The sequence below is a fragment of the Oreochromis aureus genome, linkage group 20 (assembly GCF_013358895.1).
Source record: "Oreochromis aureus strain Israel breed Guangdong linkage group 20, ZZ_aureus, whole genome shotgun sequence".
In the NCBI taxonomy this organism is placed as follows: Eukaryota; Metazoa; Chordata; class Actinopteri; order Cichliformes; family Cichlidae; genus Oreochromis; species Oreochromis aureus.
This window is the reverse complement of record NC_052961.1, coordinates 11,745,075-11,806,022: the sequence shown is the minus strand read 5'-3', so window position 1 is coordinate 11,806,022 and position 60,948 is coordinate 11,745,075. Positions and strand designations below refer to the sequence as shown.

The following is a 60,948-nucleotide window of genomic DNA, read 5'->3' as shown; positions in this document are numbered from 1 at the left end:
TGTTTATTTGTGATGCACATAACAGTACAGAAGTGATCATTTCCTCAGGAAGTGTGAGGTGCACTGGATCTAAAATATCATTTTTGGGGGGCTTTGTGTTCATGTTTTACTGAGTGGCAAAGATGCACTCGCATAAGTAACAGGAACACTGACTTTAATGAAACTTCAGCACATATCAATAGATGGCTTCATATGTACAGTATTACCATTTGAATGATCCAACACAAATAAGGCATTTCAAGTTTTGGAAATGGTTTAACTGGTTTCACATGTTTTGGTGAATCAACAGGTTTTAGGGTAGCTGACATGTCACCAAATTTAATTGGTAAAGCAATTTAAGAGGTTATCAAAGGCATACACGTACCACACAAACAAATGGCAAAATGTATCAAGACACACAAGCAGTATTTGTAAAACATCTTCTTCATAATGCATTTGTTTCATCCTAACATATTATACGTGAACTCATCAGACTTTGGCTCTTTTGTGGGTTAGAAGGGGGGAAAATTCACCACCACCATAAATAGTTCATGTACACAATGAAGGACAAACAAATTATGTACAATGTTTTTCCTCTAATATTAAAAGGAGTAAAGAAAATCCTGAGGGCTGTCAGCTTCTGCACTTGCTCATCCCATGTCCTTTGATATATTCCTCTCCTGTTTGGTGCTTCGTAGTACACATCTGTCTTACTGATGTCTACGGAGGGACGTCAGATTCTCTCCAGATATTAATCCAAATGCACAGACAGTCTCGTTCTGTCTCAGAGTTGGAAAAAAAATGGGGAAAATGTATTCATTACAAGGTTATGATGAAGTTTCCTGCAGGCAGCTTGGAGCATCGGTATTTTCAGGAGCCTTGAGCAGAATGTGCTTTATGTATTCTACATCTTTTTACACTTTAATTTGAGAAGTGTCTGCATTTCTTCAAGCAACAATAGGTTCATTGTCTCTTGCGTTAATTGGTCCTACGACAGCGCTGAAATGAGAAAGAAAGACACATTTAGAGGGCTATATGCTAAGAGTTAATAGCACAGAAGAGAGCGTAAATTCTGTGTTTTGCTCTTCGCTCAGTTCAGAAGTTGGAACAGTTGGGAGAAATTAATTAGTAATCCAGTTTCCCAGTAAGCTGACCTGCAAATTATCCTCTGCACCCGAGGTCTTTACTTGCATCCCTTCCGCAAAATGCTAATATGTTGATGTTGTGTATGGCTGAGTGTTCTGACAAGAAAAATAAGGAAGAAATTAAGAGGTTAGACTCAGTTGTTAACAAGTCAATTTGCACTGAAAAGGAATCCTGCAAAGTTCACCGTTTTGCTGATGCCACGGAGAGAGTCACTGAATGCTACACTTTTCTTCCACATTTCTGCTATAATATCACGAATCCTGCGGTCAAGAGAGGTTATCTTACCCTTGTGGTTTTGATCTTGTTCCCCGCATAACACATCCAGCCTGAGTTGTCAGGGAGCGTCTTACATTCCTCCCCCTCCAGGCAAGGCTCCATCTCACACCACCACTTCCCAATTACTATGGATGCTACAGGCAACAAAGACAAGAGAAATAACATAGTAGGCAAGTAAAAAGCCCCAAACTGAAAAAGCCTGAAAGCACAGCTTTGGTGGTTAGGAGATTTAAGGTGAAGTTGTCTAATTCTAATTATCTATATGTTACGTCAAAGGTATCGGTAAGTAATGTGGCTGTATTTGATAGATCTATATGCTTTGGACAACACGTTTTGGTGCAAAACTATTGCATTACATTGTATATCCTTTAAAATGTGGCCTCTTTATTAGATGCAGTTATACATTAATACAGAGGCTGGAACTCAGGCTTTTCATTGAGCGTAGGGATTGGTAGGTGTGACTGGGACTTGACTTTAATGCACACCATATCCCTGCCATCAGAAGAGAAAATTGCCTTAAATACAGGGTAAGTAGACAGTAAATGGTTTGCAATGTGTGACAGAGGAAAAGAATGTGTCAGAGCTGACATAGAGAGCGCTCAAATATCCCTCAGTCTGCTCAGATATTGCAGTAATATTTGCAAAAGGATTTAAGATAAAAGCTGCAGGTGAGAGGTTTCCTAAAGCCAATATGTGTTTTAGTTGTGTCAGACCCCGACACCAAATTCATTTCTTACGAAGCATTGAGCGTGTGTAGGAGACATTTGTCAAAGCATGTGTAAAACCTTCATGAAATATCCACAAGGTGCATATTTAATCAACACCTATTTTGTCTGTGTCTCTTTGCCTTATTCTATTTTTTATTTCTGCACTCTTCCCTGAGGTGCGCTACATTCGGCAGATGTATTTGACTGTCTTGTGTCGGAGTAAAGCTTACCCCTGCAGGAACCTTCTGCTGTCTGTCAGCAACACAATTTGTATGTGGCATTATCACAGGTAATGTTAATCTTATTTGGGACAAGGCATTGCACGGGTGACTTCAGCCTTTTGAGAGATTTGCACAAATCTCTGTATCTTTATAAAACATATTTTGTGTGTAAAACAGAACATGCTTGGTAGAATTCCATTTTTAAAAAGGGGGAAGCATCCTATTCTTGCAAAGCAGTCACACACAGAATAAATACCTTTCCCTCGTGCAAACATAGGACAGAATTAGTAAAGCTGATATTGTAGATTAACCTGATATTTTTTCTTCTTCTTTGGTTATAAAAATACTCACCATCAACACATGAAGGCCTGTTTCTAGTGGTTCCAGCTACCTTCCCCGGCAGACAGGAACACTTGACCGTCTGTGACCGCTCCTCAATACGATTCTTATTACAGCATCTGTGAGCAGCAATTACCTCACATGTGCCCCCTTCTGATAAGAAAGAAAGAAAAAAAAAGGGCTACATTTAGCCATTAAGTTGAGCTGCATTTGCTTTCTAAACGCTTAACTCATTAGTGGACATTTGTGGATTCACTGCTGGAAAGTTACTAATTTAGTTGAGCTCCGTGTTAACAATTATGAGGTTACGTGAGTAGTTTACACTAATCTTGCTGTTTGGAAGGAAATATTTCTGTTCACCTACATTTAACTGATGATTGTCGCTTGATTAATCAAAGAGACAATTATAAGGTTTTTAATCAACAGCTGTGTTTTCAAGCATGAAGTGTCTTGGGGAGCAGGTTCTCCTGTGAAAGCAGACCCATTTTAAACCTAATGAAGGTCATTTTAAACATAGTTATTGACAAAATAGGTTTTCTAAAGATGCTATTTAGCTTTCTGAATGGAATAGCTTTTTCCCCAAATATCATGATATTAATAATATCAGATTCACAGTGAATTTATTACATCTTTAGTTTTGCTTTAGATAGTACATATAACCACATATGATAAGCTTATAAAATGCTTTGGATTGTCCAAGCTTGCTTCCACGTGACTCTTTATTAAAAGAGCGGTGTCTGGGCTGGACCCCTTGTTATCTTTCAGATAACTATGATTTTAGCTTAGATATATAAAATACTCATATATATATATTTCTATATACATAAATATGGGTTTGCATGAGTCATTTGTACTGTGTCATAATTGAGCCCCCTTATTTTTTCCCTATAACTGTGGTAACATTGTAGTATTGGCACTTTTTGTGAGCAAAATATCTGAACAGGGCTTCCAACAACAACTGTCATATTTATGTTTCTGCTCATGATTTTGAATACTTTAAAAATGTCCCTTAAGGTACTTGAAAATGATGTATCTTGTGTTTAATCTACAATGTCCATATTCATGAATTGTTTGTTTTTATGCAGCAAGATAACAGTAAAACATCACAGAAGTTTGCCGTAAACCAGAATAATCATTCCTGTGCTTTACAGTCTTTGAACAAGCGAAGCCCCTGCAGCTTGGCGAATGTGAAATGACGATGAAGAGATGTGTGAGAGCGGGCAGAAAAAAGACATCTATTAGCAGGAGGAGAGGCCTGCTTCAGGGTTATCATGAATATGAACACTGCATCCACCATGCAATTATCGCCAAACTACTGGCTTTGCCCCGAGGGATGTTAGAACTGGACGAAACGGACATGACCCACCTCGGCCTCTGGCCTCTCCCACCCACTGCGCTCAGAATCTCCAACATATGAGAGCTGTGCAGCAAAGGACCATCTGACAATTACACCCATCAACATGACACAAGATCAAGGAGGTTGCAGAGAGAAAGAGCAGTGAGAGGGGGAAAGTATCTGGTATACTGCCAGCAAAGTGATTTGAAGTAATGTTTGACAATGAGCTGTGGGTTTGTGAAATGTGTCATGGCTAGATTTGCATATATTGCTTCACTGCATTTGAATATTTTGGTTAGTGAGGTCCTCTTGATTCCTAGCAGTTTCTTCGAAGCTTTGGACACCATCTTAGCAGAAAACCTGATGTTGTTAGGTCATTGGACAGCATCACATCACTGCAATGAAAGTAACCATAAAGTAATCAAAAAAAGCCATGGGGTCGTGATAGTTGTGAGATGATTCAAAGACCTTTCTTTCACCTTTCTTTGAAACTTTTGCTATTGCATATAATCAGTGATTGAATACTTACTAAGTTGTAGTTAAAAAACAGCATTAATTAAGTAATACTCAACCAACTGTTTCATTTGTTTATCAAGAGAAAATAACAAATATTTGCTTGTTCTAGGCTCAACGTGCAAGAAATGGTACACTGAACTGGTGAAGGGATATCTTTTCTCACTAATTAAAGCAAACAATGAGGAAATGGTTCATTTTACAGTTTGACTACCATCTGACTGTTGTTGCATGCCATAAACCCTTCTTTCAGGGTGACATGGTGCTCACACTGAGCTCTGAAACTGAAATATGAAGAGGTTGCGTGATAATTTTGGGTCACTTCTAAATAAAGGAAGAAAAAAATGTGATTGTAGGGATTCAGTTTTTAAATGGAAACCAAATTCATTGATAAGGCAGCTTAATTTTTTTAAAAAAGGAATAAGATAAATCTTGTGAGTCGTCATCTAAGTTCCGGTGGGGATTAACCAACACGGCTCCAGGTGACCTACTGGGTAAAAGTAGATCACTGAACTTCTCACTGTGATTCTCTCATTTTTACCTCATTGCATTAAGAGTCATCATTATCTTTTCTAAGTGTGTAAAGCTTCAAAAAGTCAGATTGGTATAAACTTAATTGAAATTGATTCAGGATTCAGTATTTCTCCTGGGTTGATATTCAGCATATTTGCAATCCCTGGTTGTGAATCTGCTCTTGCAGTAGCAGAAGCTAGTTCTGTTTATTAATAAACAGAACTAGCTTCCGATTAAGGGACAAAATGAATAGTAACATTTCAGACCATGGGAAGGATAGAATTAAAAAAGTTTGTCATTTTCTCGCTTCTTGCCAAGTCTGTTGAGCTTCTTTGGGTTATCATAACTCCAGGTTGTATCTTTCAGAAAACATAAACAGCCTTTGGTTTAACTGAAAAATATCCAAATTCTGTAGCCAGTCTGAGCGAATATTGCCTGCTGTCTGATGCACTCAACAAAAGGGCATGTCTGCACAACGTTAATCGTGATGTACCAGTGGAAGCAGTGGGGCATCATTTGAAAACAACAGCCCACAGGGGTTTGTTCTTCTTAATGCATCTCCTTAATTGCATAAGACAGCCCCAGATTTCTTCTTTGATCTATTAAAAACACTATTCAACAGAATTAACTTGCATTGCTTGTTGCTACCAAGCACAGCAAAGAATAAGGATACTCTATTTTTGGAAATCATCACCTCCGAAGAATACATTAAAATCGAATAAAAATGCAAATCAGCGTGGTATTTCCAGCTGGCAGGTGTACTGGGTACCTTTAAACAAAAGCTAAGCTTACACTGATGAACGCTCTTCAAGTTCACCCGTGGTTTCAGCCTGCAAGTACAACACGCTGCATGCTCCGAGACCCCATCATTGCATGATAAATATTGCAGAAGGAAACGAAGGATAACATGGCTGGATATGAATGCTCTCTTCAGGTAAGGGCTGGAGTCATGCAAGGGTATAATTGTTTTCTGTATTTCCATTTCTCCTATTATCAGTCTTCCAAATGACAAATGGCTTTTGGCAGTGTGTGTGTCTGTCAGTGTGTGTGCGTGCTCATGGTTGTATTGTCTCTACAAAAACATTTTGATTGACAGGGAACAAGGGTCACACAGAAATTGTCATTCATCAGGTCAGAGGTCACAAAGAAGAAGGGTCTCAACTGGAGCTGCCCTGATTTTGCTGCCATGCTCCCTGCTCCTGCCTCTTCATTACTATGGGCCAGGAAACCTGTATAACCTGCACTCAACAGGGCACAACTCATTTTCAGGCCTGGAAGAGCTGGGGGAAAAAAATCATTCTGCTATATTGTGGTAAGATTTACTGTTCCCGGTGTTGTTTGGTTTCTTATGGTGATTTATTGCATATGCTGACCTTTGTTGATCTGTTATGAGAAATAAATCCCAGAAACAATGAACATGCTTTTGATTGTCTTTGGCATTTACTAATTCTACAGTTACAGATACAATGTAAATGATTAACAATGAACAGGACATCAATGATACTGAAATATTTACCAAATTAAGCACAGAATCACACATCTATTTCACCAGTTTTCTTCGAGCATATGAGATAAATGTTTACATTAATACTGGACTGTATTTAAGAATAACTACATTTACTCAAGAGAGCAAAATCTATGCAGCATAAGCTAAGATTTTACTTTTTCATCCTTGTAAGAGTCTAATTTGATCCTATATTTGCCAGAAATCAATTTACATCTTTCATTAGCTGCTGTATGCCTAAAAAATGAGAGCGCTGCTAAGCTTTAGAGTACATTAGATCAGAGCTGTTTTATCAGCAGAAATAACTTTTAAATTCTTCTCAGCTGTTGTTTTTTTTATTTCATATTAAAAGTACTAGTCATACTGTACAACTTTGTGCCTTCAGTGCAGCTAAAGGACCTGTCTTCTGTTGTGTTACTGCTTTATTGCTTGTGTTTGTGTTACACTTTTATCAGTCTATTACTTGATATTCAAAGCACTTCTAGAGCTTCTTCCCTATGACTTTATACATTTTCACATTTAGTTTAACATCTACAAGCCATATAATATGATCAAAGGGTCCAGGAGAGCTACAAATGGATCTAATGGTGAGATCATTACCTTAAGTACTATACAGAAATGCGCTATTTTACTTGTAGAAAAATAACTGAATTGCAGATGCAGTTTTGGAAGAAATATTTATGTCTTTTTCGCCCAAAAGCAACATACTGGTTTCCAAGGTCAAGAATGAATTAAAATACCCTATAGCCAGCAGTAATATACAATAGATCTATCTGATGTGTTCTTATATTCTTCTCATACGCTGCAGAAGTAAAACATTATCAACACTTTCCTGTCTCACCCAACTTTAGAGCTTCTCAACGTCAGAAAAATGATACCAAAAACTCATAAAAGAGGGGAAAGCAGAAAGGTTGAGGACGATTCGTTCTGGACTCATCCGAACTCCATGATTTTTGAAGCACCTAAAGCTTGCTTTATGTCTGCAAATCAAGATGTAACAGCGTGTTGATAGCTAATGTAAAATCAATTTAATACTGATTTTGTGAAACGTAAAAAACAGAAAACAAAACATTTTTCTAGCACTCTAAACAACTCCTCACTGAGGGTTCTGTGTAGAACAAGTTTACCACATGGAAAATTGTCAAAACACTTAAATGTAATGCTATTATCTACACAAATGACAACACCTGGCATCAGCAGCGTCTCATCTGCTCAATGGACAGCAAGTGTCGTTCAGTCAATGCTCTCCGGCACAATGAGTCACGCTGGAAGCCAACAACACTGCATCGAAATTCGATGAGTTATGGACAGCGAGCCTGGTTGAAGGCAAATGCTGTCAAATCATGCGTGACATGAACGCGTAGCACCAATTCTGAATTTCTGTGGATCTGCGGTCCTGCCTGCCTAATGAATGTGAGCAGGGTTCATGTGGGACCAGTAAATGGTTCTTCAGACGTGATGAAACAGCTATTGCGCAGAGGAAAATGGTCAGTTTATCTCAATAGAAATGTCACTACGCAATAAGTATGCAATGGCTCGCTGTCTACTGTAATGAGCCCAGACTGTGGGGTTGTCTCTGGAGACACTGATAGCAAGTATACCCTCTGAATGACAACACTCCTCTGCCATCTGTTTCAGGCATTCAGAACTGTGTATACATGAAAAATGTTATATGTGTAATTCATATAGGGAGTCTGAACACCACGATTTAATGGACAGTGAATATAACCGAAAGGAAAGCACTGAAAGTAGTCACTGTTACACTCCATATACAAACCAAATGGAAAGCCTAAGGGACTCAATTTAGCAGATAACCAGTTTCTCTCCTGGGGCTTTGGATTCCATTGACTGGCAGCCGGTGGCACTCTGTGTACACCCTGTTCTGAATGTGTATGCTTGCACAGTGCACAAGTGCCATGTGACAATATATCTTGATAACTGTATGACATCTGAATAACTCCAAACAAGCTCAGAGCTGAGTCCATGTCACATAGAAGTCCCTGGAAAGTCCGTAGTTCCTGTGGTTAATTATTTTGTAGCTCAAAAGTCATTTATCAGAGACAGCGGGTCCTGATTTCCCAACCACAGAAGTCCACGTTTTAGAGCACCATGCCTGTCACCTATTAATGGGAAATGCATCCAAGGTGACCCTTAATAGGCTTCACTTTCTCTGTGCATGCTCTCTGTAGACATCCAAGCCAGCAGGGTACAGCAGTTCTGTTGCTGACAGGAAATGGGAGCGCCAGATTAGAGAATGTCAAATTAATGCAGATGGAAGACAGTGAGAGGCACAAAACATGTGACTGCATGGTGTCAAATTGAGTGTCTATTTTTTTCCCTGCCTTCTGCAAAAACATCTGAAATCCCTGCAGTACTGTTGTTATTCTAGACATAAATGCTGGGGTGAAAGTGAGTGACATATTGCTCGATACACTCCGAGACAAATTTGTTTTGAGTCTGGAGAAAATGCAGAGGAGTTGTTGCAGTGGTGTAAATGAGATTTCAAACAACGCTCGAGTAAATTTGAGAATTGGAAATGTTTTAAGAATTAACAGAATTTGTCAACAGCTTTAGGTATTAATTGCTATCAATGAATATTTAGGTTTATCTTCTTTTTCTTCTTTAAAACACTTGCATGTTGTAAGTTTACAAACGTGTGCGCATGTGCTTGATAGAAAGGGGGTATCAACACTACCATTTTCTACTCTGAAAAGGCAATGTCCATGACAAATAAAAGTACAGATATTCATGAAATATGCCCGGTGGTTTTGACAGCATGTCACGCAAGAAGGCCGTTAGATTGGTCTTGTGCAGTGGGCCAGACATGGGTGATACTTTATTGAAATGCCAAATGACTACTCACAGTGCAGAGTGTGGTTTTGTTTTAAGATGCATGAAAACTGCATGCAACAAAAGAAGCAGTGAGTAGTGGAGAATGGGTTTCTCATTTGCATCTGAGCCTCAAAGTCTGTCGTCTCATGTTGTCACATGCAAGACGGGACCGGGACACTGGCGACACCGTGGTCCTGATCAAGGATATTCTGTGCTATTTTGACTCTTCAGTGAGTTGGTCCCACACATGAAAAAGGCCAGTGGTTATGTGTTTTTTATGGTGTGGCATGTTGAGCATGACAGCAAAGTACAGCAAATCACACAGCAGCTTTCATGCCCATTAAACACACATAAAACAAGCTATGCTGTTGTTGCACACGATTACTGCAGAGTTCTCAGAAAAGGAGCGCATAGCAAAGAATGCATTGTAAAAATATGTCTTCTGTCAGTGTGATGTCATTCATTTTTAAATGTCAAGCTGTTCCTGTCCTTCTATCTAGCTTTTTTTCCCTCTAACTCGCAAATGTCCAGAACTGGTATTTCATATTTTTAGATCGCTTGCTCAGATGAAAGAGTTGCATTCAGCGAGAAGAAAAGGAAGGAGAGATAGAGCCAAAGCAGAGAGCCTTTAGAGAAAGGCTGTTCGCCTCTGATGTGACTGCTGGCCCTCTCACTGCCAACCAGACAATCCACCCTGGGTGCCGATGTGCTAGCAGCATGTAAACTGTGTAACATGCGTAATGCAAAGATTAAATGACCTTTCCTGACTGTTCTCTCAAGAGACAGTGGCGATTATTATGTAGGAGTGCCGATAAGGGGAGAAATATGGCAGATATTATCTTTGCTGGCAGCCCGTGCCAAAGGATCAACATTTCAAACACATCTTCCCGCCATTAAGGATGATATAGGACATTTGTTTTGTATATTGAAACATTTTAAATGCATGCATAACACGCTTTAAATTAGACATTGTAGACGTGTTCACTTCACTGACTGCCTCATAAAGTTCTTGTTAAATTCCTCGATACTGGACCAGATTTTAATGTAGACCCGTAAAAAGCACTGTCTTTTTTATTGTAATTTAATTTCTTCTAGTGATGCACGACTTGAAATGTCTCATTTAGTCTCTCCGTCATGTTCTTCATATTTGACAAAAACATAATATCCCCACTTTCGTCCCCCATTTTCACACGTGCATTATCCAGTCTCTGCAGGAAAGGTAATTGGATCTGTAGTGTAAATATGCCAGAAGACTTATGGCACACCAAGGAGATATTAGGAGCAGAAAAAAAAAAAAATAAAATCTGCATGAGAGCCTGATAAACTCAATATTAATTACTTTGCTTATTCCTAATACTACCCTCCCCCTTGGAACCAATTAGCAAGTTGAGATGCTTCTTTTCAGTTTAATGAGGTCTAAGTAATGATAATGAATTTCATATTCCTGCCAAGCATTTAAAATAGGCTACCACAAAGGCAATGCCATGTGAAATGATCTCTCAAGCATAATTCCCAGTCTGCAAGAAGTATTTCCTTCATTGAAAAAATCAAAAATGTGTAAATGAGGTCCCATTTTTAACACTACAAATACAGAGCATGAATTAATAGAAGTAATATTTCTTCACCACGATGCTGTTTGGGTACCACAGGGGTGTTAGTTAAAAGAGACTCTAAATCTGCAGTCCCAGTTTTAGCGAGATGATTTTTTTCAACTGGATCATAAAATCCCCAGCATCCAAAGTCCACAGCAGCTGGCCAACAGTGAAGTGACAAAATCATCTAAGGAGCAAGACGAGCCTGAGGTCTGCCACACCTCAAAATCCTTTCCAAAGAGAAAAAAAAGCCAGGCTTTGTGACAAGGTCTACATCTCTACACACCCACAATGTGGCTAAGCTGGAAAACTAGTCACCAGGGTAGAATTTTACATTGGCAGGGAGTGCATCCGCCGAAGCAATCCTCAGCACACAAGAGACAAGAAGGTCTGAACTTGCTGATATAATATTTACAAACTCTGGGGGCAGGAGCTATCACTAATTCACTGGTAGTTTTTGATTCCTGGGGAAAATGTTGAATTAAAGTGAACGAGTACTCACACATGAACACTTGTGCAACCACTGACATCAGCAATTACCGTGAAGTGCCGTGATGGTGGGATCCTTTCCAATGTGAAGGCTTGTTTTGATTCACTGACATAGGAACAAAGGATAAAAAGGCTGAATTGATTTTTTCATGTCATTAATAATGAGGAATTTGAAGTGCTGTCACGGTGCCTGGCAAAACATTTACTGTAGTCTATTATCCTGTAACTCAGTGGGCTTACGGGCCTCTAAAAGGGGGCGACATTTTTGGCTAAAAACAACACAGAGCCCATCTATGTGGCTGCAAAGTGGTACTCGCTTTCCTCTTATCATCTTATTAAAATAATGGTTCCAGAGAATACAGGTTCACAGCCGCAAATTCAAAACCAAGATATGAAAAAGAAAACAAAGAGAAGCCAAACAACTAGCAGAAGGCGCAAAAATGAGCAAAACAGCAACCAACATACACAAGAAGAGGCACAAAGTAAAAACCAAGATATAAATAGAATACAAAATGAAATGCAGTAATTTTTTTTTTTCAGTTTGGGCGTCTTGCCCTTGGGAGTTCTGGGGGCATGTTTGTGTCCAGGGTGCCACTAGCTCTTATCTATTGTGTGACTCTGGGGCATCCAGGGTTAGAGATAGCAGATAGTTATTCTTTTAGTTTCTTATTTAAATATCTAAAGCTGGAAAAAAGAGAAAAAATATCTAAAGCTAGTTGTTTTGGTTTCCAAGCAATTTAAATATTATTAATGTGAAGTTTATTATTTCCACTAATAAATGCATTTCTTTATCTTTATAAGTCACCCAGCACCACGAAACAACTCCATTCAAACATTTGTAAAATCATGCTGTTGTCTAAAGCAGATGTACAATTCAGTGTAATAAAACTTTGATACTAATTACACCCAACATCATCACCATGCATTAATTGATGTGAAACTTTAATTGTATGCATAAACTCATTTAAGAAGCAACTAATTTATTTTCAGACACAGATAAACTGGCTCCATAACTTTCCCGAACCGTGTTTATTATTAGCAAAAACACTCATTCGGTTTGCTGTTTTCACACAACACAAAGGACGATGTCTGTAAAAGCCGAGTTTTGTTTTGGACTATTTCTGGATTAAAGCAAACTGAGCACTTTTATCAGGATTCGGGGTTTCAGAGTCAACTATCCTTGAGCTATGTCAGCTGTCATAGCAACATATTTAGAAAACTGCTGCTAACTACAAACAAATCCAGGGTCTAACAATCTAGCTGATGACCCCAAGAGGATGCACTGCTTCTTGTACCCAGCAGAGACAAATTTGTTTGAAACAATCCAATAATAATGTCATTCGGAGGCAAAACGTGTTCCGCTATTCTAAGCAGTTATTAAACAGTAGGCCTTCTAAGCAGCGCTAATGTCTTAGAGAAGCGATTGGCCACGGGCCACAGTTCGTGTGCGCAAAGTTCTAACATAAATGTACAAATTTTAGGAGTAACAATGCATTCTGTTTGTTCCTCAGGAGCTTATTTGGCTCAGTGCAAAAACTATTTACATGCAAGCTTTCAAGTAGGAGTTTAAGCCATAAGCATTTGGCATTTTGTTTCTTAGTGATGGATTGAACTGAATTGTTAGGTGAACTCTGTTTTAAATCACTAAACACAGACTTTAGAGCAGTGGTTCCCAAAGTGGGGTGCACTCTGAAGGACAGAAGAATGCTGTAAGGTGTATGTACAGACAATACATTTATAATAGTTGTATTTTATGTTACTTTTTTAAACACATCAAAAAATCTCAGCTGCCTGCTGTCAGTTTGGAGGTGTGACCTCCTTGAGGAGACATGAGTGAGGGTACACACAGTCATCTTTAGTGACAGTCCAAATGAGACCATAGCACCTCTTTATTGAGAATCTGTTGATATGACTGGACGCTGCATTTCATCGGACTTCTCTGATTAACTGCATCATTGTAGGTAAACAGAGACAAACTACAGATGTATTTTGTATTCCAAGTCACAATTTACTTTGCATGGTCTACAGACATGCTTTTTTTAAGGAAAAAGAAAGCATAAACCACATTCATCATACATCTTTTCATTCTCAGCTGTTTTCCCATTTTAACCCGCCGTGATCAATCTTAGAATCAGGGAGTCTACAGCCTTCAAATGTTCAAATCAAATTTTAAAGGGTATACTTTGGCTTCAAGGATATTTACATAATTTCCACTTTGCTTAAAACATGCAGTATATGCTCCAATAGACTTTAGAGTGCCTTGAGGGTCTTGAGGTATGCAAGAGTGTGTTTTCTTGTTTTGGCTCGTTCTGGGTCACTGATATTATGAATTAAGGCAGACATAAGGATGAATAAGTTTGCTTAGGTCACTTTTCTGTCACATGTAGTAGGGGATGATGGGAATGAAAGACATTTATGTTGGGATGGAGGTTTTTAACGGCAGCAGATCTAAAAAAGAAGACATTGCGGTAGCCGCAGATGATGAGGATTATATTTATTCGTGTCTGATGATCAATGAGATATGACTTTGACAGTGCTACCTCTGAGATAATGAGGTTCACGGCAAAATAGCAGGCTGCTGCCAGCAATGTAATGACCTCAAGATGTGACAGATTTGCAATTACTGTTCTGACTCATGAATGAGTGCTATTAAGCTGTTACAGTAGCCTATTTGTAATAGGCTATGTACATAAACATGGCATATAATGCACAGTGTTAAAATACATCAGTAAGTTCTTAAAATGTAGATGGCATGTAGTATGTTTTTGTAAAGAAAATAAAAGGCGTTTTTAAAATAAGGTCATTATTCATTAGTATCATGTTCTGAGTTAGTTAGTTTAATTTCTACTTCAATTTGTTACAGTTCCCTAAAGGCCCGAAAGAGAAAATTTAGTTTTGTGACCTGCAACACTGCAGCCTTTATCAGGAGGATAAACTTTGTGTGCCATTAACACCTGTGTTATTAATACTTGGGAAAATTTGGCTTCGATAGGAAATAGCCAGTGAAGTCATGGGAGAGAAAGAGAGAGAGAGAGAAGCCTGGCAAATTAATTAAGCTGTGGGCCACAGAAATTCATTTTGCATATAAGCGTTGTGACCACAAACCATAGCCCGGCACAGAATTGGCAGAAAGACTTCAATTAAACATGCTGTTTAAACAAATATCCACAAGCTTAGAGGAGTACTCTCTTATGAATAATTCATAGGCTAAAAGAGGAAATAAATGGGAAATACTAGAATATGTAAAACCTATTTGTAGCTGTGAGCATACAGTAATAATTAGGCCACTGATTGTCCTCAGATTCATTTACTTAAGAATATATTTTTCTTTCAGGGCTAACCAAGGAAATTACATGAATACTTTCTAAAATATGATGGCTGAACAAGCTTTGCCTCAGCTTTCAGCAGAGCCATTAAAGCGGGAAATCTTTTTAGCAGACGGTAGAAGAAGTTTCTGGTGTTTCACAGAGTGGCCGATGGTCTTTCAGTGTAACAGTAACATGTGTAACAGCATCAGGACAAAGTGGGTTTGCTGAGCTCCAGATGTGGCGAAGCCTCGGGCTAAGGCTGCACGCCACTTCCCATTGGCACTGCAGCAGAGCAGCGATGACACTAGTGAGAGCGTGGTTGAGAGGAGGTCTAGGGGAGGGGAGGAGGAAGATGTATGTCAAAATAATGTGCCTCCAGGATGCCTTATATAAGGCTATTAAATTGTCAGTGTCTAAAACAGTGCATAGTGGATACAACCTTTGTTTGTGACAGCCGAAAATCCATTTTTCATGTTTGTTTCATTGTGAGCTTTGCCAGCGAGTGGTTTCTTTTGTTGAGGCACACAGAAAAAAGTCCTGATCCTCTAGTCCCCACTAAAGCTGCAGAATGGGAGACATGAGGGATTTATGTGGTATTTTCACTCTAGGAAAAAAAGAGAAACTATAGTTTCACTCCATATATTAGAAGAGAAGATGATGTTTAAGCTGCTTAACACTGAAATTTCATCGATGTTTGAAGGAGCCATCTTAAAGAGGAAGAAGGGTAACTTTGCAAGAGTGTAACATGTAGCATGCGTGACTTAAATATGAGTAGATTTTAACATGCAAGTGAGCTCCTTCTGCTTGTATCCCCAGTTCTGCTGCTTTGCATATCTTCTCTGTGTATGCATGTTCACTCACAGCCAAATGTTTTACAGTAACCACAAGATAAGAGATTATCTGCACGGCGTTGAGATTCAGTGACCTTTCAGTTATGAACAGTTTGACCCTGCCGAGCCAAATGTTGGTGGGAGTAAGTTCATGAGGGAGCAAGGCCACCTCAGGCAGCCACTATCTACTGTTTGTTGTAGTTTTTGCTAACACCTCCACATGATGCACTGCATCACCAATGGCACTATTTCTTCCCCTGAATGTAGACTGCTGCTCAAAAAATTCAACACACCTTTGTTCCCTCTGAACTGAAGCATGTATTTTGATCCTTAAAAAATATCACACAACATCTGAGGTGCAAAAGTGTAAATAGCCATACCTGCACAGGATTTTTTTTAAATGTATTTTTAGCATCTTAGCTTACATTTTAAAATCATTGCAAAGTTATGGGGGTTATTTTTTTGTTTGGTTGTTTGTTTATCAGGTCAGGGTTTTAGACAGAAAAAAAAATTGTCCATCTGCGATTCCTCTCGTTTCCTCTGGATATGTTCGGGGTCGAGAAATACACAACCCCAAATAAAAAGCAACATCTCTGACCGGCCCTTTACGGATGCAAGACAAACACAATCTGTTCTCTTTTGTGCACTGTTCACGCTCTTTGCACCAAATAAATACAGCACCTCATGAATCATACCGCAGAGAGCAACTCTGCCTGTACCAGGAAGGCGGAGAATAGCCCTAAGCATATCTGAGAGAGTGGCAGGCAGCAATCTGTAAGTAGAGCTGTAGGGTGGAAAGCAGGCCACCTTGTTCGATTCACTGAGCACACACAGGCACCTAGTCAAGGGTCATCTAGCTAATGGACTTCTGGACACACATTCTTTGCAATAAGGCTGCCAATATGTCAGTGGATGAACAGAACAGGTGCTTCCACAATGTCAAAAAGAAATTATTATTGAAAACACATCTGGAGTGTGAGACACAGTGCTGATAATAAATCTCTCAGATGCCTGATCACACAACAGCTTTTTATTGAAAGCTGATAATTCATCAACAGTTTCAATATGTTTAAGAGATATAAAGAGCAGGTCACAATTAGCTGATCCCAAAACAACTACACATGAATGATTTGATATACGTCCGGGTAGATCTAAATTCCTATTGGCAAGGACACAACTGATCTCTCACCCTCTGTAATCTTGATTTCCTCTGGTAATACCAGTCACCGTGAACTCGTGGCATTTTGCTGCCTTTAATGATTGGCCCAGTGGTCTGTAGCCAATGGCCTTCTTGCCACCAATTCATGACCCGTCAACCCCAATCCTCCCACCAATCCAACAGGCACACAACACAGCACAGAACAAATGTTCGAGTGTCAGAATCAATCCAGACAGGCATCCCATCCTCCTCTCATAAAACTGGCATCTCATTTGTGCGGAAGTGGGGTCTATGGAAAAATGGAATGACAGGACATTTACTCTGTTAGTAAGACGGGGACCTGAAGGATTCAAATTGTTTCTTTTCTCCAAAAAAGGACCCGAACGCACAGTTGAAATATTAATTCAATTTCCTTTTGTTGATATGAGACCACTTTTGAGAAGATGTCCCATTTGCCTGTGTTTTTTCCCTCTTCTTTTATATATTTTTCTTCTTCTCCAATTCACATGCACACACCTGAGTGATGAAATTGGAGGTGTTGGAACAGGAAGTCTTCTGACTCACAATATTGAGACTATTGAAAAGACTTCTTGCTGATATGCTTGAGGTGCACCAGCTCATAGAGGAAATAACAGACACTCAGGACCTGCACATTCATGCAGCTACTTCTCCCTTTGAAGTTCTGACAGCATTCAGCTTCCTCTTCTCTGTTGAATGCGGAGATCATAATTATTTACCATAACCAGGGCTCACGTCCGCCTGATGAAAACAAAAGTTCGACCGCAATGCTTCACTCATATTCCATTCAGTGCAATTTCACAGTCAACACAATCGCACAGATCAAATTGAGGGGGAGCAGTGTAGCATGAATATCAACTGTAATAGCTCAAGAAGGAAAGAGCAAAGGCATTCATTGTTTATCCGTGTGATCTTCAGTAGAAGTTCTCAAGCTATGTGGTGCAAATCTTAATGAAAGTCAGCCCCTGTGCAATCTGCATACTAAATAATTTGTTAATCACTAATATATTAATGAAATAAAGACTGAAATAAAGTGGGCTAATATTTTCTCTTAGGAATCTAATTAAGCACTTAAGCAACCAAACCCAGCATACAGTAGCAGTACATAAGAGGCAATGGAAATAAATGGAGATGATTCAGAATGTATTTTTTGTTGACATTTCTATGCTGTATGTGTCATGCCAAATAAGAAAGAAAGCACAAAAAGACTCACCAATCATATGAATTGTGGTCCGCCCAGGCCTTGTCCCAGGATGCTGTTGGATGGTGTCGTAGAAAGTGGCCTGACACAGCTGGATGGCAGTCACACTGACCCAGAGGCACAGGCAGAGCAGCCAGGACATGACAGGACACATCTGCTGAGGACCGGTAGAGCTGGAATCAACCCATAATGCATTATGTCTCAACCTCTGACCTCACTCTCCCTCACCACCACTTCTGCCCCATCCCCTCTGCATGCACACGTCTGGAGTCTTGAGCAAAAATGAATACATTTCAATTTTCTTTTAAGCACTTTTGTCGGTAATTTGACCTTAACGCCCCTCAGTGGAGATTTTTAGTCATCAGAATTTATCATTAGCATGATTATATAAGTATGAGTTCTTCACCATTTCATCTTCCTACTTTGCCCTGTCTTGTCCCTGAGCCACAACACTGCAAATGTGGAGTGATCCCTGGGGACTTTTTCCCATGCAGCAGAGATTTCCCCTGACAGGCTGACTCCCTTCAACTCCTGAGCTGTGCTCCTGCCTCAAAACCAAAATCAAACTTAAAGAAAGATAAGATTTTGCAAGCAGCTGGCTGCCGTGGCTTTTCTGTATCTGTCAGAATAATATGACAGTGACGTGGTGGTAATAGGAATCAAAAGGCTTGTAATGTCTCACCACGCTGTTTAGATAAGAAAAAAAGGAAAATATAGAACAACTGGGAAGAATGCATCTGGTCATATCAAAATGGAAAATGAAAAAATATTTTGGGAAAAACATTTCTTCCCTGAAATTCATTCATGTCAGGATTTATTTATTAGGTTTTACATTTTAATCTAATTTATATATTTCAATGACAAGCTCTCAAAAACTTTTATCAAATCATAAGTAAGAAAAAATCTCATTGGTAGTAGTGGGTTGTCTTTTCTGTCTTTTTATTTATTGATATTGGTTTTGTAAATGTTAAATGGGAATAAAATAGATAATTAGCTAAACAGCAATTTTAAGCAAAATCAGTATCATAAAATAAGGTAAAATGTATTTAGATTTTCTCAACACTGTGTCAAAGAGTCCAGTTATTCTTTATGAATGCATATTTCAGTTTCCATTCTTTTTTTTCAAAGACTGATACAAAACCTGAACATCTTAACAACGACAGAAATTAGGTTTCACTCAGAGAAGAAAAAAAGATTACCTTACCTGAGCAACCCAAAAAATGAGTGTATAAATATCTCAACAGAATGGCATAAATCCATCCATAATTCTGCTCATGCTGATCCCATCCAATAACTGTGGATTTGGCTCAAGCAGGGAACTCCGCTGACTCTGTCTCCCTGCTCCACACTTTGATAGCAACAGTCCGGTGTTTCACGAATGACCGTCAAGCCAGAGTCAGGAAATAGATTTACAGCTCTTTCAATTCCACCTTTGAATTATCACTGCTTCCCCTTAAAGAGCTGCTCCCAGTGACACTGAATTCATTTGCCCCTTCGCATTTATAGGCACGTGCAGAGTGCTCCTTAATTAACTGTAGTGGAATCTCTTCTTTCCCCGTCTGCATCCTTCCAGTGAGAGGCAGCCTCTGAACAGCAGCGCTCGCTGAGTCCCTCCTCAGCGAACACTAAGAGACAAATGTTCACGTACAGCTTGGCTGAGTGTAAAGAGTGTATCACATGTCTTAAAGCCAGACTGCCTCTGGATTAGATGGCATAGTGGGACTCCATCTAAACAGATGCTTCTAACAAATGCAAATAAGGGAAACTGGTATCACTCATATAGCTGTGACCACGGGATTAGCAATTATTTACATTTAGAATGCATTTATTTTTCCCCGGAGGCAACAGTTCATTTTATTCCTTTCATTTTTAATTGAGTGTCTCAAATCTGTCTACATTAGGGTTTTAAAGACATGCTCAGTGTTTCTAGGTGATTCAAAATTAATCTAAAAATCCTGACCGGAAAGTCAGGATGTTATGTTACCAAGTAACAAAAGATTCGGGAGAAAATAAAACCAGTCATCAGCATACCTTTATTTTGTTGTGGGGAGGTGTATAAAAGAAGATTAAGAACATGTTTCCACATGCTCAGAAGAAAAGAAAATTGAAATTGGGTTGTTTTGAGAAATAAAAATGTCCATTCATCTGAAGGCAATCTTCACCTACTGTTGGAGGGAGTTCTTCAGTACACCATTATGGAGACATAATGATGATCATAGGGGGGTGAGAGCTGTAATATGAAGTAAGTCAGTTCCCATCTGGATGAGTGGAAAACAGCTACATCCTCCCTGTTTTCCACCACCTTCATTATATGGTGATCTCTACTTTTGAATTGTGTCTAGATTTTTTTGTTTTTTATCACTGGCATGCAGAACATGCCCAAGGCCTGCAGCTAACACTGCCATCTCTACGGCATAGAGACATCACATTTTATTTTGATGCTTGCTCAGGAAGACAGGGTGCATTCCCAGTTCAGGAAGGAGCGAAGAATACCCAGAGTGAGAGAAACGGCAAGAAACTGCTGGAGATGTATGCACGTTACAACACAGCATTAATGTCTGTGGCTTTGGCAGAGTCAACTGTGTGGGGGTTTGGGACATATAGGAGAAAGCCAGGCAGCATAAATTGCTGAGTTGTTCAGAGCAGAACAATAGTTTCCAGAGATGAGGAAGTCATTAATAGTTTATAGAGGTTTTTGCATGATGACACTTTTTTTTAACAAAGGGCTGAGCTTCATTCAAGTCATCTGCTTCACAGGGAGATTGTTGAGAAATATGTGAAATTCATGGAGCACAGTGGAGACTGTGTATCTCAAACACAGAACCCTGAAATCAATACTGCCATTGATCTTTATTCCTGTGACTCACACAGACAATTACCCAGAACCCAAAGCAAGATGGGGGCATATGGTCAAAGTTAAATATTTGCAATTGGTGTGAGTGATACCGTCAGATTACTTTTTGATCTGTGACCAAGTAGCATGAATAACTTAAAATGGATTATTGAAAGCGACTTATTCAGTATAGTATCAAGAAAAGGTGAGAAGATGCACCATTACGTCTGAATACATCTGATTAATGTACCACTGAATCAGCTGTTAAACATTTACTTCTCTCTGTGTCTTTTATAAAATGCTATATTAATTCTCTGAACTGACAGGCAATCACTGCATTCAGGAACGACACAAAAGCAGTACATGTGCAAAGGACACTCAAGTATCAAAAGCGTATTGTAACGTGAGACTGAACAATTATTCTGGCATTGACCCGACTGAACCTGGTACCAATGCATCCCTGATGTCCAACTGCCAATTATGAATGGCTAATAATGAATCTCTAAACATGAAATAAATTTAGACACACATATACAAACATGGTCACGCACACACACAAACAACAAAGCCACACAAACTATGCTGTCAGCAGACTGAAAGAGGTTAGAGCCGAGTGATGTGCAGTGAAGAGCTTGTTTCAGCCCAGTCAGAAATAATAAACCTTAAACATGAGCTACATAAACAATTTTAGTATTTTGAATGTTGTGGTTTTGTTGTGCTTAAAGCCACCTACAGTATTATGGAAAAGTCTCAAACCGCTCCTTTAAATTTTGCTTTCAAGGAGCCAGACTTTTTTTTTTTATGCGATTTTAAGCGAGAGTTCGTTAGGCTCTCTAAAGGTCTTTCAAACTTTGGGTGCTTTTCACTCTTTTTCAGTCTAGTCCTTGTATCTGACCATTTTTTTGTTTGTTAAGCCACTTAATGCTGACCTAGTGTACGAATCATTCAAGTGAGGTGTCTACATATACAGTAGCAGACAAATCAAATCTTTAGACACTTTGTGACTAGCAGCCTGTTGCAAAAACACGTAATTTGCTCCCACTTCTTTAGCTGAAAAAATTCTAAAAAATAAATAAATCTAAAGATAACAAAGTTTGACAGGCAATAAATAATATTTCTTTTTTCTTTTTCTTTTCTTTTTTTTTTTTTTTTTTACCAATAAGGAGATTCCCAATGAGCTTTTAGATGAAAGCTTGACATTGGACAAACTGCTTGGTGTGCAGCAAAAACTCCAGGAAAGATCTGAGAGATGCATCTGGTCCTTCAGTTTGTCCTTCTACTGTTTACTGCAGCCTCGTCTAAAATGGTCTCACTAAAAGGGTGACTGTCAAGAAGTCATGCTTAAGGAATGGAAACAGGGTGAAAAGACTGAGGAATGCCAAATTACACAGGAAATGTGCTGGGAATAAGTAACAATAGGTCTTATAAAGGGATGAATGCAAATGTAAAATCGTCATTAATAAGTTCAGCGAGTATCAACAACCATTTTTAACCATGGTGTTTGAGGCTGCATTTCAGTCACTGGAGTTGGGGATGTTGTCAAAAACACAGAAAATTACCATCATTTTTGGTCCACCAAGCAATACCATCTAGAAAGTGTCTGATTGACATAGGCTTTATTATTCAGTAATGACAATGATAACAACACTGCTACAATGAAACCACAACTTGGTACTCCTAGAGCAGGGGTGGGCAACTCCAGGAATTGAGGGCCGGTGTCCTGGAGATATCACCCTGGGTCAACACACCTGAATCACATAATTAGGTCGTTACCAGGCCTCTGGAGAACTTCGGGGCATGTTGAGGAGGTCATTTAGCCATTTAAATCAGCTGTGTTGCTTCAAGGACACATCTACAATCTGCAGGACACCGGCCCTCGAGGCCTGGAGCTGCCCACCCCTGTCCTAGAGTACTTAAAAGTAGAATGGGAGGCAGAGCCTTCAGCTTCCAGCCCCGTCTTCTTTGGAACCAGCTTCCAGTTTAGATTCGGGAGACAGTCACCGTCTCTACTTTTAAGATTAGGTTTGAAGTTTCCTTTTTTATAAAGCATATAGTTAGAGTTGGATTAGATGACCCTGAATCCTCCCTTAGTTACGCTGCAACAGGTCTAGGCTGCTGGGGGATTCCCATGTTTCTTCTTCAGCCACCTTTTTCACTCACTATGTATTTATACACCTCTCTGCATTTAATTATTAGTTATTATTAATCTATGGCTCTCTTCCACAAAATGTCTTTGTTCTGTTGTGTCCTGGCAGATGGCTGCCCTTCCCTGAGCCTGGTTCTACTGGAGGTTTCTTCCTGTTAAAAGAGAGTTTTTCTTCCCACTGTCACAAAAGCGCTTGCTCATAGGGGTTCATATGATCATTGGGGTTTTCTCTGTTTTCTTTGTATTTTTGTCTATACCTTACAATAAAAAGCACCTTGAGGCAACAGTTGTTGTAATTTGATGCTATATAAATAAAATTGAATTGAATTGAATTGAATTGAATTGAAAAACACACAATAGAACACTATGAGTCATGGATTGGCCTCCCCAGGACCCCAGACTCACATTGGTGAAGGAAGGTGGGATTATATGGGACTACCTAAGAGAGTTCAGACTGTGTTGAAGAATAAAGGTGGTGATATCAAATGCTGACTTTCAAGCTTGTTAGAACTGGGCAGACTCTGTTTTTTGCCTTATACCCTCTTATATCTTTCTGTGTTTGCACATGTTTCAATAAATGGTTACACTTATTTCCTATTTTCCCAGCAAAATATGAAGAAATTAGGGGTGACTTGAGACTTTTGCATAGTGCTATAGGTGAACTCAAATATTGTACCAGGGAAAATAAGTTGGAGAATGTTAAGGAATGAATTTCCTTCCTCATGTTCTGTAATTTGTTATTGCAAATGTAGGCCATAAAAAAGGAAACAACATGTTGTCTCTCAAGAGTTTCTATACAGCCTGTGTCATCACTTTATCTTTCCTCAGCTGAAAGTTCACTAGCTCCCACTTTGAAACACTAAATCTTTCAAAACAAACAAGTATATACTTTCATTTTTCAATTTTTTTGGACACAGCTAGGCACTGTAGTTTTGACATTTTTGACACTCACACAAACAGTAGTAGCAAGTGTGTATGCCAGGGGATTAATTAATACTTGCACTACAGAGGCAGGCTGTTGTTTATATACAGTCACTTCAAAATAATTTACAGTTCTTTTCATGGATGCATTCAATTCAATTGTGTTGCTCACTGATATGTTTTTAAAAGGTTTTGAGCAGCAGTGAAACTCACATCAAATGAATGCACTCTGTCAGATATCAGATATTGTTTGCTTTGTTCTTTACCGGAGATTTGTTCACAATAAGTAATATATAGAGTATCAGGAGGAAAATGACTGTGTAGATAAATATAGTGCACATCAATCGCATGCTCATTTAGTTTGACATTTGCTGAGGCTAATATATTTATGCTCTGATAAATGAGAACAAACAGCACAAGAAAAATTTACAAAACTCTATAATTATTGTGCACATGTTGCGTTTTTTTCCCTCCTTTTTTAGTTTGCTCACAGCTGAACAACAAAAAACAAAAAAACAAAACAAACTTTGTTGTGAATTGAGAAAAAATATCCCCCGAATCTATATCTATCATTTTTGCAGTGCAACAAGCCAATCAAACATACTTTTTCCTGACCGGCAGACCACCAGTATCTGTCTGAAGAAGGTTCATGCACTGCTGATTCAATGGACTCTTTCCTGAATGGTTCTGACGGCTGCTCTCTGAAAAGCAAGGATGATTTTTGTGAGAATGGCCACAAGAGTTGTCTCCTAAATCTAAAATGGTGGGTACAGATACATACAGGAGGTACACAGCCCTGAGCTCCCAGGAGCTGTTGGCTCGAATGTTACGTAGCAGGTGACAAGGTTTTTAGGGGCACGTCGTGTTTGTTCTTATATTTGCCGAATGACATGCATAAAGTCAAATATTTTACAAATAATGGCAGCAATATAGATCTAGTAATGTCAGATTTCTCTTCCGAATAGCAAGCCTACAAGATAAGGTGTTGGCTGTTACTTTGTCCGGAGGGTGACTAGGCAGAGTAAAAATGTCAATAAATCATTGAGTTTTGCTCAGGGTGGGAACGCTGGAGATGGCTCAGGAAAAAAAAAACACAGAGCAGTTTTGTACTCAGCTTCCCCCTCAGCTGTGTCTACTCTTTCAATGTTTCCTATTATGTCACCTTTAAAAAAATGACATTTTAAGATGATATTACTGCTGATTACAATGACACCATTCCCCCGAGGCTGATTTCTATCAGACATAGAGAACATGTCATACTGTAGATCATGTTATGCATCACCACACAATGCCTTTTAAACAGTAGTGTGTGTGTGGGTGTGTTTTGGGGGGGGAGTTTGGTAGATAAAAGTCATATACTTCTATGGGCATTCCTGCTTTAATATCACACACGCAAAAAATAAATAAATAAATCACGCGCACCTTTCATACACAGTGTGTTTAGTCCCATGGCTCTGACAAAAGAAAGACAAGTGGTGTGCAAACAGTTTCAAAGATTCAATAATAGAAGAAGATAATATCTTGCTGTTGGTTTAACAACTCAAATTTCTTTTCCCTGAGATCAATAAATCACTGCCAGCAAACAACTTACATTTAAATAGTGGGGAATGCTTTTCAAGTGATTCATTTGCATTTTCATTGAATGTTTTTGTTTTCTCAAGCATTCTCCTGCTCCTTTCTGGAAAGGTCAATGGGAAACAGTTGGTGTCTATTTTATCTGCCTGAGCCAACTCTCAAGTTCAGCCAAGTAAGAAATAAGATTATCTTTATAGAAGGCAGTGTGAGAATCTGGCCTTTGAATCTTATTCAGTAGAGTATTAATGTCTTAGTGGGTAGAATCAGCCAAAACTGCTATTAAAATAACTGAAGTCTTGAGCCGGATGTTTTTCAATTTGCCGAGCTCCTCATGTTTAATGGAAATTGAGTGTCTCACCTTTTTCATCAGTTGATCTTAACATTTAATAGATTCTTTTAAGGATATTAATCTTTTCCATTATATCTTCGTCGTGGATAAGACTGAGGCACATTTCTCTCAGGCGAAACAACTCATTAACTTCCCAGACACAAACCTTTCTACACCTGAAGTGTGCGATATGAAAAAATGAAGGTGAAAAGCAGAATAAAAAGCTAACAGTTTGCTGGCGCAGTGCACACCTTGCTCTGTTATTTTTTTTTTTAAGCTTTCATGCAAATGCCTTTTTCCTCCATTATTTCCCAAGTCCGACTGACATTTACTGAGTGCTACTTGCTCTGTTATTTGATCCCACCATTGAGTCAAATGTCACTGCATGCACATTATGAAATTTTAAAATTAACAAAGAAAACTACAGTATTGCAATGTCAGGGGAAAAAAATAGACCCGGCGCATAGATATTTCAACATAAGTATCCATTCTTTTAGGCCAAACTGCTGATGACAGTCTCCAGAGAGAGCAGATGCTGTTGCCTTCTGGCTCTTCGCTTCACCACTCCATTCCAGCAACTATCTCTGCGCCTCCTGAGATTTGCTACAGTAAAAACGGATCTCTCTCGTGGCATCCAGGTGAAGAAAAATATCAATAGGTGCCTTTTTTCTTCCCATCTTTATAAATGTCATCAGCAGTCAGTTTTTATCTGGGTTAAGTGCACAGGGCTGTGTTAATAATTGACATTAAATGTATACTGTATGCCAACTGTCATGCGCTTTTTTTTCATTTGCTGTCTTAAAGATTATAGACTCAGATATGACAATGTTAAACATGGAGATTACATTTTCTTTGAGGCGTTTTGAAAGGGAAAGAAATCTTGTGGGAAGACATTTTTCTCCCCAAAGTCACATTCAATCAATTTCATTGCCTTTATTGTGCCTGCCCCAGTTCATATGGTTGACATGGCACAATGTATTTGTGCTGGCTCCATCATATCACATGACGACCCCAAAATTGCTGTTGCTCGCGTAATTGAACTCGCCAGTCCTCTTCTGATGCCTGTATTCATCTCGTGAGACGAAGCCACGTTTGCCCTTCAAATGTTTACATTAACACCTGAATGGCATGAACATAATCATTCAGTCATGTTTCCCCCATTGGTTATTTGTTACACACCAGAGATGCCCAAACTAGATAATATCTCTGAACAAGCTGATGCTGGAAGATGCTGAAAAGCATTTTTTTTTTTGCAAGCTATCTACTGGTAGTCACAAAGCTTGTATAATCCAGTCAAATTCCATCCTTTCAAAACTGTTGTGCATACAAGGACAGAAAATTCATGCGTTATTTCTTGTGGTATCAGGTGGCTGTTAAAACAAGTTAAAGATACATAATTCAAGAAGAAATCAGTGAGAGCTTTGTCACATCGCTGCTGGTCTCTTCTGCAGTCAGAAAGGGATTCCGTGAAATCTCCTTCTAACCCCCTTGACAAGGTCAGAGAGTCTCATGCAAGCTTTTGTGGAAAGCACTCAGCACAACAAATAGACCCTAAACTGTTTGATACCTGCTGTTTGCACTCTAAAGGCAGCCCACTAGAGTTGATTATGGATACCCACCCCGGCACTCTCCATCCCAGACTATTTTGTTCTGGGCCAATGCTTACTGAATATGACTTGAACAGCTGGAAGAACCTTACCAGCAGCAGTCAGAAAAATAACAACCTTTTTTTTTGTAAAGATAATATGATGCTACCTTGCCCAAGCAAGGTAAATCTATATATTTATCACGAGTTCTTGTTTTGACAAGACTTATTTCGTACTTGTTTTGCTCAAGTTATCATTTACAAGAAAAAAAATCAAATACATTTTTCTCGTAAAATATCCTGGAGCAAAAATCTTATTTCTCACCAAACGTTCTTTGAATGATGAACTCATGGTAGGTTTAGGATTTATACAATAACATTTTGTCTGCTATTTGACTTAATTTCCACAATACCCTTCACTCTCAGCTGTTACCACAAAGACAAAGCAGAGGGGAAGACAAAGATGCTCCACTGACTTTATATTGCCTGTCACTTGTGTTTGCTATAAATATGTGTTTGTGGTTCTAGTCCTGCCAAAAGTCACAAGCACAATAACAAAAGCTGACAAGAAAATCATTTTAATTTTGTCTGCTCAGTTATTTACCGCTACTCACACTATATAAGTTGTTGCAGAAACAGAATACAGCTTTGAGGTACCTGCTACAGGATGCATGCCCTCCAATCTGAGAACCCAACCACCTGTGTAGCAAGCAGATATCTGGGTCAAGACTCCCATTTATAACTCCTGGACATTGTTTACAGAATAATCCAGAATAATTAACAAGAAGACAAACTAATATACTGCCAAACTGTCAGATGATAGTCCATATCATCATAACAGTTTTTGGTCCTTGCGCCTTTTAGTTAATTGCTGTCACATAGGCTATTTACAAGCGTGCATTTATAACCTGAAGAACTGAACAGAGAACTGAAATTTTATATGAGGCAGTGAACACTTGTAAAGGTGAAACTGTAATATTACTTTGCATCTTTTATCAAAAGGTAAAGTCATATTTGTGTAATTTAATCTACAGTTATAACTTGGATAACAATGGAATATTTACAAATCAGAGAACTACACAGAATGTTATATTGTAACACATAGCAAGTGTTTTTCAGCCATCTTGCTCCATTATTCTTGTTCATATCTGTATCCTGCTACCCTCTGTATCTGGCTCTACAGGCATTTTGGTAGGGTTTCATATGCTATAGATAAAAGATAGATGAAGACACATTAACGTCCCCCATTCCCACTGGTTTGCTGACTGCCATTATTAAATCCTCAAGTTCAACATTTTGATCATTGCTCTCTTAGTAAAATCAAATGTGACAACCATGGAGTGGATCTGACTGACACCCAAGGGCAAAATCCATGTCCTCTAGCATACTCTCCTTTATTATCAGGGCTCCAAATGTTGAATACTATGTCTCTCGTATTTGAATGGTAAATGTAAACCAACAGCCCACAGCTGGTTAGGTTACTAGAATACTGGAAACCTTGGGAAACAGTTGGGCTCCATATGACATATATGATGCATTCATATGAAAGTTTCATTTCTATATATTTTGCTAAGAAATGGGAAATAACCTGCTGTTTTCTGGGGGTGCTCCGCTGTGTGTGACTCGGGTAGCTTACCTCAGTGTTTGTTGATCTGTGCCTTGACACACAACCGTGTGATAAACTTTTTTAGACTGGAGGTTGTGTGAGTTTGATTGTGTGAGAAGGTTGTGTGGGTAAGTTGCAGATGAACTGCCTTTTCTTAGGATTAATAAAATTATTTGAATCTCCGTCTGAAATAGGTGCATTGCTTGAAAGATGCAAACACACATTTAAATAATGTATATAATAAAGTATAGAAGGCAAAAACAGTGTTTGCTTGGCTTGACTTTATTTTCTATGCAGGTATGCTTTTAGTTATTTGGCAGTGTGTCATACTGTAAAATGAAGCTGTTGCCAACCAGTATTTCATGATGGATCAAATTATGATGTTATTTTTTTGCATTTATAATTCAATCACTTTTGCGATGAACCCTTACACCACTGGCTGAAATGCAGTCCAAAACCATGACAGAGCCTCCACCGTGTTTTACAGATGGATGTAGACACTCTGTTGTACCTCTCTCCTGACCTCCTCTCTATATACACTGACATATTTGAACCAAAAATGTAAAATTTGGATTCATCACTCCATAAGACCAGTTATGATTGATTTTAAGCTTGTTTCCTATGTAATATGACAGCGGTCCCCAACCCCCAGGCCCGCGAGATGAGGCTTGGGTGTGGAGTTTATGGTTTTCAGAGTTTTTATCGTTAACTCAGTTTCCCTGGGTCTTTTCCCATGTTGTAGTTGTGTGTCTTATTTTGAAAGAAATATTTACGCATTACCATAGCGATGAGAGAGCATTAAGGGGCAGAGAGGAGGATGTTACTCTCAACGTTGTTGGCACATACAGGAGGACGCTGCTAATAAACAGCAATTACACAGTGAATTCACATTTATTATTATATTTACAAAATACCACAGTTTTTGTCTTGGTCGTAGCATTTTATTTTGTTGTATTTATCCGTGACACCTAAAGGCCGGTCTGTGTCTGACATTAAACCGGTTCATGGCACAAAAAAGGTTGGGGCCCGCTGTAATATGGCATACTTCAGCATTCTCTCCCTGCTTCTCTTCCTTAACAATGGCTTCTTGACTGATTCTGATGAGGTGTCAGCAAACAGATAGATCAACTGAACAGTCTGATGCATCTCAGGTCTCGTGTGAGGTCGTTGCTGGATATTTTTTAATTTCTTAAGGACTTTTAGATACTGTTAATCTGCTGTAGAGAGTTTTTATTTATTTATTTATTTTTTAGGTCTGGCACTTTTCTTGTCCACTTATATAGTTTCCTTAGTTGTTTTTTTTTTAAGGATAATGCTGAGATGCCAAGCTCTTTGGTAATCCTCTTGCTGATACAAAAATATTATTTTATGCCTGCCAAACTGTGCAATTGTTTTTTAACAGGTAACAAACAGTTTTTGTGTCAGGCTGCTAGCAACAATTTAAAATTGTTTTTCTGCTAAGAACCAGTGTTGTGGTGACACATAATGTTTTTTTGGTTTTTTGGTTGTTGTTGTTGTTTTTTTTTTTTTTTTTACATTTTTTATGCTATGATTCATACATCAGTGGCTTACCAAAGTACGACAACAAAAAACAATAAACAAAAGAAGATTCTTCTGAAACTGGTCAGGTACAAGGACTGGACTGAAAGTGAGTGAAAAACGTCCAACATCTAAATAAAAACTTTCAGAAAGCACCGCAGTGATTTCTTTATTGTCCTTTTTGAGTCTCTCTGAGTCTCACTGGGATCATAGCTATGCTATTAAATAAGAAGTGGAACCAGCAATTGAAAGCAAAAACTCATAAGGAAATGTTTACTGAGGGCACAGATTAAGTGAGCAGCACAATCATCTCCCCACTCTTTACGATCAAACTCCTTTTTGCAGACAAAGGAGTGACCCTGTGCTGGACATTAGAAAGAATTAAAGCTGAAGGCACTTCCTCATTGTCTTCACCACATCCATTTTTTTAAACTTACAGTGTTTGTTCTAAAACCACAAACATTCATTTTTTTTTTACCGATTTTACTTGTTTTTGAAACTAATATTGTATATTGTAAATTTGTTAGTTGACCCTAAGAACTTCTACATTATTTTCCAAAAATTTGAAGCTCACCTGGCAAAAGATGATATGGACATCCTAATTTGATTTCCAATATTTTGATTCCCAAGGAAAAAAAGTAAGATTTTAAATTATAATGAAAGAAACATAATAAAATAATTTTTTTTTACTACACAGCAGGCTGCATAACAGGATTCAAAGACGACTGAAGTAAAAGAATTACCAGAAATCATTTCTGAATACCTTTCCAAGCTGTTCAGCTGAACTTCATTTCACCATTGCTCACCATTTCTCCCCACCTCCACAGGCATAATAGGAAAATAGCTCATATAAAAACTGAAATTGTATTCTTTCCTCTGTAAAGAGAGATGATTGCATATCAAGTTGGCTGGTTGAAGTACCTCCTGTGTATGACTCCTGTGTGGTGGGAGAGGAAGCATTTTTCTTCCAACCAATGGAAGAGTGAGTCAGGTTTATGACTATGGGGAGCAGAGGGTGGCCTTTATTTCCCTGAGAAGAGTCATTATTATTGCCCTGCAAATTTATGGCTTGCTTCTGGAGAGAACCTACCAGCAGAGTGCCTGTCATTTCTCTCACTATCTTATGCATTATTGATAAGTCTATGGTCCTATCATCCATTGTGTGCTATTGCCATAACTCAACAGCAAAAAACAACATATACAGTATATTGTAGATGTGTAGTGCAAGTCTTTCTTTTGTTCTCTCCACTATATTTTACACCACTACTTTATGAGGAATTTCATCTGTTAACCAGAAGTTATGAGAATACCTATAATGTCAACTTAACAACATAATAACACTGACCACTCTTAAAGAAAATAAATATTACCACTTCTGTCTTAATAAAAATGTTGTCCAAAATTCATGACTGGAGGGAGGATGTATTACACAACCACTTTTGCCTGCATAATTCTCATTTGAAAGAACAGACGAGTCAAATCAAACAGTGTGTCGTTCACATGGGTTTGTGCATGGAGACAGAGAGAGTGGCTTCAGAGAGAACAGATATACAGTTTAATGATTGTGCTAATACACTGAAGAAACTGGCTCAGGCACAAGGAACAAGAGTCGTTGCTTGTTTTCTAAAAAAGAAGGTGAACCTCCATTACATATAATCTGCTCAAAAATAGTTTAAAGGGGTACTAATGTTACATATTTAAGTGTAATAAATGCTGACAATTATGTGGTTACGCTACTTTGGAAGAAAACAGCTGTTTTATTAGGCTATGCAAGAGTAATTTGTCACATGACAACTGATTAATTGTGGTAGTCGGCTTTTGTTAATAAGTCGTGATAGATCCTTGCTATTAGCTATACACTTGGCAGTAACAAGAAGAGGTAATTAGATCATCATGTTGTTAAAGGCTAATAAGGTTCGGCCATAACAATAGATACTCTCCCTTGACCCAGTCCTTCACCTGGCTGTGATGCGGCTGCTGCTCAGAGAAAAGGTGAGAACAAAGAGCGTCTGTGCCCAGACATCTTTCATTAGCTTTTGTTAGAAGTCCAAGTAAATGTGCCAATTTTAGATGTGGGAATTCACACAAACTGCAGTTTGTATACTGCAAGCATACATACACCACAATCACTGCGCAGCACTGAACAAGTTAATCAGTGATGTTTTATTTGGCACCTCCCACATATGCTACCTCTTTCTCTATCTCTTTTCTCCAAAGCTCCTCTCACTGAAGGACCCTTCAGACCAGCAGCAATCATCCTATTTAGACAGCTAAGAGGGCTGCTTTTTGAAACATGCTATTGTATAATGCTGCCAGTGCTTGCAATCATGCTCTTCACTCTGTGATGATGAGGTTAATTTGGGGTCTTTTGTGTATATTTTGCTGATTTTGTTGTTTATATAAGCTGTTTAATTTAGCTGCAAAACAAGCACATGTTCTTAATGTCCTTAATTATGAACTATCAGCTTCCAACATGTTATATTTTTGAAAATTATGAATGAATTGGACTGGTCTTAGTTTCTAATTCAGATTTCAGTTCCTTTTGTTGCTTATGTGTGTTGTAAGAATTGACCTTTAAAGTATTTTTGCACGCCATACATCCACTGTTAAGATTTTTTTTTAATTCTTCTTTATAAAATTGTAAAAAAAAATATGTCCGAGTGACAGAGTTTAAACTGTACATATGGTGAGGCATCCAGAACTACAATGGTGGAAGATTAATACTTAACAAGTTTGTTTATTAGCGAACCACTTTAAGCTCAGCAAATCCATCACCACTGAACGACCTTATGAATACATTACAATACATTAAAGCCGACTGTCAGCACAGGGCTCACTTTGTGAGTTATGTTGTTTCTAATTCTGTTGCATTTGCACCCTCGGGTGACAGTACATACTCATCTTCATTATAAAGAAAAGGATGTCTAGTTTCTATTGATATTTTTCTAGATAGAATTAATAAACTAAATACTAATACAATTAGCATTTTAAAATTGAGCATTCGTTTTCTTGCCAATAGGGCTAAAGGGTTTTATCCACCTGTATCATTAAATGGTAAATGATAAGCTTGTTATTGCTGCAGATTCTTTGCATCATTTTGTGACATGTAGTCTTTAAAATGCTTAAACATACCCAAACTTTTCATGTGTCATTTAACTTTGAAAAATGACACACAAAAAGCATAAAGTGTGTCAACATGACTGGCAATTGGTGCTTCTGCTTGCTTATACATAATTCCATTATGCCACATTCGATGTGTACATATCTTATTTGACGACAGCAGCAGAGTAATATAGTTTCACACATTGTGTGGTCATAGATTACTATCACATATAATATAGATCTTTAGAAATCCAGTGTGTCACTGAATACAGACATTGAAAGTGCTACATTCTCCTAAAATGTGATATTTTGACACCAGTTGCACAGTAAAAGGGGAATAACATGTCAACCAAACTGTAATTATGAGGACTGATTTTAGGTAAGTGTTATTAGAAATAGCAAATAAAGCAGTGACATGTTTGAAAAGAATACATTAATATGCATTAGTTTGTATTAGCAAGCTGAGTTTTCACTGCTAATATGTCATGTCTGACACATTGTGAAAAGTGCATTTGGGAAATGCTTTAATGACAACCTGCAGTGAGAACCTTTCATTTTCTGTTTTCAGTTCTGATATTAAAAAAAAAATAGCTGATATTGTTTTCATTTTGGGGTTGTTGTTTTTTTTTTTAACATTTCTGAGTCATTAATTGGCAGCTACATTATAGTAAGTCTTCGTCTGTAAGGGCCTCTCAGATCTGCTGAACCCCAGGTTGTGTGTAAGTTGTTGAATGGGGTTTTTTTGCACCTCTTTAGAAACAAACCATCATTTCAGTATTTTTTTTTTTAGTTCAAAAACAACGGACTGAAGAGTACAACAAAAGGGGAAGGTTTGACATCATTAACACATAATGTGCACACAACGTAGTTCAACAATGTAAAAAGAAATCAGCAAGGTTCCCATAAAGATTATGATGGTACTTCACACGTCAGCTCCACCACTTTAAGCTTACCACCAACCTTACCTAGTAAATAGTTTCCACTTTGCTTTTTATAACTGTATACAGTTGATACCCTATCATCACATTTCCTTATACTGCTAGTTTGCTCCTTTAGTTGTAAATCATCATTGTCTTCTGAAGCTTTCTGATTTGGTTTAATAGACATAACTTGGTAAATAAATCTGCTGTTTTCTTGTTGTTAGCAAATTAGCCTGCCCTACAAATCAAACTGTAATTTGATTTTATAAAATGTACTAGTAGATGAACAGATCACATTTGCAAATGCCCAATGACAACATATTTCCCAGGGACCCCTGTGGGCAATTTAAAATCACCAATTAACCTAACCCCATGCATGTCTGTGGACTGTGGGAGGACGTCAGGGAGAACATGAACTCCACACAGAAAGGCCCCAGGCTTGATTCAAACCCAGAGTCTTCTTGCTGTGCGACAATAGTGCCTGCCACCACACCACAGCAGTATCTAACATTCACACACACTCAGTATCTTGCCCAAGGACACCTCTACACATGGACAGGAGGAGCCAGGGACTGAGCCACCAACCTTCTCATTGGGACGTGACCCATGCCACCACCTGTAGCATTTGTTTAACAGATTTATTACAACACAGCTGCTCTAAATAAATACCAAAATATTTTTTCTCTAATAGCTAATCCACAACAGTAGATTGTAGATTGCAGATTACTCTGTAATCTAAATTATACTTTTAATGTTAAAAGTATACGTATATTACTTGCATTCCTCAACAGAAAAAATTGGTGTATTAAAACTTAAATTCAGTTTGTTATTTCATGATAATATAATATAATTTTTAGTTTTGAACAAGTATTTTTTGTTGTATATATCATCATCTATTAATAATTAATTTATTTATAATTTATATCTTTTATTTACATGTTCTGTGAGGTCTTAAATAATTAGTGAATCACTACTCATTTATTACTGGCAGGGAAGAGATTAAAGAAAATCTGAGCACTTTAGCACTTGGAAAACATGATGCAATGGGGTATTTTGGTGCGCTACTAGATATTTGCAATACTAGATTAGTTGAGAGTGACTCAACATAAACTACCACTACATTTTACTTTATGTTTTGTCCTGCCTGCCTGTGCTCTCTTTTTCTTTTCTCTCCACTTTCTTCTTTTCTCTTTGCCCTCAGCCTCAAACTGGTCACAGCAGATGGCTGCCCCTCCCTGACCCTGGTTTTTGCTGGAGGTTTCTTCCTGTTAAAAGGGAGTTTTATCTTCCCACTATTGCAAAGTGCTTAGCCCTGGGGGGTTGCTTGACTGTTGGTTTTTTCCGCAGAATACTGCGGGGTCTTTGCGTAATAGTATAAAGCTACTTTAACCAACTGTTGCTGTGACATGGTGCCATGTAAAAAAAAAAAAAAAAAAAAAAAACAATTGAGATGATTGAATTTTAATTTTACCAACAAAATGCAGAGCTGTGCTAAAATGAAAAAAAAAAAAAGCAAAATCACATTTACGAGCACAGACAAATTAGTGAAATCAATTAACTGCTTGTTTCAGTAACTTATTGGAATAAAATTCAAACAATAATAAACTACTAATTATACTGAACAGATTAAGATGAATATTTTAAAAGGGGTGTGATATCAAAGGACCAATGTGTCGCCCAGTGTTTCCTATTGCAGCCAACCTCAGACTCTCGCTCTCTGTAGTAGCAGCCTAAAAAAGTCCATATTATTTTTAATTTCTTCCAGCAAAACCGTATACATTGGTTGTTTAATGGTTTCAGCTGGTTCTTCAAAATAACATAAAAAGAAAAAGAATGGATTCTTCAACCTGCAAAGCAGAAAATTAGGTTGACTTTCCACCTGTGCAGCTATTGACAGCTCCTTTAAAACTGTTGCTCAACTACATGAAAGGGAAAAAAATCCCTGTGTTCATACATACTGTGTGCTGCACACAAAGGCATCCTTTTTCTATTGTAATTTCCTTCTGAGAGAACCTATAAGGTCTGCTTTAAAGACATTTTATTGACTTGTCCATGTGGTTTATAGGTTTCTAAATGGCTCCACTTCTCTTTAGAAAAAGAATGGGAATTTAATCACACACCTTTGGCGGGCTTAGTGAGGCAGCTGTGACAGTCAACAACCTCATCATGTCAGGCAGAGACTCAGGAGAGACTGTCCTTGAAACACAAAGAACCTCGGAGGACATTGATTCACTTCAGCCACTGTAGCGCTCATTCACAGTTACAAAGGCCAGTGTTCACTAAACCTTTCAGCACCAACAAGAGACAATAAAACAACATAAATCAATGTGGGTATCAAAATAAGTTAGTCATTAATGCCTCCCACATTTCCAGAGAAAGCTGCCGTCACTACAGCTCCCTGCTCGTGGACAATTTCAGTTCAGGGTAATGATACACTTAATTATTCTGGGTCCTGGCCAGAAATGTTCAAATGGCACAATTTGGTAACAGAATTCCAGTAATATGAGGTTCTTGGTGTGTAATTACACAGATGTTATGAGTGAATCAGGTACTGTATATGGGCTTGCAGTTGATTTGTGCCATCATGTTTCATCCTGCTTTTCATTTTGAGGCAAGGACAAGCCGATACGCCTCAGTTGCTCTTATAATTATTTCTGCTCCTCTCCCTTTTTCCATGCCTAGTGTTTCTGTCATGCTCTCAGTCTTGGCCCAGGCCTGGGTGTCGATCCCTGAGGACATGATGCTGGAATGCCTATCACAGGCGTCTGCAGATGGGTATTGGGAACTGTCTTAGATTCAATAAAATTTTACAAATCAAGGCTGAGGAATTAAATGAAATCTTACAATGTTATCTCTCGGGTCGAATTGGTCACTGAAGTGTGCTGCCCTGATAGACCGATAATGCAAGCCACTTGCTTTTTATCATCCACATGTCATAGATTGCATCTGAGTGCTTATGTGCAGAATGTGTGAATGTTAAAGTGCTTGCAGGCAGTTTATGTCATCCTTCCATTCTTCAGTTCTTCAATCAAATTTGTTTATATAGCAGTGTGGTATTCAGCAGATAGATTATAATCCGCAGGACAATCCTTGTATTCTCCCTGTAATATGCATAAAACAGCAGCACCGTCCCCAGACGCACAAGCTTTAGTCGTTGGCTGCATTCAACAGATAAAGAGGAACAATGGTTCTAATAGGCTGCACAGAGTCTCCACAACCAGTGTTTCGGCAATGCACATTTGTTCTCACAAAGGCTAAATGTATTTTGAGTGGCAGATTAAGAATATTGGTCAGAAGCTCTGCATTGTCAACTCTGAAAAGTGGGGTAAATGTGTGCTTGGATGATAATTCACACATTCTTAAGCTTGACGGCGAACAAAAAAGCAGCTCTGTTCTTGGTTTTGGGAAATGTGTTTCACAGATTGTTAATTATGGGTAGCATAATCTCATTAAGTCCTTTTGCTTTGCGACTCAATTTCTTTTACAAGCATTAGTCATGATTGAGTAGTTTAGAGGTTTAAGTTCCTCTTTTGTCTGAGTTCAAAAAATGTCCGTCTTCATAAGAGCTGTTTTTTGGCCCATTTGTATTCCACAAGGAAACCTGATGTCCACAGCACCAGTAGCACAGTTCGCCTGCTTGAGTGTCTGTAATATTAAACTGTCTTGGCTTATAAAAAACATAAACATTCAATGTTGCGATTCTACCAAAAAAAAAGGGAATGTAAGATTTACTGCTACCATCTGACTGTAGAATACAATATACCAGCAACCTCTTATACAACCTCTTTTCACCAGTGATGTTTACTTCGTCACGTAACAAATGACACTGTGAAAACAATGTGACAATGTGAGAGGGTCACTCGTAGTGACAAACCTATAGAGAATTGTCCTCTGAATCTGCAGCTTCCCTCTGCTTTACAGAATTTTAGAGTGAGTTTTAACTTTTGCTTTGCTGCCTGGCCTGTAACTTTGTTTTGTTCAACTTTTTTTTTTTTGTTCATCCTTTCTGTGAAGTTTTAGAAAACCTCAGTTAGTGTTTAGCTGATAAAAACAAAAAAAAAAGTGCTTCAAAAGAAACATGGCCAGATGCTTCCCTTAAGACATGGTATAGATCAAAAACAACTAAAAGGAGAGTGAATGTTGGACTTATTGTCTTGTGGCGTCCCCCAAGGCTCTGCATTAGGACCACTGTCATATAAAATTTATGAACTGAACAGTTAAGCACCGAGCTAAAACTGGCTTTATGCTCCATAAAGCTAAAGAGCTGCAGATAATGATTTGCTATGGATTTAGAGTAGCAATCGCTTTTGAATTCTTACACTGTATACATATTCTCATTTGATACAGTGGTACTAATCAGGGTAGAGAGACAGCGTAATGAATGACAAAGAAAATACAAGAAATTGCTCTGCTTTAGTATTGTTGGGTCACAGTAAAGCCTTTGATGCTCCAGACGCAGGCAATGTGTCAGTATTTCTGGGTCAACTGCTGGGGTTTTTTCTACTTCTTAATACAGGTATTTTTCAGATGCTGTTCTTAATTCTACCACCTCATCTATCTATCTATCTATCTATCTATCTATCTGTCTGTCTGTCTGTCTGTCTGTCTAGTAAATGGTTGGCAGCATCCTCTTACAGTAGATCTCTTTGCACGTGTTGCTATATTATTTTAATTTCAAAAGCAGTTTTGAAATTATGTTAATTAGACATAACGGGACATATCTGAGTTTTGCAGCTTGGGAGACTGGGACTGACATTTTTGCTATTTTTGTAATTGAATCAATTTAAGTCATCCGCATTTTGATCTATGTTCTTTAGCCTTTTAACTGGAAGATAACTATTGTAGCTAGATACATGTAACAGTATTAGATTTATTCAAGGAAAGTACAGATACCTCAAATTTTTACCAGTGTAATGTACTTGAGCAAATTCACTCTGTTATATTCCATCACTGCTAACAGCTTACTGCTCATATGTCTGTGAACAGTACTTTAAAGATGAACCAGTATAATCAGCCATGAGTGTTTTGTAGAACAGACAAACTTTCATCTGATTCAGGTTGCTAAATTCCCACCATGTTACCCTCTTTATATTCAGATGTTTACTGCTTGTGCAGGAGAAAATCTGTTTTTCTAAACATTTGTGAAGTGCGTATGATTTTGATCTACATATATGTAAATCATGGTGATTATGGCCTAGAATAAGGCAGTATTCTTTCAAAGCATCTGATTTTGAGAGTAGGGTACTGCCTTATCTTTGATGATCTGGTATATCTAGTCTCGGTTGGATATAATCCTTGGGGACTCCTTGGACAGGCTGATGTAGCAAGTGGTCCTCTCTCTGCAAGAACATCTCAACGCATCTAATATATCTATGCATAGCCAGATCTGGCTATCGATGTTTATTTTAGACCAGTGATGTCTTGTTAGCAGCTTCATCCACAGGGCTGATGAATAAACTCTTAAGTCTCTGGTATGTGCACGACGTTACCCTCCCTCAGAGTGTAAACAATGTGAAGACAGATTAGTTCTGCTGCTGTGGGTAAAGCAGATTAGCAGAGATTATTAACAAACATGTTGAATTAAACAGACAGTATCACTTATTTCTTTGCAAACATCCCAGCTGTGTGGTTAAGGGTGCAAGTGCTTAAACCGGCATGGTAAAAACACCATGTCTCCCCACGGGAGCAGTCATCACCTTGATTGGACACAGAGCTGCCTGGATTCAATCTTCTTGGTCCCAATTACGGTCAGATTTACTGACATCAGTCACAGTTCATCACAGTGATTATGCTCAAGCTGTTCAGTGAGGAGATGATACAGAGCTTATGGGAACCACCACTAATTGGTGGTCTTCACTCTCTCACTTTCTGTCTACTCATATCTATTCCACTGGGATACATACAGATTTGTCACATCTACACCACATAATCATTTTGGGGTACAACAATTTTATAATAATGTATTCGAGCTTTCCAGTACGCACTGAATGCCTCCACTATCATTCTCATCCCCAAAAAGACTAGTATAGACAGCCTCAGTGACTACAGACCTATAGCACTCACAGCATATAATGTTTAAGTACAACAGAGATCTCCCTCCCTTAACCCCCACCAGTTTGCTTGCAGAGCTAATCAGTCCACAGAGGATGCCATCACCATCATCCTTCACAGAGCGCTGAGCCATCTGGAGAACAGGGAGAGCTACGTGAGGATGCTCTTCGGGGACTACCGCTCAGTGTTTAACACCATAATCCCAGACATCCTCACCACCAAACTGGACCACAGTCAGATCCCCCCTGCCACCTGCTACTGGATCAAAACCTTCCTCACCAACCAGCCTCAATCAGTCCAACTCAGCCCCCCATCACTCAGCACCAGATCTTGCAGGGCTGCATTCTCCACCCTTCCACTGCATGCCAATGCATCCAACCAACGTCATCATCAAGTATGCCGGTGACACCACGGTGGTTGGGTTTATCTCTAATGGAGATAATACAGTGTAGAGGGCAGCGGTAGAGAACTTGTCCTGCTGCTGCTCCTTAAAACAAAACAACTCCAAACGGACTTCAGGAGGCACAGACAGGTGGACAGAGGACGGTTAGAATCTGTCTCTACATTCAGGTTTCTGGGCACCCACATCTCAGCTCATCTCTGTTGTGTTGGGCTCTTGAATAAACTCTCGCTCAAGCGTTAACGTGGAGCAACAACCATCTTTTATTTTAGCGTCTCTCGTGCTGCTTACATACCACACATTTCCTGTTTAGTGGGTAAGTACTGCCGCCTAGTGGCGCATGCATGTATATCAATATAGATTACACCACATCCCCCTTACTGAAGTTAGGCTGGTACATTCTTTCGCTCTTCAAACAAACCATAACTGCATAATATTTCTTCTCAATACAGACATACCCCAGCATTTCAGGAAACATAAACTCGGTATTTTCATAAACACTTACTTTTCTCTTGTAACATATGTCAAACCGTTTTCCCTTTCGAACATGCTATTCTCAAAAACAAAACTTAGCATTTCAAAATACAACTTTTTCCTTTCCAAACAATTAGCTTCACAGATCAAGTCTTTTTGGTTTAATCACTTCCCTACCAGACCGGGTTCTAACCACACCTGGTGTATGGGGTGCGCTTGGCTCAGAAACAGTCTCTATAGGGGTGGACTGGATCTGTTTTGCCTCGGTTTGAGTCTCTGTTTGTGGGATCGGCACAAGATGACTGCGGTTTCTTCTGATCGTCCCTTGGGGTCCACTGATGATGTACGATCGTGGAGTCGGGTGGACTGATGTCACTGTGCCTTGTGCTTTTGCATCCGTGATCCAGACTGGTTGCCCTGGCAACAATTTATCCAGTTCTCTTGTTCTATGTCTTTTGTTAAAACATTCGGTTTGTCTCAGCCTTTTCTCTCTCTCAGAACGACAAATCTGCTGAAAATCAGGCAGACATGGCTCTAAGGTTTCAGGAAGCATTGGTAAAGTAGTACGAAGCCTGCGCCCCATGAGAAGTTGAGCCGGGCTGTAGCCATTCGCCAGTGCTGTTGTTCTGTATGCCAGCAATGCCTTGTATGGATCGCTGGCTTTTTTGAGGAGATTTTTGATGGTCTGGACACCTCTCTCCGCCTCGCCGTTGCTCTGCGGGTACCTGGGACTACTGGTGACATGCTCAAAACAGTAGTCCTTTGCAAAGTCTTTCATCTCTTGACATGCAAATTGTGGGCCATTATCAGTAATCAATGTTTCAGGTATTCCATGGCGTGCAAATATTGACTTTAAATGCACAATCACATTGGCTGAACGAGTCGGGCTGAGTTGAGCAATCTCGACATATCTCGAGAAATAATCTACTACCAACAGATAGTTTTTGTCTTTTAGTGTGAACAAATCAGCTCCTAAATTCTGCCATGGCCTTTCAGGTAAACGTGTGGGCATAAGAGGTTCCCTCACATTAACCCTCTCCTGTATGCAAAGCCTGCACTCAAGGACAAGTTCACTGATCTGGTTACTTAAGCCTGGCCACCACACTGCTTGTCGGGCGCGTTCTCGACACTTAACTACCCCTTGGTGACCCTCGTGTATTTTGTCCAAAACTGCATTTCGCATGTTTGCAGGTATGACCAACCTTGTGCCTCGCAGTAGTAGTCCATTGTGAACGCTCAAAACTGCTCTTTCCGACCAGTAGTGTTTTACTACACCCTGCAGCTGGTTCCTGTCAGGCCAGCCCTCTGCACAGAACTTCATGACTTGGGAACAGACGCTGTCAGACTGTAGCTGCTCACGGAGATCTGCAAGGTATTTGCTGCTAGTAGGAAGGCCCTCCAGCACTGTGTCAACGTAAATATCAGTGTCCTCCATAAGATCATTGTCTCTGGAAATCACACTGTGTGTCAGCGGTAACCGTGACAGCGTGTCGGCTGTGGTGAGGCTTTTGCCTGGAATGTGCCTTATAGTGTAAGAATACCTCATTAGGCGCATGCGGAATCTCTGTATCCGCGGTGGAAGCAAATCCAAGGCCTGCCCTCCAAGTAGGCTCACGAGTGGCTTATGGTCGGTCTCAAGCTCAAAGTGCAGCCCCAGAATAAAGTCACTGAATCTTTCACAGGCCCAGGTGAGCGCCAGCGCTTCTTTTTCCAGCTGAGCATAGCGCTGCTCTGTGGGTGTCAATGATCGTGAGGCATACGCGACTGGTGACCACACGTCACTGTCTTTCTGTAGCAAAACTGCCCCCAACCCGTATGAAGAGGCATCTGCTGAGATCTTTTGGGGTTTGTTTGGGTCGTAAAGTTGCAGTACTGGAGCGGATGACAGTTCTTCTTTTAAACTGCTAAATGCATTTTGTTGCTCATGCCCCCAGTACCACATGTTTTTAGTTGAAAGCAAGTCTCTCAGTGGTTTGTCTTTTTCAGAGAGGTTTGGGATGAATTTCCCCAACTGATTCACCATTCCTAAGAAGCTTTCTCAGTACGGTGCCTGGCTCTTTCATATTCTGCACCGCACTAGTTTTGTCAGGGTCAGGACTCATGCCTTCGGATGACACAATGAATCCTAAGAATTTCACTCTCTTTTGCCAAACTCACATTTTGACATGTTCAGGGTGTTCTCTGCAGAGGACAGCGTGGAGTCTCATGTCGTGCTCCTCTTTCGTGGATCCCCAGACCAGGATGTCGTCCATGTGGCACTCCCGTGAGGCCGGCTGTCACTTCCGCACCATCATGTTTTGGAAATGCTCTGGTGCACTGGAAATACCAAATGGCAAACGATTGAAATGGTATCTACCAAATGGCGTAATAAATGTGGTGAGAGAGCAGATTCTTTGGACAGCGGTATTTGCCAAAAGCCCATGTTAGCATCAAGCTTGGAGAAATACTGCTGTGAGCATGCCTAGTGTTTGGTCTACAGAGGGAGGATATATCTTTCACGACACACAGACTCATTCAATGGTGTCATGTCCACACAGATGGACATTCTCTCTGTCCTTTTTAGGGGCTCACCATCAACACCAGTCTGTGGGCTCTTCCACACGACTGATTACTCCCAACTGTTCCATCCTCTCAGCTCTGTTTTGATTTGCCCAGTGTGGCAGTGGAACACGCCTAGGCACTTTCAGTGAATAAGGTTTAGCGTCGGGCTTCAGCTTAATCGTGTATGGTTTTGAACAAGCCCGAGCCCATTACATAGTTTCTACACTTTCTTCACTGTCTCAAGGTCAACATTGTCCATTCGGGCAATTAGTTTCAGTCTCACAGAAGCTGTCCTGAAGAGAGCTACACGCAGATTTCTGACTACATAGATTGTCTCTGTAGTGCTCCTGTCACTGTAGGAAATGTCCTCCTTTGTAGACCCAAGTGCTCAGTGCTGCCACAGCTTTTGCAAATGTTCATTTGGCTGCTTAATGTCTTTGAATGTCTCCTGAGATAGCTGTGACATCTGCCCCGAGTCTAATTTAAATGTCATGCTTTTGCCTCTCACGCACCAAGCCACGGGTCTTCTCCTGAATCTAGTTCACCTAGGAAAGTCCATCTGCACTGTCTGCCACCTCATGCACAGTTGTAGACCTACAAACTCTCCCGTAGTGTCCACGTTTCCCACAGTTGTGGCATTCTGCATTTTTGGCTGGGCACTGTGCTGCTGGGTGCATCGGTGCTTTCCCACATTTAGAACAGGTTTTATTCTCTTGTCTTGTTATTTGTGGTTTTTGTGGCTTGAACTGCTTTTGGTCTCTGCTTCTGAATTTATTTGGCTGTGATTTTCTGACATGCACGGCATCCACTGCTGTCTTGCCAGTGCTGCTTTCACCTCTTAGGTCAGTTTGCTGTCTTTTTATTTCCTCAGATTGTCTCGCCATTGTGATAGCTTTAGCTAGGGTCAAATCTTTGTTGAGCTGCATTCTCTCCGACAGCGATGAATCTTTAAGACCCACAACGAGCCTATCCCTCAAAAGTTCATCGTGAAGTTCACCATATTCACAGTTTTCAGCGAGAGCATATAGAGCTGTTATGAAGGAGTCAACTGTTTCTGCTGGCTGTTGTACTCGCTTTTAAACTTTGCTCTTTCATAGATCACATTCTTTCTGGGGACAAAATGTCTATCAAATGCGTTTCTGACTGCATCGTACTGCTGGAGGCACTGTTAGGTCAAGTCCCCTTAGCACGTCGTCAGCCTCGTCCCCCATGCAGTAAACTAATGTGTTCACTTGGTTAGCATCTGTTGAGCTGTTCAGATTACTTGCCATTCTAAAACGCTCGAAACGTCTGATCCACTTCTCCCATTCCTGGGGCTTTGCGAAGTCGAACGGTTCCGGTGGCTTGATGGTGAAAGTAGCACTGGTGGAGCTGCCATAACCGGGCCAGGTGTCGCCGCTGCCGCCGGTAGAGCCGCTGCTTGCTCCGTCATGTTTGTCGCTAGCCGATCGCCAAGCTGACTTTCTTTTCAGTTTTTCTCAGTTCACCGCTTAGAGCGAGTGCACTTCTGACACCATGTTGTGTTGGGCTCTTGAATAAACTCTCGCTCAAGCGTTAACGTGGAGCAACAACCATCTTTTATTTTAGCGTCTCTCGTGCTGCTTACATACCACACATTTCCTGTTTAGTGGGTAAGTACTGCCGCCTAGTGGCGCATGCATGTATATCAATATAGATTACACCACAATCTCTGGACCCACAACAACAACACCCTGGTGAAATCCTCCTGTCTCAGAAAAACGCCTTGCACCCCACCCACCACCTGTTTGATCAGCTGTCCTCTGGTCAGCACCTCAGGTCAATCAGGTCCCACACCTCTAAACTCACAAACAGCTTCTTCCCCTGCGCCATTTGGACTGTCAATAAACACTATCCCCCCACACCACATCCCTGTCCACCCACCGCACTAATCTGAGCCATGGTCTGAGTAACCCCCATCATTCAGGCCACTCACACGCAGACTCTATTCAGATCATGTCTTTTCTTTGCACTACTTCCAAGCACTTTTCAACTTGTTCTCTAATGTGTGCCTTTCTCTTATTTTTGTATATAACTCTCTTGTTTTGTATATACCCGCAATTCTGATGTACATGTACAATGACAATAGAGGACTATTCTGTTCTATGCTATTCTACTGATACTGCACTGGTACCATCATTTTCTCCATGGTTTGGCTTCAAATTGTATTTACTCCAGTTTTTGTAGATGTACATGACTGTTAATAATATGCTCTTTCCCCCTTTTAATGTCATGTTCACATTAGTGGAAATTATTCATGTTCAGTATCAAGAAGAAATGTGTCGCTTTGTGAAATATTGTCTTCTTTACTTAGCAGCAAGATAGAGTCATTCTTAACTTTTTAAACTTATGAACAAAAACATGACTTAAAATGACAAAAAACTGGACTAAAGTTACAGAAATAATTTTGGATTTGGAGTATTAGTCAGGTAAACCAGGACAACTGAAAATGTCTCTTTGAGGTCTGGGTAATTGTGATGAAAATTTATTCCTGGTTATCTTCCATTTTACAAACCACAAAATGAATGTGCTGGTGAGAAAATAACAGACAGCGATAGAATGAAAATGATCATGTTACTGATAAAAATATAAATTCATTTAAAAAAAACAGAAAATAAATAATAACCCTTAAAAACAAACTCCTCAACAAAGATCAAATTTGTAATTAATTCACGAGAAATCAAAACATATGTAAACCAGAGTATAATATATTTTTAGACGTATGGAAATTAAAGCAATTTTGTGGTCGTATTCGAGTGATCTTATTCAGCTGTCTAATGAGTGAGTCATCGCTTGCTATGGTATAATCAGCATAAGGCAGCAACTGAAGAGGAGCAAATGGAAGCAAATCGAAACAAGCCTTTGTTACATGATCATGACCACTTACTCTTGTCAAACAGAAGGACTTAGAAAGAAAAGCCTGTCTCTGATGCAAGCCTGGCTCAGATATAGTGCTGTTGCTTTCTGCAGTTGAGATAAATAGATGCCCTGCCACTGAGAAAATGCAGTATATACAGTCCAAGCGGTGAGCACTCTGCAATGGATACATGCTTTTGATACTTTTCGTTTTTAATACTTCTCTACAATTAATAATCTTACCAGTTTGGCTCATTTGTAATTCTACTGTAGAAAAAAAATCTTTAGGTGAGTTTAGGTTCTCATCATGCATATTGCAAAGACCAGTAAAACAAATACATACCATTAAAACTGGATCAAAGCAAACCAAAGTCAATCGCACTTTCATTGTTGCTACATTTGCCCAAACTGGGTCTGATCAAATGATGCCTAGTTGACTGAAATGATACCAAAATCCAAAAAGAAGGCAAGGCAAGTTTATTTATATAGCACAATTCAACAACAAGGTGATTCAAAGTGCTTTACTGAGACATTAAAAAACAAAAACAAATAAAAAGCATGATTTAAAATTGAAAAAGTAAAAAAACGAAAAAAAAATGGAAGGAACAGTAAATAAAATCAGTAGTTGAAATTTACATTTTGAAATTTAAGCTTAAAAGTAAAACAGTGTGGATTTGGTGTTTTATTCAAATGCAGCTGAGAATAGGTGAGTCTTCAACCTGGATTTAAATAAACTGAGTGTTTCAGCTGATCTGAGGCTTTCTGGGAGTTTGTTCCAGATATATGGAGCACAAAAGCTGAATGCAGCTTCTCCGTGTCTGGTTCTGACTCTGGGAACTGATAAAAAACCGGATCCAGATGACCTGAGGGATCTGGAAGGTTCATTCGGCCATAACAAAGGGATTTACTCTGTTTATCAGATTTTTAAGTAACATTACTTTACGCTATAAATTAAAGTATTGATTCACTCACATGAGCAATTTTTGTCCATCCAGAAAGGGAGTCAATATGCACCTTACAGGGACATGATGAGGATGGATCATTTAAGCATACATCTGTAATAATAGCAGTGTTCATTTTTAATGGCTTGCACATGAATCTTGTATTGCATTAGTGCTTGAGGATGAATTCTAAGGGCATAAAATCATGATGTGTGTGTGCAGAGAAAGGTTGACCTATGGAGCGATGGGCTGACCTGTCTTGATTGTCCATATGACAGAAATCTATATGTTCATTGCTGATTCACATTCACACATCTAAAGGTCTGACCTACAGCTTAAATGTGTTATATGCACAATACATTTTTTTATGTCTGTAAGGATAAGTAAAGCGTTTCATTTCCTCAGCCACACCTGCAAATCCAATCTTATTAAATGCACATTGGGTTCACCACACTTATTTAAAAGTTAATTCTCAAATATTTCCATAACTTCATGCTGAATTTTTATGACTTCACTGAAGCTGTGCTGCAGTGAAACAACTTTTACAGATCCCCATGACACTCAAAATGTGTTTTACTGTAGACTAGAACATAAAGAATGAATTTTCCTTTCTCCTTTTTAGAGTGAGAAGGATTTCAGGGAAGCTATTTAAGTCAGAAAGTGCAGTCTTCACAACAGACACCTAACTTTTGTTTTTACTGTTGCAAATGTTGTAAACTATTCAAAATAGCTATCTTCCCATTGGGCCGGGGGTCATGACCCAGATTATGGAAAGCGATGCTGTAGAGAACTGAGCCTGAGGCATGAGGATGCCTGATGTTTAATTGAAGTTTAATGGAAAAGATGTGTGTGGCCTCAGGTTTCATGTGATAGGGTTCAGTGCCATCTAGTGGTAATAAGTAACACAGTTTAGTAACACTGAAATGTGGGTGCATGTGGGTTTGGACTTCTTTTCTTACATTATTCAGATATAAGAGTCAGAAGATTTATTATTATTTAACTGATGAAGAAACCAAATGAACTGCTTAAGTTTATAAAGCCATATGGATTGCACTAGAACAGAGGTAGTTCCTTGTAATTTATTAACAAATCCTCAGAGTTACATATGTCACACACTGTAATAATAATAATATACATAATATGAGAATTTACAAAATAACAAATGTGAATCTGCAAGTATTTAAAAGTCTAACTACTCTAAGTCATTTAAGGTACAAAATACATTAACATACTGCATAAAAAACCTTTGCAATGTCATTTTGTATGCATCCACTGAAATAAAGTCATAGTCAGCAAGTTCATTCATCTGTTTCATTCATCGTTCTATCATCCTGGTTCATTTTTAGTTCTACTGCCTCGTCAGAATTTCTTGTCTCCATTGCTTTGCTCTTCCTGCGCTCCTCATCCAGTTTTTTATAGTTGTAGTAATGCATAATGAAGAAAAATATGCCAGAAACCAGCATGAATACACCGCATGCATAATACATATATTTGTAATCACCAAAATAATCAACCAAAGCTCCTGAAAGAGAACACACATAATCTGTTAGTAACTCCATCTTGGAAATTTCTATACTTTGCTTATGTGTATAATCAAAATCACAATTCAATGAAAAAAAGAAAGAAAAAAAAACACCACAAACCTGCCATTGGAGGTCCCAGAAGCACTGGCCCACACTCAATAATGGTGACAAGTCCAACAGCAGTGGAGAAACGAGGAGCTCCAACAAGGTCCATTAGAACTTCAAAAAGGAGTGCAGAAAGCATCCCAAATGCCAAACCAAAGAAGACAGCATATACAACTAGGCCTGTATAGCCAGATGCCAGTGGGCACATTAGGTGACATATGCCATTGTATGAAACAGCAAAACTGAAAAAATACTGTATTCTTGGCCTAATCCACTTGGTGTTGCCCACGAAGCCAGTTGTCGGTCTAACGAACATGTCCGCCAGAGCAAAAATGGAGAGCAAGAAAGCTGCTGAATATTCATCAATCCCTTGATGTTTGGCATATGGAGCCATGAAAACCACAGGTGCAAAAAAGCCAAAAAACATGACCACATTACCAATTAGATAAATGAGGAAGCCCCTGTGTCTGAAAAGTGAGACATCTATGAATTTCTGCACAAAGCTGTGACCCTTGCTCTCACTTTGATCTTCAGTCTGAAGGTTATCAGAGTGGGTACTGGTGTCTTCAGCAGCAGCGTGTTCCTCAGCTTCATTTTCACACTTTGATGACTCATCTATTGTTTTGCGTTGTATGCTTTTGTTGACTGGTCTCATCAAAGCACCAGCTACACAGCAGTTCAAAACAATGGATCCCAGGATGAGGAAGCTCCCCCTCCAACCAAAAGAATCAAACAGAAACTGATTGAGAGGAGCCAGAGTGGAGAGAATAACTGGACTTCCAGTCATAGCGAGTCCATTGGCAAGAGGCCTTTTGACCTGGAAGTAAGTGCCTATGATCGTCAGGGAGGGCTGCAAGTTGAACGCGAGACCAAAACCTGTTAGAAATTAGGATAAAATTACACACAGTAGTTTATGAATTTATTCCCTTTAGAATATTTTAAATAAAGTGCCTAAAGTATCAGTTAAAAAGTACTTTTAGTCAGTTGAATGCACCTCTTATTATTATCTGTGACATTAGTTTTATATCGGTGATGATTTGTTTACAGAAAAATATATATATATAACTAGTCCCATGATATAGACATTTCTTTTCTGTACTTCTCTGGCTGGTGCAGCGCTACTAGATTAAAGATTAGGTTTAAAGTCTGAGAGGTTTGTTTGCTCTCAGTTAGTAAAATGATCATGTGGTCTTGCCTGCACATGTGTATGTGTGGATGTTCTAAATGCACCTGGGTTAACAGAACATTAAGAAAAGAAAAAAGGTTTCACCCAAATCTAAACATTGCATTGATGTTGCCGCTTTAAGAGGGGATTATAACTTATATTATATTATATCATAAGGGTCATTGTACTCGTTGCACTGAACGACCAACCCTTGCTTTACACAGGGACATAAACAATCCCTGTGGGTTGATCCTGATAGTAAAAAACTGAATGAGAGTTACAACACAACCACTCCTTCCTTCAGTGTAGTCAAGTTACAACCAGGTGTCATAAAGCAAACATTATAAAGGACAGCAACAGCCATACCAGAAAAATAACACAAAATTGAATTGAACATGTGCACTTTAAGAAAGTGAATTATTTTAAAGGGTAGTTCATTTAATTGTTGGACTAGCCTATCTGACTGTTAACAAAAAAAAGGAAACATAATTTACCTCCAATTACTCCAACACAGAGATACAGATGTATTATATTAGTGCCAAGAGAAGCGAGAGCCATGCCAGTGCAAACCATGACCCCGCCAACTATAACCACACGTCTGCTGCCATAGCGATTGACCAGTACACTGCTGACAGGGCCTGCACACAGGAGAGAAATATCTTACATTTTTGGTAACGTTCTGAGGGACAAAATTTGCTTGACAAATCCGGTCATGGGATACGCTGCTTGGGAATGTGCCAATTTTTTTTAATACATTTGTCAATAGTTGAAGTATGACGGCCACTAACCTCCTGCATACATAGAAGCAAGCATGACTGAGGACACCCAGGCAATCTCACTGTAGGAAACTGAAAAATATTCCTGAATCTCCTTGAAATAGATGGTGAGGGACTTGGGAAAGGCATACGAGAATCCTATGGAGATGAAAGCGCCGAAGACGACAGCCCAGCCCCAGCCTCCGTCTGGTGGGGTGTAGCCTAGATTGGTTACTGCTGCGGGGGGCATGTTCAATTCGCCGGCTGGAAAGTGGGAACAGCAAAAATAAGTGAACAGAAAATAAACAAGTGCAACTTTTCAAAGAAAGAGTTAGATTCACATATTTTGCATCACATATAAATTTCACAAGACCTCACCTCTGCCCAGTCCTTGAAACTGTATCGCCCAGCCTATGAACTCAGTCCATGTGCCACAGTCTTGCACAGGGACAGAGTTCACCCTGCTGTAAGGTCTTTGATCTCATCACGTGTGCTGTCATGAAAAATATGAGTGGCCATACAAAATAGAGCAATAACCCAGCACTAGATATTGATGACAATAAAGCTTCTAGGAAGTGTAATTTAACTGCTAAAATCTGTTTCTTTTAACATTTTACCCTTTCATAGACATACATTCAGTTTTACTGCTGAGGCCCTTTGAACTCATGTAGGCAGTGTTTGTCTACTCATGTGTGTTTGTGTATTGCAGGTCGGTTGGTCAAAATGACTAAAATATAGTCGGTGATAAATACTGATCGCCCACAATGTTTAACAACTGAGTGATTAATTGATTAATGATTATCTTGTTTGTGCGTCATGCTCTTTTGGGAAACCTTTGGGAAAGCTGGGATTTGTTTTGATGTCACTTTTGGCATAGACTGGCTACCAAGAGCATGCCCCCAATACAATGGCACCCCCCGATGGCAGGGGTCACCCTCAGCAGGGCTAACTGAAAAAAAATGCTTAGAACACAACCAACAACTTGGTGCCAATCTAACTAGATCACCTGACCTAAGTTGAGGTCAGAGCTGTTTTTACAGTACGTGTGGGAGGGACTTATACAACATTAGGAAGGCTGTCTTAATTTTATGGTTTGTCCATACGCTTTGATTAAGTAAAAATTAATTAACTGAGAAACTGTGTTTTGTTCATGTGGTGAAAAACAGAGTGCTTGCTACAAATTCAATGTCAGCAGTGTTAGGCCATGTGGTTGCTGAATGTGAATGCTGGAAATAATTGGTCTCTATTTTATTTTTCTTAAAATTATGAGTTGTTTAAAATGATGTAGTCACTGGATACTCTTTTAGCTTAGCACAAAACCCCTAGTTTTTATGCTTCAGCTCTCTTGAAAAGGGCTTTGTGAGAAATTACAGGAGAAAATAAACACTCATAAGTTTGCATTATAGATGTTTAGGGATCTTAAAATATGGGCTATGAGACACAGTACTGTATTTTTTCCAACAAAATATTATTATATGTAGTTAAGGCTTGTTATGGAATAATTCTTGACCCTACTGCAGATCTCACAATATTTTACGTCCACAGACAAATTAGATCTGTACAAAAAAAATACAGCTCTGTTCAAATGTGTATTTGTTTCTAAGAACTAATCTCACAACCTTAGTATTCTATCCAAGTTTCCAGCTTTCAGTATCGAAATTAGCAAATTAATCAGTTATGAATTGTTGGTTTATCTTTTAGAGGTGCTGTGAGCTCTGTTTTTTTTTTTCTTTCATGAGTTACTTAAAGATGTCTAGACGCTGAGCGATAATGTGCTCCAATTCAACCTCCTCATTAATCAGCTATTCAGACTGCAAACCGCATGTTTTGAAAGAAATACAACAAACACTACATAAAATGCAACTGAGAGGATAATAATTACAATTTATGGATTAGAATTTAAGGAAATTAAACAGCCTCACTAGCCACTTCATTAGGTACGCCTGAGTTGGACCACTTTTTTCTTACAGAACTGCGTGCATAGATCATACATCAGCAAGGTGCTGGAAACATTCTTTTTAGTGTAGATTTTAGTGTATAAACATATGATAGCATCACACAGTTGCAGCAGATATAATGTTGCACAAACATGATGTGAATCTCCGGTTCTACCGCATCCCAAATATGCTCTGTTGGCTTGAGATCTGGAGACTGTGCCAGAGAAACCAGTTTGCTCAGTTGGTACTAAAGGTCTCAAAGAGTGTCAAGTTTGGTAAAGTTGTTCAAACTGTAGCATCCCTTTCCTGTACTTATCTCTCACAACTGGCACCAAGTGTGGTCATCTGCAGCTCTAACCCATCTGCTTCAAGCTTTAACATGTTGAGCATTTAGACATGCTCTTCTCCATGCCTTGGTAGTAATCAGTGGTTATTTGAAATGCTTCATTTTGGCTTCATCAATCAAGTTTTCACTCGGAAAACTGGTGCTCACTGGATATTTCTCTTTTTTTGACCATTCTCTTCATGGTTGTGTGATCCGAGCAGTTTCAGACCAGCCATCTGGATACCTGCTCACTAAAATCTCTTTTTTCCCCAGTTCTGAAGCCTGTTCAATTGGCTGATTAGATATGTGTAAAAATAAAAAATAAAAAATCGTGACCTTTTTCGGTCTTGGAATATTGAATATGGAAATGTAAATAAATACTCAGCATTTCTGTTTGTATACGTAAGTCAGAGAACATGGAAATGTTCAGGTTCATATACGTGGCTGCACTTCTCGCACTCCAGTCCACTAGATGGCGATAATAAAACAAACCCTAGATTGCCTCAAAGGGGGAAGAAGAAGTTATTCAAGAGTTATTCAAACGCTTGTATAATACGGTTGTTAGCTGGGGAAAAGTCAGGTTGATTCGAAGTTAGAGCTGTGTAGTCATTTGTAGCTTCAGATGTTTTCAAAAGTGAGAACATGTCTGACTTCGGGTTTAGCCAGATTGCCCAGTTGTGTAAATTCAAGAGTAACATCTGTGCTCTGCAAACATCAGCATCGCACCTTCAGTTCTGAGTCTGGTGTCAGGGTGAGCTGCTCCCACTGTCTCTCTGTTTCTGCTAAACTACATGGCTTTAAAGTTTTAGTTAGCGGGCTATAAAACGGGTAAACAGTTTTAGGATAATATACTGGTTAATACGTAAACCCTGTAAAGTAACCCGCGTCACTGGTTGAAATGTCTCCAGTTTAGCAGCATTATGCTTGCATTGCGCAAGATCCAGTGATATAAAACCAGGCTTACGATTTCATAAAACTTATTTTACATGTGTAAAACTCCAAATGTAAGACTTGCTTTTGACCTTGTCCTCACTGTGTGGTAGTATCTGTGCCAACTGAGCAAAATTAAAGTTGCACTTTGAACGTTGTCATATTTTAATGTGTCTTGAATATTTTGGTTTTTAAAATCTCAAATATGAATCAAATTCTCAGTGCTATCATATCCAGTAGAGGTCAAGCTATATCCTTAATTATCGCAAATAATTCCGATGTGAAGGAGGAATTCGTCTCAGAATAATACATGATGATGATAATAAAATAATAATCTGACAGGGCTTAAAAAAAAACAAAAAACAAAACTTAAGACAACGCTGTGGCAATACGCAACTCAATTTTTAGTTCATGAAAGTTTTCCTGGGCTAAATTCAAATTATTCAGGATCTTTGATGTAATGTTAGACTGTTAATGAGGTAATCTATTCAAGGTTAACATGTCTTTTTGAAAAAAGATTATGATTTCTCATGTCAGCCACATGTGTTCAGTGTGAACCTGCATTTATTTGTGAGGAGAATGGGGTCCAGCGGTGGACCTGCCAGTCCTGGTGTTCTTTGGTAAACGTCGGTTGAGCTGCAAGGTCAGGCCCTCATGTCATGCACGTGGAGTCTGGTTCTTCTGGCAGTTTGATGAAAAGCTGGCACAAGTAGGTCATTCTCAAGGGCTCTGTTCCTCCTCGAAAAAAGGAGCAGTTATCTGTCCTGCTGCTGCGTTGATGCCCTTGTGCAACCCTCTCCAGCTCTTCTTGTGTAACAGCCCGTCTCCTGTATGTCCTCCACACTCCTGTGCTGAGACTGTAAACCATCTTGTGATGGCATGTTAGTATATGGAACTACCTGTGCAACCTGAATGGGCTGCAAGTACCATCTAACGCTACCAGTAGAGACAAGGAAACTAGCAAAAAGGAAAGAGAAATATCAGTCGGGAGCGATATGGGGAGAGCAACGGTCTCACCATTTTCCTGCTTCTCCAATGCAACTGTTGTACTTTCATTTGCACCAAAGCAGGTTAAATGAATCCACAATGGTTTATGCCTCCTAACAGGATTTATATCCTTCAAGTTTAACTAATTATAGAAAATTAGGGATAAAATATCAGACAGTTCCTCATGTAAATGTCTGCTCTCCACTCTTTTCCAGGTTCTGTATGATGGGCTTTGTCCAATATGCGTGACTGAGATCCGTTTCCTCCAGTTTCTGCAGAGAAACCGGCCTGAGAAAGTAGATTTCATTGATATCTCTCTGCCAGGTTATGATGGAACAAAATACAAGGATATCACCTATGAGATGGCCATGAAGGAAATGCACGTGATTGATAAGAAAGACAAGGTAAACTCTCAAGCTCCTGATTTAACCAAGATTTTAATGAATCTCACAATATGGAATTCAACATAAGTGTGGTATTATGCACCTTCATGCTGTGTGTTGGCAGGTTCACAGCGGAGTCCCAGCATTTGCAGTCATGTATAGCGCCGTAGGCCTCGGCTGGTTGGGTCGCTTTATGATGTGGTCACCTGTGAGACCATTTATGGACAAATCCTATGACATCTTTGCCAGGAACCGCCTAAAGTGGACCGGACGTGGAGAGGAGTGCACCACAGGACGCTGTGAAAAGAAAATACCCTGAAGCTCCAGCACTGTTTTATAAGTACTGTAAATACATGAAGAACTGCATAAATATCATGCGGATAATCCTGTAAAGTTAACATGAAAAAAATGGTTATGTTGGTTATGTAGTTCACCTAAAGTAATTTAAAATAACAACAATGATGCAGAGATAAAATTACGACTGTAAAATAGAGCTGCAAGATGAATATATTCAAAGAAATATTTCTGAATGTACAGGTTTCATTAAATACAGTTTAAAAATCTGTTTTTGACCGATAACAGCATTTTGTCATGATTTTTATTCTTCCTCTGGTGTGTATTCATATCATCAGATTGGTCCAGTATTCCTTCTAACAAAATCACTGGGGAGGTGGCAGTCAGACCAAAGATAGTGGCTATGGAAACAGATTTAAAAAAAGAAAAAAGCTTTGCTGTACATAAAAAGAATCATTCTTGACAGAAAGGATTGTGTGTTCTGTAAAGGACTGTCATGTATTCATCATATACACGGTGCAGAGATAAGACTCAAAGTCACTGAAGCGGAATATGATCAATTTCCTGTCATGCACAGCGGTTCATTCAAAGCCGATTAAGAACCAAACTGTCAAGAATCTGCCACTAGATGTCATTGTAAGTCTGTGAGAGTGAAATTGTTCTTTAGGAATTGTGCTGAATTTTAGCAAACTCTGATCACATCATAGACAGAAGAACAAATACAAGCAGAAATGTCAAATTTAGTGGATTTGTTTAACAAAAAAATCAAATAAAACTATTGAAGCTCGCTGATTATTTATTTATTTTTTGTGACTATTGTTTCGAAAGTAATGTCAGTGTCTGTGTGCTGGGGAGATAACACGTGAGCCCCTCCTCTTATGTAGATGTTTCACCAAAAATAAACAGGCGTGTAGAACAGCATGTGCTGGTTAAAGATTACATGAGATCCTGCTCTAGGACAAAGGTGTTTATAAAACATACTGTTGGTTACAGCGTAAATGTCAAATGGAATTTACTTGTATGGCACTTTTTTCTTATTTACTCAATTTGAGCATTCAAAGTGCTTTCTTGCTACAAGCCTCATTCACCCATTCAAACATGCCTAAGCAATTTGCATAAAATTCACAAACACACTCATGCTCCACTGGAGGGCAATTTGGGGTTCAGTATTTTGCCCAAGGATACTTGGACATACACGCCAGGGATCGAACGCTCTAGGTAGGGGACTTGCTTCTGCCTCCTTGGACACAGCTGCAAAGAAGGAACATGACACAAGGTCACATAAGCACATATTTAATTGTTTTTGCTGAATAACACTGGCCCATTTAAACCATACATCCAGGCTCTAATTTAAAACATGAGCACACTTCATAATATCCATTTACAACTGCAGACTTCCAGTTGTTTGTATCACATGTACCTTCCAGCTTGGGCACAGCTTCTAAGAATTGGAGTGCTGTTTGTGGTGATGAGTCACAGCTCTGTCTGTTTGGTGTGTGTGATGTGTGGTGATGTTTAGAGCACCCAACATGAGTTCACTGAGACCTTAAGCTGTCACCCCATCCCTAATTTTAGACTTGTGCTTGTCAGCAGTGACAACACATGACCTTAAGCCTGTGTGTCTTATTGAACACTGGCCAAGCCAGTTCGCACCCCCCATACACACCCCCAGCCCAGCCCAGCAAATGAGATTAAAGTCCTGCGTGTAGGAAGGATTGAATCAAGTGTCAAAACACAGCAAAAAAAAAAAAAAAAGCAACTCTGACAGTCTGTCAAAACCGCTGTTCTGGATTTTAGAGAACAGGCGTCTGCTCGAAGAGGAATTGTGAAGACAAGAAAACTTGGTGTTATGTTTCAGGTAAATCTTTAGTGTGTACGCTTTCAACACATATTCTGTCAAGGTTACATTTTCTGTCATTCGTGACCTTTCCTTGCTTAAGTGGAAGACTTTAACCCATGTCGATGTTTGATTATTGCATAGCCGAGCTGTCTGCCTTTCAGTTTGTGTAGCCAGCTCAGTGCATGCACTTAATTTTAGATGGTAATAACCATTCCACCATTATTGATAAGGATAAGAGATTAACTACAGGCAAAGCCGTGTGTGTGTTGTCAAAATAGAGATATGGAAGTACAGATACACCATAGAGAGTTATTTATAGGCCATGCTTTTTTCTGGCTCTGAGGTTTCATGTTACATTCTTGTGGAGATAGCATAAGGAAAGAAAGGCACCAGGCTATTGGGAAACATGATGTCTGTGGTTTGATCAGTCAGAGTTGTTTATAGTTGTTTATGTGCATGTCATCAAGCACAAGCTTTGGAAACATGTATCCCTAGTATTAATATTTCATCTTTGAGTAACAACTTTTCCATAATTAGATTTACAAGTAAAAATGATGACACTATCATGAGCTGCACTTCTTTTAGTTATGATTAGCAAAGTTTCTGATCATGTATGACTACTAAAGCTCAACGTGTCACTATCATGTGTCATGTAAGCATTTTGTTTAACACACTCCTGCAGCCACAGAGCGTCATCATTGTGTAGAGTTGACTTAGTTGTTGTTCAAATGTTCTGTTGACTTTTCTAGATTCCTGATGAATATGCCACTGCAGCCTGACTCAGTGCTGAGTGATATTTAAGCTTTGACTGAGTGCTGCTCATCAAGACAACATGGGTCGCTACCTGAGCACAAAATTGTGTTCATGTTGTGTGAACAGGACATTGAAATCATACAGCAAATATAAATACACAATGAACCTTCTGAGAAAGGACCATGGTCTGACTAAAGCACCACTCTGCCTTGACCTACATAGATATTTACAGCTGTCACCTCCTCAACCTTCCAGGTTTGCAACAAAAGCCACTTTTAAAAAAGTAAAGCACAGCGATACAAGCTCTACCTTTTATAGCCTCCTTAGAGACTTTACAGAAGAGGCGAGACATCCTCAGGCTCTGCGTTTTTATTCATCTTCTAATAAGGATATCTTCAAAGCCAAAGCTCCAGTTGGGATTTTTGACGAGGCTCAGAACAATTCTCTTTTAAGTTCGGTTGGAGGGTGTCTTGGTCAATCATTTAATCAATTGTCCAGACACATTAACATTTATTTCAAAAGAAAGGAAGTTTTAAGTCTGTCTGAAAATGCCAGTGTTGTTGTGTCTACTCCAGAGTATGCTTGCAGGTCACAGAGGATTAGTCAAAGTCAGCTAGCAGCCACAGAGGAAAATATACCTGAAAGCAAAGACACAACTCAGACCTTGAAATGTAAGGACAAACAGTGGGACTCTGTAACAAGTCATTCAACTCAAGAAACATCTGGACTGCAGTTATTTCACATCAGCGCTCTCACGACAAGATTTGGTGAGGGTTACAATTACATTGCTCATCACATTAACACAGTTTTCTCTCAGGGTTTGGCAAAAGTTCAAAAACAGGAGAATTTGGAGCCTCCTACCAAAGAGACAAAAAGAAGGGAGAAGAGACGAAAAACACAAATCAGAGGTAAACAGTCTCAAGTAAAGGCAGTACTGGAACCCAACAGTAACTCCAGTACCTGGGAGGAAGGATACCTTCACTTTGCAAGGCACATTAATAAATACTTTGGTGCCAAAGTAACAGATGAAGCTCAGAATAGGAAAGAACAACTTCTCATAGAGAAGGATTGGACTTACAAGAAACACCTTTTAACACAATCTACCTCACAAACTCACAGTGCCAGTTCACAGCTGAAGCAAGAAGAATCTATCATCCCAGGAGCTGCAGGCAGTTTCCACAGCAGCTGTAATACAACTAAAATCAGTGAGAACTATTTTCAAACATCCCAACACATCAATCAGTATTTCAAGGGTCAAAGTGGATTGAATGAGGACACTGAATCCCAAAAGTCCCCCAAGAGACTGAAGAGTGTATCTTTTATGGATTATCTTTGCAACCCCACAAGTACCATTCCAGAACTGCTGGGTGTTTATCGAAACAGCAACTCCAAAACTGCCATCTCTGCCCTGCAGGCAGTATTAAATAAAAAGGTGAGTTAAAGTAACATTTTCATTAATTCCCAGTTAATGCCCCGATAATCTAAGTAAGATAAAAATCCTGCTCTCCTTGCTAAGAGGCTAAAATACATAAAAATGGACTTTTATGTGATTCTGCTTATATGTCGTCAGCTTGTCTTGAATAGGAAGCAAGCAGAGGAAATGACATGTGTGTTCATTGATAGCCTGAGACTGGCTTCTACTCCAGAAGCTCTGACTGACTGCATAGAAGCACTCAATGAACACCTTATCCACTACCCTTCATGCAAAGCCATAATCTGGAAGGTCTGTTGAGAATTAAGCACAAATACTTCTATTTAACAGTTGTTTTAACCTCATTAAATTTAAAACATGGTTTTGTTTCCAGGAGAAAATTGCAGTTTCAATGCTGAGACAACGAAAGAACTATAAACATAACCAGGAACTTCAGACTGCCTTAAGAGAAACTTTGGCTCTTATCGGATATGCAGATCCAGTCAAAGGCTGTGGCATAAGAGTCCTCTCAATTGATGGTGGTGGAACAAGGTAAATGTAAGAAAAAATAGATCATTAAGCACTCAGAACAACTTTAACTACACATTCATGAAGCATTTTATTTAGTATACATAAAGCACCTTAACTACCTAACATTCATGGTCAATTCAGAATTACCAGTTAACCTAGCATGTATATCTTTGGACTGTGGATCACAGGTATTCCTTGTATATAAAGTGG

The 60,948-nt window shown here is 39.2% G+C and overlaps 4 protein-coding genes across 8 annotated transcripts in view; 2 read left to right on the top strand and 2 right to left on the bottom strand.

Moving 5' to 3' along the window:
- Positions 1–389: 389 nt before the first annotated feature.
- Positions 390–19,480, bottom strand: LOC116310898 (chemokine-like protein TAFA-1). Its single transcript, XM_031727824.2, has 6 exons — positions 19,168–19,480; positions 17,976–18,136; positions 2,681–2,821; positions 1,411–1,535; positions 1,134–1,220; positions 390–978 (listed from the first exon to the last, which is right to left on the bottom strand). Exons 1-5 carry the CDS (start codon positions 19,221–19,223, stop codon positions 1,188–1,190), a joined length of 516 nt encoding a protein of 171 aa, XP_031583684.2. The 5' UTR covers positions 19,224–19,480; the 3' UTR covers positions 390–978; positions 1,134–1,187.
- Positions 19,481–48,862: 29,382 nt separating this feature from the next.
- slc16a7 (solute carrier family 16 member 7) lies at positions 48,863–51,767 on the bottom strand. The gene is made up of 5 exons (XM_031727825.2): positions 51,726–51,767; positions 51,381–51,611; positions 51,087–51,230; positions 49,443–50,303; positions 48,863–49,321 (listed from the first exon to the last, which is right to left on the bottom strand). Exons 2-5 carry the CDS (start codon positions 51,595–51,597, stop codon positions 49,098–49,100), a joined length of 1,446 nt encoding a protein of 481 aa, XP_031583685.1. The 5' UTR covers positions 51,598–51,611; positions 51,726–51,767; the 3' UTR covers positions 48,863–49,097.
- Positions 51,768–54,119: 2,352 nt separating this feature from the next.
- LOC116310900 (uncharacterized protein At5g50100, chloroplastic-like) lies at positions 54,120–56,488 on the top strand. 2 transcript variants are annotated; one of them, XM_039604048.1, is made up of 3 exons: positions 54,120–54,360; positions 55,796–55,930; positions 56,034–56,488. In XM_039604048.1, exons 1-3 carry the CDS (start codon positions 54,232–54,234, stop codon positions 56,226–56,228), a joined length of 459 nt encoding a protein of 152 aa, XP_039459982.1. In that variant the 5' UTR covers positions 54,120–54,231; the 3' UTR covers positions 56,229–56,488. The 2 variants fall into 2 exon arrangements, with proteins under 2 accessions (XP_039459982.1, XP_031583686.1); XM_031727826.2 differs by having other exon boundaries at positions 55,742–55,930.
- Positions 56,489–57,871: 1,383 nt separating this feature from the next.
- The window catches only part of LOC116310946 (calcium-independent phospholipase A2-gamma-like), a 6,048-nt gene continuing 2,971 nt past the window's right edge, over positions 57,872–60,948 (top strand). The window contains exons 1-4 of one of the 4 annotated variants that reach the window (XR_005609674.1): positions 57,872–58,061; positions 58,793–60,228; positions 60,420–60,519; positions 60,602–60,626. Coding sequence is in view for 3 of the 4 variants with exons in the window: in XM_031727905.2 (XP_031583765.2) it covers positions 58,876–60,228; positions 60,367–60,519; positions 60,602–60,759 (1,664 nt within the window). In the remaining variant the exon portion in view is untranslated. Of the gene's footprint in view, positions 58,062–58,792; positions 60,229–60,366; positions 60,520–60,601; positions 60,760–60,948 lie in introns of those variants that run through there. The other 3 variants (XM_031727905.2, XM_031727903.2, XM_031727907.2) reach the window with 3 other exon arrangements.

Coding starts and splice junctions, on each gene's coding strand:
- LOC116310898 (XM_031727824.2), bottom strand. CDS start 19,223: ATGGATTTATGCCATTCTGTTGAGATATTTATACACTCATTTTTTGGG. Junction 2,822..17,975: donor GACCACAATTCATATGATTG/GTGAGTCTTTTT, acceptor CTTTCTTATCAG/AAGGGGGCACATGTGAGGTA. Junction 1,221..1,410: donor ACAAGATCAAAACCACAAGG/GTAAGATAACCT, acceptor TTTTCTTGTCAG/AACACTCAGCCATACACAAC.
- slc16a7 (XM_031727825.2), bottom strand. CDS start 51,597: ATGCCCCCCGCAGCAGTAACCAATCTAGGCTACACCCCACCAGACGGA. Junction 50,304..51,086: donor CTGTGTTGGAGTAATTGGAG/GTAAATTATGTT, acceptor AATTTCTAACAG/GTTTTGGTCTCGCGTTCAAC. Junction 49,322..49,442: donor TCTGGGACCTCCAATGGCAG/GTTTGTGGTGTT, acceptor GTTCTCTTTCAG/GAGCTTTGGTTGATTATTTT.
- LOC116310900 (XM_031727826.2), top strand. CDS start 54,232: ATGTTTTCAAAAGTGAGAACATGTCTGACTTCGGGTTTAGCCAGATTG. Junction 54,361..55,741: donor GTTCTGAGTCTGGTGTCAGG/GTGAGCTGCTCC, acceptor ACTCTTTTCCAG/GTTCTGTATGATGGGCTTTG. Junction 55,931..56,033: donor TGATTGATAAGAAAGACAAG/GTAAACTCTCAA, acceptor GTGTGTTGGCAG/GTTCACAGCGGAGTCCCAGC.